Source organism: Spinacia oleracea, chromosome 3, assembly GCF_020520425.1.
Source record: "Spinacia oleracea cultivar Varoflay chromosome 3, BTI_SOV_V1, whole genome shotgun sequence".
In the NCBI taxonomy this organism is placed as follows: domain Eukaryota; kingdom Viridiplantae; phylum Streptophyta; class Magnoliopsida; order Caryophyllales; family Amaranthaceae; genus Spinacia; species Spinacia oleracea.
This window is the reverse complement of record NC_079489.1, coordinates 137368627-137440715: the sequence shown is the minus strand read 5'-3', so window position 1 is coordinate 137440715 and position 72089 is coordinate 137368627. Positions and strand designations below refer to the sequence as shown.

Below are 72089 nucleotides of genomic sequence, written 5' to 3'. Positions count from 1 at the left end.
CAAACAGAAGCAGAGAACACACAATTCCTACACAAAGGGGTGTGATCTAGTCCTCAATTCTCGGACAACAACCATCAAGAGGCCCTATGCCGAGACTGACCTGATCCTACTGAGAGTTTTGGGTTTGGGAATATGAGCGAGAAAAATTCGAACATGCCAGCCTCAATTCTTGATTTTTCGAGGGTTCGCCGTAATGTCGTTTAAATCAGAATTACAAATAATAATTAACTTAGGTTATGCTATTTTGTTTAATTGCTTCAGAAACTAGGCTCGGGAATCTAATACCTCCTTACCTATTGTTGTGTCCTTACCATACAAATTGTCATTTCACAAAATAACACCAAAATATTTAAGTTCCATATGGACTTGAGTTCTGCCGATGGATTTGACATGGCATAGATAACATGTGATGAAGAAATACTTACACTCCACCAAGTCGAGGTTGGAATATGATCTCCTGTTTGAACTCGCTCTTTAGACCGTGTAAATAAACCCTCTATCGATAGTTCATATGAGATAGTTGTAGAGCGTATCAAATACTCATAATTAATCATGTACGTGCATTATCAGTCATAACGATTCCTTGAAAAAGTATAAAGATCAAGGTACGAAGAAGTGTATACAAATTAGAAGGTATGAGAAGTATATAAAAAATTGAAGGTACAAAGAAGTATATACTTCCTCCGTTTTTTTTAATTGCACCATCTGTGATTTCACGCTTGCCAATGCACTATTTTAACCACTAATATCTCCCATTATACATTTTAAAAAGTTATAAAAATTTGATAATTTGAAAGTATATTTCGAGACGAATCTAACAAGATCCCACATGAATATATTTTTCCTTACATATAAATCACAAAAAATAACTATATAAGAATATGTGAATAGTGCTAAAACCAAGATGGTGCAATTATTAAAAAATGGAGGAAGTACAAATTAGAAGGGCAAGAGAAAGACCTTTTTACCATAAACCTCGAGTACCGATCATCTCTTGGTTCAGAGCAAGCCCAGGACATATCTTTGATACTTTTAACATATATACCCATCTATAAGTCTCTGCCCTGGCCTGCCATCTCTATCTCATGATTTTCATCTAGGTGAGAACTGGAGGAATTGTTTCTTCTGTCAACCACAATACACAAAACATAGTATAAGATCTCATTTTCATTTTAAAATTAAATGATGCTGTGAACTCTTTTGTGTCATATTTAACATAGACTGGTATGGAGTCCTTTGCGTATCGTTTGATTGATCAACCTACTCGTGTAAACTATACATATAAATATAATTAGTCTAAACCTTTAAAAATTAAAAAAAATGGTATAAGAATGCCAAGATAATGACATATATACCTGACCAAATCATATTTGATGAACATAAATAACTTTATAGGAATTAGGAAGGCATCACCAACATTTAGATCAAGATGCCGGTATATTGTGTGAGTGGAGATACAGGGCTCATAGCAGCAAACTTGGTAGAATCACTGCTCTGAAGGGACATACTGTAGTTGTCACTGTCCGAAACCCAGGTTCATAACTCCCTAACACATCTATATTTGTATGATATTTATTCTAGACGCACTATACTTTTTTACAAATCATACATGTCAGTTAACAAAATTATGGGAACATAAATGTTGAGAAGGTGGGATTTTTATGGGAAATGTAGGGAGCTAAAGAGAAAGTCAGAATCGTCAAAGCTGATTTGATGGTGGAAGGAAGCTTTGATGAAGCTATCCAAGGTGTAGATGGTGTCTCTCATGCTGCTACTCTTGTTTTGGAGGGGGAGTTTTGGCTTCAGGTACTGAGGAAGAACATCTGAGAGTTGTTCAAGCACTCGGTAACTGCTGGCTGTCAGCATAAATGCTGGAGCTGTTACTATGAGCTGTGAGCTCAATTTTTTTAGACACTAGAAGAAAAAGCGGACGGTAAGATGGAGGTTGTTAACTGAAGTACAAAGAACAAGGCTGCTATAAGAAATGTTCATTTGGTACTGCTGGAGAAGTTGTTATATTCAACTATGGAAGAGAATGTACAGACTCTCATACAGGCAAGATCACTCAAGCTCTTTGTTAATATATAGGTGTTCCTTGGTTCGTGTCTCAAACCTCAAAAATGCAAGAGTAAATTTTGAAGATGAAAAGGATGCCGTGGGTGCTAATAAGGTCAAGCTAGAAAATAAAACACCGAGGACCATATCCAAGGGAGAGAGGGACGAAAAGAGACAATAACGAGATAATGATATATCTATGTTTTAACAAAAACTATTAAGACCCCCCTGGAACAAACAAACAGAAACATCATTTGAGTCTTGTTGCAAAAAGGAAAAGAAGAAAAAACAGGTCCCTGGTAGATCCAGTCAGGGTTGTGGAACTTTTTACATGAAGTTATAAATCACCGAGGACAGTCTAATATTGCAATACTGCTACAGACATGTTTTACTTAAAATAAAAAACTAAAGATGGACTATGGGAAAAAAGGAAACATGTCAAAAGATGTTTTTGACAAATACAAAGATGGCTTTTTCAACAAAATTCACTTCAGGTGGAGTAAACCTCCACCAACATAACTTGACAAAAAATAAGATATTTAAGCATAACTTCTAAGCAAATAACCAATCAAAATAGTAAACATCAACTAATAAGTGGCAGCACGAAGATACTCATAATCTTATACATAGTAGGTGCCCAACTATCAGAACATAAATTTACCAAAATCAATCATTTTACTATAAACATTCATCAAGTCTACCCATAGTTTTTGGCATTTCAGAGAAATTAGCATGCTCAAAAATTCTAACAAGTTCATAAATTAGAAGAATAAAAAGGAGATTCAAGAACAGAAAGAAATTTCTATTGAACTAAAAGCATCAAGGTCATACACTTGATTGACATTCTGGACTCAACAAAAAAAATTCCCTAATTAAATCATACAAATGAATAGATTACATTCTCAAAATTACATATCCAGGATGACCATGAATACAAGCGTGTAGGGTAAAGACAATAGAACTAAAATTACATACATAGGAAATTCAAAATTAATTCTGGAATCAGATTTAAAAAATCAAATCGCCAGAACAAGGATATTCATAAAAATCAAATCATAATAATTCACTTATTAAGAAACCCTAATTTAAGCCTTAAAACCACACATAAATCTCCAGCTATAGTCTATTAACAATATAAAATACAACTTAAATTGGGAAATTTAAGACCAAACCTGAAGAGAAATATTTAAACAAACCTTGTACTTCTCCAATTTGGAACGCCAATCACTAATTTTTCGAAACTCCAATTCAGAGGCCAATCGCCAATTTCAATATCAAATCGCCTGTGTACATACCCATTCTCCAATTCCCATGTTTGAAAGAATGAAGATGAAAAATTTGAAAGAGGACGAAGAGGATAGAAAAAAGTGAACGAAGAAGATGAAAGGGTTTAGGGAGAAAACTGTATGTCGTACGTGGGAGGGAGGAAGAAAAACAAATACGGAGTAGACCTCTATTGAAAAATTTAGCCAAAATTTTATTTTTAATGTTTTTAACCTAATTTTTATTTTTAATGTTCTTGACCAAGAAGTGTTGCAATATCTCCTAGAAAACTAAAAAGAACAAAAAATAATACAAACTGTTACAATAAAATATTTATAATCCACAACCGTTGCTATAATTTTCTACAGCAACACTTTTCTAATGTCAAAGCTTACTCAAATGAATAATTATTTAACTGTTGCAATAGGGTGGCTATAGCAACACCAGTAAAACTGCTGCATAAAAGGGCGTTGCTATAACCCCTTTTTCTTGTAGTGAGTAACACCAGCATAGAAAGTCAAGTAACATCAGTCAATAACTTTCTCCGTAGTAGTTGAGCGAGAGGGAGTTGCGTGCGCGCACGTCACACCATCAAGTCGATGGTGTGGCTGGTCACACAAGAGACGCACTGCTAGTGGATATTGAACTCCCAACCTTTTAGTTGGAATGTGACATTTTTTCCACTATACCAATACATTGCTTGATATTACAGAGTACTATACTAAGGCTCTATTTTGTAAACATTTTCAGTCACCTTAAATCATCAACTTAAATAATTAAGAGTGTTTAAAAGGTAGAAATATTGATTGATATTAAACGTGACCCAGACTAAGTTGAGGAAGTATTTTCCCATCTTAGATATGTTTTTAGAAAATATATCAGACCAAAATAAGTTCGAATATGGTATTCATAAGTCCAAATATGGTACTTAGAAGTTCAAAAATGGTATTCAGAAGTTCAAAAATGGTATTCAAAAGTTCAAAAATAGTACTCAGAAGATCAAAAATGGTACTCAGAAGTTCAAAAATGGTGTTCGTTTCTCAAACATGGTACTCAAAAGTTTCAAAATAATGGTGAAATTATCGTCTAGCCCTCGGATATGTGTTTGGAAACACATCTCTGAGAAGGGCCTCTCAGCCCTCGACTAAGTCTGGGTTTCAGCCGCTGAAATCAATACCTAGTATTTAAAAAAGAAAACCAACTTCATTTTAAGGACACGTTAGCAACACTATTTTGAAGACACGTGGCAGACACAAAAGCATCACCACTTAGAAGACATGTAGCCAAGCATATAGTCCTTCTTAAAAATTAAAAAAAACACCCAAAACCAACCCAACTTGAGGTTATTAATTTTCTTACTGTTACAAAATTATTATATTAACATAATTCCAACAATCCCGAAAAACACGTAGCCAAAAGAACATGAAACAAAATAAAGAAGCAAAATGCAAGCCAAACGTTGCAACAATCTCTCAACTTCGAAATTTGTATGTCTGACCTTCAACCTCCCATGTCCCCGTCAATGGTAGCCTTAATATCCATAACAGCAACCTTTCATGCATCTTTCCAATTTCCCTTATCTAACCTTCAACCTCCCATCAATGGTAGCCTTACTTAATTTTCATTAACCCTTTAGTTCTTCAACTTCAACTTCATCAACTGCATCATGATTGGTCAGTTTTGAGATATAAATCTCAAATTATACCTTCATTTCCCTTACCTTTGAATATCGGATCCCCAAATTAAAACTTTCAAATTCAATATTTAAGTAACATGTCTTCAATTTCAATTCCTCAATCTTTGCCCTACTTTTAGTAGCCTCCATTTGCAAATTAAATCCCCCCCATAAACTCAATCCCTTCTTTAACCATGTCTTTGATTCCTACCCAAATCACTTATTGGGGTTCAATTTGTCACCAGTATATGTTGTTCTTACTCTATTTAACAAAGTTGCTTCTTCATATTGTTATTTGTCAGTTTTCAATTATTTTGTTTATAAAAGAGTTTGGGTGAAACAAGTATTACACAAATTGTAATGAGTCTGCGTCGACACACGTAGCCTACAGTCTACAACACTTGCCAAATTAGATGTGGCGTTGGCCAAAAAGCTTTGCGGTGAACTCGGCTGCGAAGCTTAAGCAAATTAATCAGAAAATCAATGTACTGCTTCTCAATTTACTACGATTCTCTGAGATTAGAATGCGTTGTAATATTACCTTTAGCAAGTTACGCTCAAACTATAGGCTTGCTCAATCATAAAAGTCTGCATAGTATTTTCTTACACCATGAGTAGTTTTTAAAATAAATAGGAGTATTTATTTTGGAAAGGTTATGAATGGGATTTGAAGCAATATTTTTTTTACAAATAATAATTACATAGAAAATCTCTTTGGAATTGATGGATATTTTTAGGGAAATTAAATTCTTTTACCAAAATTTTTTTTTTTTGGGTGCTAACGAACATAATGACAATACAAATTATAAATGGGGTAAGGGGATTCGAACATGAAATTTGTATATACAGTCTTAATCATTAGGCTAAAACTTCATTTGTAAACTTTTTAATCTTTCCATAGTGCCTATTGGTATCTGCAATATCAATAATCAGTATTATAAGTTTTCAAAAAAAGTGTATTGTAAGTATTTTTTTTATGTATATTATATAATGTATTGCTACTTTTTAAATATTTAACATCATTAGTACTGTTAATGTATGTTAGGAAATGTAACTTATTAATGTGATTGCCAAATTTTATTTTGCGATAAATAATACTTGGACCTTTTCACGTGTTGTTCAATCATTAACCTAAGAGAATGTTTATCAAACACCAATTTTTGGTGTTTAATAGATAGTTGAATAAAAAACAATAAAATAAGTAGAGAAAGGAAGAGAGAGAGAGAGAGAGAGAGAGAGAGAGAGAGAGAGAGAGAGAGAGAGAGAGAGAGAGAATTAAAAATTGGTTTCGTGACCACCAAGTGGAAAACCAATTTCATGTCTGAAAAACTTGGCAATATTATTTATTTATTTTTGAATGCAAAATGACATTTTAGATTAACCAATTTCATGAATGGAAAACTTGACAATATGGTTTATTTTTTCTTTAATGCAAAGTGACATTTTAGAGACGATGTTTTAATTGCATAGTGACATTTTGGAGATGGCGTTTGATGAATGTTGTTAAATAATGTTGGTGTTGGGTTTGATATTTAGGAGAGAGAAAATATAAAATATTACGTAGTATATTTTATTGTTTGAAATTCAAACTCTTGATGTTTGATAAACATTCCCTAAGTGTATATTTCTCCTCTGAAATTAAAAAGAAGCATCAAATTTCCACCTCACGCATTTGTCATGGTCTGGTTATTTATATTTTGCTTCTCATTTTCGGCTTCTGCTAATGTAAAGGAAACTAATCAAATATAATCCCGTTAAATGCAAATAACAGAATTCCAAGTTACTCGATATATAACTAGGCCGTTCATCAAACGGGCCTAAAAACTAGTTTTCTTTAGAGAGGAAATATTGTAGCAGCAACATCGTTTGAGTTCCACATGTCCTGAACTCTGATAATTAACATGTATCCATTGTACTCCTACATAAGTAAGTACATATGTCACTCACATCACTCCCTTCATGGCTTCATCTCTTGTCCTCTATTGTGTATGAGTATATTGGCTTCAAAAAGTAAAAACAAAAGTATTGGCTAAAAGAAAAAGTAACAAAAAATAAAAATTACTACTCCCTCCGCTCCTAAATGTTCTTCTTGTTTCCATAAATAGCGTTCCTATTTGATCTTCCTGTTTCTATTTTTGGACATGACTTTTTACCATAAATTTCCCCACCATCCCTTATTTAATTCATTCAAATTTTCCCATTCACCCACTCAACCCCAGTTTTATGATTTTCTATTACTTTAATAAAAATATCGTCTCTCTCCTTCATTTCTTTATTACTTTACTTCATTTCTTTATTAATTTCTCTTACACCCAATCATTACTCGTACACCCAATCATTACAAGATTTCATTTTCTTAATTTCCACCCCAAACCCTAAATAAGAACAACTTCAAAGAACAGAAGGAGTACTAGCTATTATGTATACATCGTATTAAGGGGCATAACCGTTCTTATAATGTCTACTAACATTTAAAAATTCGTAGCAAAATGATAAAGGTTGCAACATGCGACCTTTAATACTTTTCGCAATGATAACATGGCACGCTTACGTGTCATATTTTAAAATGAAAAATAAGATATTTAACTTATATACCATATTTTACATGTTATAAAAATGGGAAGAAAATTTTAATATCCTAATTTACAAATTGAATAAGGTAATTTACAATGAAACAGTTTTGCAATACGAAAAAGCTGTTTCATAAAATCCATTTACATAAAAATAAAAATTAATCACATTTATGCTCTCAAAATAAATAAATTATTATTTGCTTCTTTATCCGTGCGAACCCACAACAATAATAAAAATTCCATCAATATGATCTATCATCCACCCAACAATAAATAGTTTTATGATTTAGACATAATCGATACTGTTTAGGAAATCACTTTGTCTAACTAACTGTTGAAATTATTCCATTGAATTTACTGTTTATTATTATTTTCGATCCCATGTTGTTCTCTCTCTCTCTCTCTCTCTTTTTTATCGAAACCTCAATGTCTTCTTTTATTCATGTATGAGGAAAAAACTAGATAAATGATAATCACAAATTTTGAGAAGAGGAAACGAAAAGAAGTTATTTTTAAAAAAATAAATTTTTTTTGCCACAATGAAAGACATCATATGAGAATCAAACAGAGTACTTTGTACTGATTTAGTTTTTGTTTTCTTAATTTTAAAGTAATCGATTATTTGATATTACTAATTTCTTAAATTAAATTATATTATTAGATTATAAATTAATGTATTTTTTAATTACGCAAAAATATATTATTAGATTATAATTTTGTGTTTTAATTTAAATTTACAAAAATAAATGGAAATACATATTTACTATACATATATTAAATATTTATTTCCTTCTTTGTATCGACTGCCTTAATTACATATTTTCATAGCAAAACTTTAGCATTGTTAGTAAAAGTATTTTGCTGACTCGTGACCTATGTGGCGCCCATGTGGCACCACTAAGAATACGCCAGGTAGGATTGCGACAATTAAACCTTGTCGCAAGTTGCGACCTTTATCATCACCCAAATTCATAATCAGTATATTTATTTTATTTATAATTGTTCTTATAAAAAAATAGTTATAGATCTAAAATATATACTCAATATAATGTTCATTAAACGGACTTTTTATGGATTACCCTTGAATTTTTCTAAATTCACCAAATGGCCCTCGATTTTCATAAATTCACCAAATGCCCTCCACTTTTTAACAAATACACTAGATAACCTTATTTATAAACTTAATACACAAGATGCCTTTAATGACGATTTTCCGTTGGCTCCGTTAACTTTTCTGTTAACTTTTTCCTTAACTAAACTAATTAACTCCTAATTAATCTAATTAACTACCCTAAAAAAATCTAATTGCCAACCCACAACCAACCTTCCTCCTAACTAACCCCTTCCATCGTTCGCTGATGTCAGTTCTTCCATTGATATGGCGAAGCGAGGAAGACCAAGGAAGCAACGAATCCAACAATCTGCGCAGAAGGCCACTCCTAGTGCATCTGCTGCTCAATCACCAATTTAAGGACGAGTACCCCCTTGAATTCAGAAACCCCCAAAATCGATTTGCGAACCAATGAACCAATGTGAGGCTCAACGGCGCCCAGAATAGTGGAAGGAACTACGACCTACCGACGTAATTTCATTGAAACAAAAAAAAATTGATATTCCATGGTGGTAGTTTCATTAATGGCTTGAACAATCTCAGTCTTGCTGACATACGCATCCTTATTTTTGTCCAAAAAAGAAAAAGCATCAAAATTAATGTGGTCTCCAGATTGGGCAAACCCATCTGAAATTTCTAATGTGTCTCCAAAAAAAATGGGATAAACTAATCTCAAAACCCGATTTCGCCATTTCTCGTCTCGAATATTCAAACTCTACTACTCCACCTTTAACGGTTGATGTGGTTCTGTAACGCCCCGACCTCTAATTCACATATTTAAGCAGCGGAATTTACCTAATTCGGTCGGGACATTACCGTTGTAACTCCCTCTTGGGAATCACAAGGAAAACATCATAACATAAGCTATTAAATTCTCTAAATTAATATAATAATCCTTTATAATATCCAAAATAAACGTACATAACTTGCTAAAAGTCTTTAATTAAACTATTAAAACTTTAAGCATAAACTAGGTGGAAATTATTAAAGTGAAATCCTCGCCACTACTCGTTTCCATCGTTCCCAACAGTACCTAAAACATAACACAAAACGGTGAGTCGAAGACCCAGTAACGAACTATTCTAGCAATGTAAATTCATTTCAATTAATTTTATTTAATAACATAGGGATAATAGAATAATGTAAAACATTTAATAAAACATCATATTTAATTCATTCATAAACTTTTTAAATAGCATGCTTGTTGTTGGCAAGTACGAACTGATGAAGGATTTCTCCATGAGGGTTTGGGCCCATAAGAGCCTGGACTCATAATCGAACTAGTAACATTGGGCTTGGGCCCGAGCCTGGGCTCATAAACCATGGGAGCCTGGGCTCGTAATCCATGGGTGGACAGGTGTCCATAGGTACGTACATACATGGCCGAGAATAGAAACATGATAGTTTATATACTTCCAGACAAACTAGGTCTTTCACTTTCCTTTATCATGTTGTATTTAATTTTACTAAGCCTTGACTTTTGTATTTCAGTTGGAATAACATAACTCATTTAGATCCTGGGATCAATAAACATCATGTCTTCATGGTTTCTCATAAACATCATTTTATAGAAAATCTCAATCAAATCATATTATGATAAATAATTTAATCAAATAATAATTCATTTCCCGCAATTCATAAAACATGTCAAAATATTTAGTTCATAAATTCAATCATATCGTCATAATTTTCATAATCACATTTATAAGGGAATTGCGGGCACTAGCAATAGTCGTTACCTAAATTCCGCACTTTGCTAAGGCTTTTCCTTGGTTTGTTCTTCCTGAGCTCTGAGTCCAATTTCTTTCAAAATATTAAATCATTGAATTAGTATTAAAACGACAAATAATCTAAAATTGATACTTTATAAATAATAAATTTTATAAGTATTGAATTTACAAATAACAAATTTTAATATAAATATAATTTCATAATTTAATGAAAATATAAGTAAACAAAATTTCAATCAAAGTATATTTATATTTCATAAATCGATTTATACGAATATTATTTAAATTCCGTTTTGTTAAATAAAGCTAGTAATTTATTTTAGTAAAATCGATAATTAAACCTGAAAAATAATAAACAATTTGTTAGTAAATAACTATATCATAAAAATTATATTAAAACAAGAAAATTCATAATTTGAAAATCTGAAATTGAAAATTTAGTTTTAACTCGGCCAAAAGCCCAAATGAAAAATGACCCGGCTTATTATGGGTTTGAGGAGAATAAATCAAGTTTCAAATTGAAACTTAATTTTATTTTCTTTGGTTCTGGGAACGGGAAACACGAGTAGGCAGGGGAGGGGGTGCACGAACAGAGGAAAGGGAGGCCGGGCTCGGTGGTTTGGTGCAGCACCGGAGATGCGACGGTGTTGGTGGGTGGTTTGCGGCGGCGGATCAGTCAAGAGAAGGGGTGGAAGGTGCGAACAGAGGAGGAAGCAGGGGAGTTTGGGTGGCGGGTGGTGCTAAAGAGTAGGTTGACGTGGCTCGCTGGGAGTGTGGGCTGCGGAGGTCGGTTTACAAATTGGTGGTGATGGTGGCCAGAGTGGTGGTGTTGCGTGGGTGGCGCAGGAGAGAAAGAGAGGCAGACAGTGTTAGGTTATGATTCATATGACAAAACATAAATCATGCGGAAAAACCTTAATGCCAGGAAACATATTATTTACACATAATCATTTAACATAATTTAGGAGCATACACTTTGTAGCGTGCCCTCCCTAGCTGCGCCCGAACCGAACAAGAACAAGTCTTTAGGACTCCAAATGTCGTCCCTCCGTAGATAGTCCACAGTACGTCCGGATCCGCCTCAAGTTAGATCAACTAGTATCGCCCTTAAGGTGCTTAGGATTTTCGGCTAGGTTAGTGCAAGAATATGGCTGAATTTTTTCTTTCAAAAACTTACCCTTTGAATACTTCAATTGTCTCTTCAAAATAATGACCCTAGGCACTTATTTATAGAGGTATGGAAAGGGAATTGGAATCCTAGTAGGATACGAATTATTTAAACTTAGAATCCTATAAGAACTCTAATAATTAATTTATCCTTTTAGGAATAGGAATTTAATCATATACCAAATCCTAATAACTTTAGGAATCGTGCATGAACACAAACACACACACGCGCGGCAGCCACGAGGGCCGCCCATGCGCATGCGTGCGAGCAGCAGCCCACGCCACGAGGCCCACACAGCCGTGGCCTTGGCGCGCGCTGGGCCTGCCTTGCGGTGAGCCTGGGCGCTGCCTTGGCTGGGCGTGTGGCGCGCGTTTGGCTTGCTGGGCGATGGCCTGGCTTCGTGCTGGGCCTTCATCCGGCAAGCCTCGTCCGACGCTTATTCGTACGATACGCTTCCGATTAAATTCCCGGTTTCGGAATTCATTTCCGATACGAACAATATTTAATATTTCCGATTCCGGAATTAATTTCCGTTTCGAACAAATATTTAATATTTCCGTTTCCGGAATTATTTTCCGATTCCGATAATATTTCTGATTCTGACAATATTTCCGTTTCCGGCAATATTTCCGATTGCGGCAATATTTCCATTTCCGATAATATTTTCCAATACGTACCATGTTTCTGTTTCCGGCAACATCTACGACTTGGATAATATTTATATTTCCGATACGATCCATATTTCCGTTTCCGGCAATATCATCGTTTCCGGAGTATTCATTTCTTGCTTGTGACGATCTCAGCTCCCACTGAAACCAAGATCCGTCGATTCCGAATATCCATAGATGGAGTATTTAATGCCATTAAATACTTGATCCGTTTACGTACTATTTGTGTGACCCTACAGGTTCAGTCAAGAGTAAGCTGTGGATTAATATCATTAATTCCACTTGAACTGAAGCGGCCTCTAGCTAGGCATTCAGCTCACTTGATCTCACTGAATTATTAACTTGTTAATTAATAATGAACCGCATTTATTAGACTTAACATTGAATGCATACTTGGACCAAGGGCATTATTTCCTTCAGTCTCTCACTTGTCCTTAGGGACAAGTGTGCATTTCCTAATTCCTTTGTCGCTCGATGCTTGCTCTTGAACATAAGGTAAGAGTTGTCATCCTTATTATGTCCAGAGGTGTTTCTCGGTTTCAGAGTTCAACTGATCAAATAAACAGATAATCATAGACTATGATTCATCCGAGCACGGCCATGCATTTCACAGTTTCTAGCTCTCCGAGTGGCCTTGTACAACTTTTAAGCATCTCTTCCCGATTTATGGGAGGATAATTCCAATCTTGCGATCCTGAGACTAGACTTCATTTGATAGGTGATTACCTGAGCTTTGCCTTTATAGCCTCCTTTTACGGTGCGACGGTTGGTCAACGTCAAAGCAACCAGTTCTCAAACAAGTAATCTCAAATCACTCAGGTATTGAGGATTTAGTGTCTAATAACTTTAATGAAATTTACTTATGACAGATTTTCATCTCTTACAGTAAAGTTTCATAGGTCTTTCCGATACTAGTCTTCTCAAAGTAAGTATCTATGCAAATGATTTTGACATTGCCATGTCCAAATAGTTCAAGAAACATAACTACTAGTCATCTTGCATTCTAGTCGTCTATCGTTTTCTATGCGTCCAATTTTATAGAAAACTCCGACCAGGGACCATTTTCAACCTTTGACATTCAAGTTCACTTGATAGACATTTCTTAGTCACAGGACTGGTCCTGACAGTCTATCTTGAATATATCGTCAAATTGAAGGGACTCATCATTTAATAAACCACAAATTAAATGGAAAAATGAATTCTATTCATTTATTGTGAATGATTAACCAATAATGTTTTACAAAGATTTAAACTCTAAAACTTTAAAACATTAAATAAGGACATCAAAGCCATTCTCCAATATGCTTGATTCCCATAGCTGCAGTGTGCGAGTTGTGCTTCGCATGCGTTAGAGGTTTAGTCAATGGATCTGATATGTTGTCATCAGTTCCAATCTTGCTTATCTCAACTTCTTTTCTTTCAACGAACTCTCGTAGAAGGTGAAATCTACGAAGTACATGCTTGACTCTTTGGTGGTGTCTAGGCTCCTTTGCCTGTGCAATAGCTCCGTTATTATCACAATACAGGGCTATTGGTCCTTTAATGGAGGGGACTACACCAAGTTCACCTATGAACTTCCTTAGCCATATAGCTTCCTTTGCTGCTTCATGTGCAGCAATGTACTCCGCTTCAGTTGTAGAATCCGCAATGGTGCTTTGCTTAGCACTTTTCCAGCTTACTGCACCTCCGTTGAGGCAGAAGACAAACCCAGACTGTGATCTGAAATCATCTTTGTCGGTTTAGAAACTTGCGTCCGTATAGCCTTTAACAATTAATTCATCATCTCCACCATAGACCAGGAAGTCATCTTTGTGCCTTTTCAGGTACTTCAGAATGTTCTTGGCAGCAGTCCAATGTGCCTCTCCAGGGTCTGACTGGTATCTGCTCGTAGCACTGAGTGCGTACGCAACATCCGGGCGTGTACATATCATAGCATACATTATTGAACCAATTAATGATGCATATGGAATCCCATTCATTCGTCTACGCTCATCAAGTGTTTTTGGGCACTGAGTCTTGCTTAGAGTAATTCCATGAGACATGGGTAGGTAGCCTCGCTTGGAGTCTGCCATCTTGAACCTATCAAGCACTTATTGATATAAGTGCTTTGACTAAGTCCAATCATCTTTTTAAATCTATCTCTGTAAATCTTGATGCCCAATATGTACTGTGCTTCTCCTAGATCCTTCATCGAAAAACATTTCCCAAGCCAAATCTTGATAGAGTTCAACATAGGAATGTCATTTCCGATAAGTAATATGTCGTCGACATATAATACTAGGAAAGAAATTTTGCTCCCACTGACCTTCTTGTATACACAAGATTCGTCTGCGTTCTTGATGAAACCAAAGTCACTAACTGCTTCATCAAAACGTATATTCCAGCTCCTTGATGCCTGCTTCAATCCATAGATTGATTTCTTTAGCTTGCATACCTTTTTAGCATTCTTTGGATCCTCAAAACCTTCAGGCTGTGTCATGAACACAGTTTCTGTTAAAACGCCGTTTAAGAAAGCGGTTTTGACATCCATCTGCCATATTTCGTAATCGTAATATGCAGCGATTGCTAACATTATCCGAATAGACTTTAGCATTGCAACTGGTGAAAAGGTTTCATCGTAATCCACACCGTGGACTTGCCTGTAACCTTTTGCAACCAATCTAGCTTTGAAAACTTCAAGTTTCCCATCCTTGTCCTTTTTCAGTTTGAAAACCCATTTGCTTCCAATGGCTTGGTAGCCATCTGGCAAATCGACCAAATCCCATACTTGGTTTTCAGACATGGAATCTAATTCAGATTGCATGGCTTCTTGCCATTGCTTGGAGCTAGGGCTCGTCATAGCTTGTTTGTAAGTCGCAGGTTCATCACTTTCAAGTAATAGAACGTCATAGCTCTCGTTCGTCAAAATACCTAAGTACCTTTCGGGTTGAGATCTATATCTTTGCGATCTACGCGGGGTAACATTTCTAGATTGACCATGATTCTCACCAGATACTTCTAAAGATCTCTGAGTTTCATCCTGAATGTCATCTTGAGCATTTTCTAGAGTTTGTTGTTCGACTCGAATTTCTTCGAGGTCTACTTTTCTCCCACTTGTCATTTTGGAAATGTGATCTTTCTCCAAAAAGACACCATCTCGAGCAAGAAACACCTTGTTCTCAGATGTATTGTAGAAGTAATACCCCTTTGTTTCCTTTGGATAGCCCACAAGGATACATTTGTTAGATTTTGGATGAAGTTTGTCTGAAATTAATCGTTTGACGTATACTTCACATCCCCTAATCTTAAGAAAAGACACTTTTGGAGGCTTTCCAAACCATAACTCATATGGAGTCTTTTCAACAGCTTTGGCCGAAGCTCTATTTATAGTGAGTGCATCTGTATTTAGTGCATGTCCCCAAAATTCTAATGGAAGTTCGGCCTGACCCATTATTGACCTAACCATGTCTAGCAAGGTTCTGTTCCTCCGTTCTGACACACCGTTCCATTGTGGTGTTCTAGGAGGAGTCAATTCTGATAGAATTCCACATTCTTTCAGATGGTCATCAAATTCATAGCTCAGATATTCACCGCCTCTATCAGACCGCAGTGCTTTAATCTTCTTGCCTAATTGATTCTCTACTTCACTCTGAAATTCCTTGAATTTGTCAAAGGATTCAGACTTATGCTTCATTAGGTAGACATAACCATACCTACTGAAGTCATAAGTGAAAGTGATAAAGTAGCTGAAACCACCCCTAGCATTTGTACTCATTGGTCCACATACATCTGTATGGATTAAACCCAATAGTTAAGTTGGTCTTTCTCCAACTTTAGAGAAAGGTTGCTTTGTCATTTTGCCAAGTAAACATGATTCGCACTTACCATAATCCTCTAAGTCAAATGGTTCTAGAATTCCTTCCTTTTGAAGTCTTTCCATGCGTTTCAAGTTAATATGGCCTAATCTACAATGCCACAGATAGGTGAGATCTGAATCATCCTTTTTGGCCTTTTTGGTATTTATGTTATAAACTTGTTTGTCGTGATCTAATAAATAAAGTCCATTGACTAATCTAGCAGATCCATAAAACATCTCTTTAAAATAAAACGAACAACTATTGTCTTAGCATCTAAGCAAGAAACAGAAATGATGTTTTTAGTAAGACTTGGAACATGGAAACACTCTTCCAGTTCCAAAACTAGCCCAGAGGGCAACGACAAATAATAAGTTCCTACAGCTAATGCAGCAATCCGTGCTCCATTTCCCACTCGTAGGTCGACTTCACCCTTGCTTAACTTTCTACTTCTTCTTAGTCCCTATGAATTGGAACATAAGTGTGAGCCACATGAAGGAAATAATGCCCTTGGTCCAAGTATGCATTCAATGTTAAGTCTAATAAATGCGGTTCAGTATTAATTAACAAGTTAATAATTCAGTGAGATCAAGTGAGCTGAATGCCTAGCTAGAGGCCGCTTCAGTTCAAGTGGAATTAATGATATTAATCCACGGCTTACTCTTGACTGAACCCGTAAGGTCACACAAATAGTACGTAAACGGATCAAGTATTTAATGGCATTAAATACTCCATCTATGGATATTCGGAATCGACGGATCTTGGTTTCAGTGGGAGCTGAGATCATCACAGGCAAGAAATGAATACTCCGGAAACGATGATATTGCCGGAAACGGAAATATGGATCGTATCGGAAATATAAATATTATCCAAGTCGTAGATGTTGCCGGAAACGGAAACATGGTACGTATCGGAAAATATTATCGGAAATGGAAATATTGCCGGAATCGGAAATATTGCCGGAAACGGAAATATTGTCAGAAACGGAAATATTATCGGAATCGGAAAATAATTCCGGAAACGGAAATATTAAATATTTGTTCGAAACGGAAATTAATTCCGGAATCGGAAATATTAAATATTGTTCGTAACGGAAATAAATTCCGGAATCGGGAATTTAATCGAAAGCGTATCGTACGAATTAGCATCGGACGAGGCTCGCTAGACGAAGGCCCAGCACGAAGCCAGGCCATCGCCCAGCAAGCCACACGCATCACCAACACACGTCAAAGCCTCGACCAGGCCCAGCCGAAGCCATGGGCGCGCGCGGACAGTAGCATGGGCCGAGCGTTGTGCGCTCAGCGTGGGCCGCAAGGCCTGCGCTGGTGTACGGTGCTCGTGCGATGCTCGTGTGCAAATCCTAAAGCTATCGGGATTCGATAAAAGATTAAATCCTAAACCTATTAGATAAAGTTTATTTAAATAGAGTCCTAGCAGGATTCTAATTAAATAAATTAGTATCCTAATAGGATTTCAATTCCTTTTCCATACCTCTATAAATAAGGGCCTAGGGTCATTATTTATATACAACTTTTCAAGTATTCAAAGCTAGGATTTTTAAGCAGAAAAATCAGCCATATCTCTTGCCCATTTAGCCGAAAATAAGTAGTACCTTAAGGGCGATTCTAGTTGGTCAATCTTAAGGCGGATCCGGACGTGCTGTGGACTATCTACGGAGGGACGACACTTGGAGTCCTAAAGACTTGTTCTTGTTCGGTTCGGGCGCAGCTAGGAAGGCACGCAACAAAGAGTATGCATCTAAACTATGCTAAATGATTATGTGTAAATAATATGTTTTCCTGGCTTTATGGTTTTTCCGCATGATTTATGAATTGTCATATGTATCATAACCTAACAGTGGTATCAGAGCCTCTTATTATTTTCATAATCTAAATTGCATGAACATGGTTAAATATTACAAATTTGCAAGAATTAAAAGGGGTGATTAATTTTCGTAATTGTTAATTAATTGCAAATTGCGTTTATTTAATTATACGTACGCAGTTTTTCGGTAGTTTCTTCGTTACTCATCCAAATCGAGTGATTTTTGTGTCAATTCCGCATGTAAAAGGCATTCTAAAATTTTGACAAAAATAGTACTTTTCGGCCGAACCCAGAATTCTCAAATTCGAAGCCTAACTATGACTTTTCGGAAGTTTTAGTTTTTCGAATGCAAAATTTCGTAAATTTAAGATGTTAAATTAAATATTTGCGATTCTTGTTGATAAATCTTGAATTTTTTATTGACCTACTGTATATGTTTAACAAGTTTGAATGCCTAGCCTTGTTAATTATGCAATCTAATTTGTAATTATGATTAATTTGTTGAAAATTAGAATAATTTAGAATTAATTTGATTTTCAGAATTAATTATAATTTAATTAGATACCTATGATTAAAAACCACTATAAAAATTGTAAATTTATGTTAAATTTTAAATTTTTATGACCTAGACTTGAATCCATGTTAATCGGAAATCAATTGAATAATAAATTTTAGATTTTTCGCCCTAAAATTATGAAATTAATATTATTTATTAATTTGTCATTAATTTTGAATATGAATTTTAAATTTTTATGCAATTCGCTCATATAACTTGCACGCACAAAGCAATGGACGCTACGTGTTACCCTTAAGGGGTGTTGTATAGTGCGGGCATGTGACGACGAGCAAGGGAGCTCGTCGCCCATGCGGTACGAATGCAATGAGCAAGGCCATGGTGCACGAGCAAAAGGCAGCAACCCTGCCTTGTGTCGTGGGCTGTGTGCAATGGGCGAATGGGCGAGGGCGAGAGCAAGGCACGAGCAGTCGCGTGTGGGCAGCAAGCAAGCTGCGCCACAGCGCGCACTGCCTCGCGCAAGCGTGCGGAGCCTCGCGCGCAGCGAGCGTAAGCTCGCGTGCCACGAGTGCTGCGCCAAGCATCGATCGCTCGCGCGTAGCGAGCGCTGTTGTGCGTACGACGAGCGATGCGCCCAGCGATGGCGTGCGAGCGCTATTGTGCGTGCGACGAGCGTTGCGCCCAGCAATGGCGTGCGAGCGCTATTGTGCGTGCGACGAGCGTTGCGCCCTGCGATGGCGTGCGAGTGCTTGTTGTGCGTGCGACGAGCGTTGCGCCCAGCGATAGCGTGCGGGTGCATGTTGCGACGTGCGACGAGCGCTGCGCCCAGCGATTGGCTGCGGCAGCATGCTCGTGCTTCGAGCGCTGGCGCGCGCAGCGAGCACCATGCGTGATGCCTTGCGATGGTGAGCAGCAGCGATGCGAGGCAGCGCATGGGCTGCGCGCACATGGCCAGCGAAGGCTGTGTGCGTGTGGCCCATGGGCGTGCGTTGCGTGGGATTGTTGCGTTGCGATTAGATCGTTTTGAAATTTTAATTTGAAATTTTCAGTTTACGGAATTTTAATTAATTTCAAAATTAATAATTTAAATTATTTTCTTGGATTTTAATTTTGAATATTGTAATTATAATAAATTTTATTTATTCTAATTATTTTACTAAAATTAAAATCATGAATTAATTTAAATACTATTGAAATTAAATTAAACTTTATGGATTCAGTTATAAATTTATATGAGCTTTAAATTTTAATTAAATTTGTATGTTTCCGGTTAGACTAGAAATACATTTTTATGTTTAAAAATTAGTAAAGCATATGAATTTATTGGTTTAAGTGGGAGCCCTTTTTAGTCATAAACTCTTGATTAGGTCTACAAATCCTTAAGGTTAAAACAACTTGATTAGAATTAATAAGGACTGAATAATTTGTAGATTATTGGTGCCCTTGATTAATTGATGCAAATGTTTATGTGATGCATAATGTGTTTTACTAACCAGCTATGTGGGCCATTCATGTTAATGAATGGATGAATGGTATATATTGTATATGTACTGTTTTGCAGGTTATGAAGTGACTAGTATGGCCGAAATAGGATAGAAAATATGGTCTGCGTACCATTAATTTGAATGTATTTGGTCTAAAGGACCAAAGTTGTTTTTCAATTCAAATATGGTTTGCGTACCATCAAATAGTTGTAATTAGTTTTAATTATAGCTTATTCTATTTGAAGAAAATGGTGCCTCCCACGGAGATTTTCAAGACGGACTTTGAAGTTAAAGCTTCAAGATGAAGTCGGGCTATACTAGATCACATTTATCTTATGCATGTTTTAAGTTATTTATTGCTTTTAAATATGTCTTAAAATGCATGAGATCAAAAGCTTGATTATGTTGCATGATTAAGGATTTTAGTTCACTTAAAATCTAACCAACATAGTAAGAGCCTTAAGTTCCAAACTTAAAAATTGAGTTAAAAGGTGCCATGCCAAAATATACACTTGCTTGGATATCCTTTACATCAATCTAGTAATAGTTTTCGCTCAGCGAGGTGTTACTTATTGGTCCTAAAGGGGCAAGGTACACAAATAATTGTGAGTACATGTTAGTTTTGGTGAAACTCAACGATATAAGTAAGGAGTCCTTTTATGTCGTGGCAAAATCGATAGGTTTACCTAATAAGTTCTTAGACGTACCTATCCACCAAGAATAGTTTCTAGACTATTAGCAAAAGGCTTTTGCTTACCTAAGATGTTTTAGGATTAAGTCGACAAACTGTGCTTAGTTCTTCAATGATTTTAGGATCTTGGAATCATTTTATTCACACCTGCCGGAACAAATAACTTGAATAAAATGCTTAATAAACATTGAATTATGCATGTATGCTAGAATTTAAGTTTATTAAAGAGAAACTGTGAATGGTTATTTATTTGTTTATTCTTTTCAATTGTAGTTTTAAATATGGCAAACAACAATCAAAACATCATCATGGGTTCTGAGCTTATGGTCAAGCTGAACCTGGCAAATTTTCTTGAATGGGAAGCTAAGCTAGTTGAAATAGTCAAACTCAATGGACTTGAGTATGTACTATCACATCCCATGCCAAGCTATTATGCCAGAGACATGACCCCTGAGAGATTTTACGCCTGGGATGCGGATCTCAAAAAGGTTATGAGTCTCATGCTGAACAATATCCCTGATGATTGGGCTAGAAGGTTTGTAGCCTATGAACCTTTTACGCTCATCAAGAATCTGAGGGATATCTATCGTGGAAGCACGGAGGACAGGGACCTGAACGTCCATGAGTTGATTGAATCAATGTCTGGTCTAAAGGTTAGTTCTCCCAACAGGTGTTATAGGATGGAAGTCCAAGAAACACATGTTCAGCTCCTTCGCACTAAACAGAGGGTAGGCGTCCCACTGAGGTTCCATGTGGATCTTATGCGTTCATACTTTGATCGCCTAAGTCTACTAGGAACACCAATAAGCGAAAGGATGGCAGTCTCTATCTTGCTCAATTCACTACACAGTGGGTTTGGTCGCTTCAAGCAACTATACCTAAGTGAACCAAGAGAAGAAACAGTTGCAGAATTTGTTCACCTTGTCAAAAAGGCTGAAATAATACTGGACTGTGAAGCCAAAGATTTACTCAAGGCTAAAAAGAGACCGTTCAAGAAAAGTGGAAAGTCCAAGGGCAATGCTAAATCAAAGCAGGACAAGTCCACATCAAGCTGTCTTTGTTGTGATGGAATAGGCCATTACAAAAGAGAATGTCCAAAGCTAAAGGAAGATCAGAAGAACGGAACAGTCGTTCCATCTTCAGGTATTTTCGTTATAGACTGTATACTTGCTAATTCAACTTCTTGGGTATTAGATACAGGTTGTGGCTCACACTTATGTTCCAATCCACAGGGACTAAGAAGAAGTAGAAAGTTAAGCAAGGGTGAAGTCGACCTACGAGTGGGAAATGGAGCACGGATTGCTGCATTAGCTGTAGGAACTTATTTTTTGTCGTTGCCCTCCGGGCTAGTTTTGGAACTGGAAGAGTGTTTCCATGCATGTTCCAAGTCTTACTAAAAACATCATTTCAGTTTCTTGCTTAGATGCTAAGGGATTTTCCTTTTTAATAAAAGACAATAGTTGTTCGTTTTATTTTAAAGAGATGTTTTATGGATCTGCTAGATTAGTCAATGGACTTTATTTATTAGATCACGACAAACAAGTATATAACATAAATACCAAAAAGGCCAAAAAGGATGATTCAGATCTCACCTATCTGTGGCATTGTCGATTAGGCCATATAAACTTGAAACGCTTAGAAAGACTTCAAAAGGAAGGAATTCTAGAACCATTTGACTTAGAGGATTATGGTAAATGCGAATCATGTTTACTTGGCAAAATGACAAAGCAACCTTTCTCTAAAGTTGGAGAAAGAGCAAATGAACTATTGGGTTTAATCCATACAGATGTATGTGGACCAATGAGTACAAATGCTAGAGGTGGTTTCAGCTACTTTATCACTTTCACTGATGACTTCAGTAGATATGGTTATGTCTACCTAATGAAGCATAAGTCTGAATCCTTTGACAAATTCAAAGAATTTCAGAGTGAAGTAGAGAATCAATTAGGCAAGAAGATTAAGGCACTGCGGTCTGATAGAGGCGGTGAATATCTGAGCTATGAATTTGATGACCATCTGAAAGAATGTGGAATTCTATCAGAATTGACTCCTCCTGGAACACCACAATGGAACGGTGTGTCGACACGGAGGAACAGAACCTTGCTAGACATGGTCAGGTCAATGATGGGTCAGGCCAAACTTCCATTAGAATTTTGGGGACATGCACTAAATACAGCTGCACTCAATATAAATAGAGCTCCGTCTAAAGCTGTCGAAAAGACTCCATACGAATTATGGTTTGGAAAGCCTCCAAATGTGTCTTTTCTTAAGATTTGGGGATGTGAAGTATACGTCAAACGATTAATTTCATACAAACTTCATCCAAAATCTGACAAATGTATCCTTGTGGGCTATCCAAAGGAAACAAAGGGGTATTACTTCTACAATACATCTGAGAACAAGGTGTTTGTTGCTCGAGATGGTGTCTTTTCGGAGAAAGATCACATTTCCAAAATGACAAGTGGGAGAAAAGTAGACCTCGAAGAAATTCGAGTCGAACAACAAACTCTAGAGAATGCTCAAGATGACATTCAGGATGAAACTCATAGATCTTTAGAAGAATCTGGTGAGAATCATGGTCAATCTAGAAATGTTACCCCGCGTAGATCGCAAAGATATAGATCTCAACCCGAAAGGTACTTAGGTATTTTGACGAACGAGAGCTATGACGTTCTATTACTTGAAAGTGATGAACCTGCGACTTACAAACAAGCTATGACGAGCCCTAGCTCCAAGCAATGGCAAGAAGCCATGCAATCTGAATTAGACTCCATGTCTGAAAACCAAGTATGGGATTTGGTCGATTTGCCAGATGGCTACCAAGCCATTGGAAGCAAATGGGTTTTCAAACTGAAAAAGGACAAGGATGGGAAACTTGAAGTTTTCAAAGCTAGATTGGTTGCAAAAGGTTACAGGCAAGTCCACGGTGTGGATTACGATGAAACCTTTTCACCAGTTGCAATGCTAAAGTCTATTCAGATAATGTTAGCAATCGCTGTATATTACGGTTACGAAATATGGCAGATGGATGTCAAAACTGCTTTCTTAAATGATGTTTTAACAGAAACTGTGATTATGACACAGCCTGAAGGTTTTGAGGATCCAAAGAATGCTAAAAAGGTATGCAAGCTAAAGAAGTCAATCTACGGATTGAAGCAGGCATCCAGGAGCTGGAATATACGTTTTGATGAAGCAGTCAGTGACTTTGGTTTCATCAAGAACGCAGACGAATCTTGTGTATACAAGAAGGTCAGTGGGAACAAAATTGCTTTCCTAGTATTATATGTCGATGACATATTACTTATCGGAAATGACATTCCTATGTTGAACTCTGTCAAGATTTGGCTTGGGAAATGTTTTTCGATGAAAGATCTAGGAGAAGCACAGTACATATTGGGCATCAAGATTTACAGAGATAGATCTAAATAGATGATTGGTCTTAGTCAAAGCACTTATATCAATAAGGTGCTTGATAGGTTCAAGATGGCAGACTCCAAACGAGGCTACCTACCCATGTCTCATGGAATAACTCTAAGCAAGACTCAGTGCCCAAAAACACTTGATGAGCGTAGACGAATGAATGGGATTCCATATACATCATTAATTGGTTCAATAATGTATGCTATGATATGTACACGCCCGGATGTTGCGTACGCACTCAGTGCTACGAGCAGATACCAGTCAGACCCAGGAGAGGCACATTGGACTGCTGCCAAGAATATTCTGAAGTACCTGAAAAGGCACAAAGATGACTTCCTGGTCTATGGTGGAGATGATGAATTAATTGTTAAAGGCTATACGGACGCAAGTTTCCAAACCGACAAAGATGATTTCAGATCACAGTCTGGGTTTGTCTTCTGCCTCAACGGGGGTGCAGTAAGCTGGAAAAGTGCTAAGCAAAGCACCATTGCGGATTCTACAACTGAAGCGGAGTACATTGCTGCACATGAAGCAGCAAAGGAAGCTATATGGCTAAGGAAGTTCATAGGTGAACTTGGTGTAGTCCCCTCCATTAAAGGACCAATAGCCCTGTATTGTGATAATAACGGAGCTATTGCACAGGCAAAGGAGCCTAGACACCACCAGAGAGTCAAGCGTGTACTTCGTAGATTTCACCTTCTACGAGAGTTCGTTGAAAGAAAAGAAGTCGAGATAAACAAGATTGGAACTGATGACAACATATCAGATCCATTGACTAAACCTCTGCCGCAGGCGAAGCACAACTCGCACACTGCAGCTATGGGAATCAAGCATATTGGAGAATGGCTTTGATATCCCTGTTTAATGTTTTAAAGTTTTAGAGTTTAAATCTTTGTAAAACATTATTGGTTAATCATTCACAATTAATGAAAAGAATTCATTTTTCCATTTAATTTGTGGTTTATTAAATGATGAGTCCCTTCAATTTGACAATATATTCAAGATAGACTGTCAGGACCAGTCCTGTGACTAAGAAATGTCTATCAAGTGAACTTGAATGTCAAAGGATGAAAATGGCCCCTAGTCGGAGTTTTCTATAAAATTGGACGCATAGAAAACGTTAGACGATTAGAATGCCAGATGACTAGTAGTTCTGTTTCTTGAACTATGTGGACATGGCAATGTCATAATCATTTGCATAGATACTTAATTTGGGAAGACTAGTATCGGACAAGACCTATGAAACTTTACTGTAAGAGATGAAAATCTGTCATAAGTAAATTTCATTAAAATTATTAGACACTAAATCCTCAATACCTGAGTGATTTGAGATTACTTGTTTGAGAACTGGTTGCTTTGACGTTGACCAACCGTCGCACCGTAAAAGGAGGCTATAAAGGCAACGCTCAGGTAATCACCTATCAAATGAAGTCTAATCTCAAGATCGCAAGATTGGGATTGTCCTCCCATAAATCGGGATGAGATGCTTAAAAGTTGTACAAGGCCACTCGGAGAGCTAGAAACTGTGAAATGCATGGACGTGCTCGGATGAATCATAGGCTATGATTATCTGTCTATTTGATCAGTTGAACTCTGAAACCGAGGAACACCTCTGGACATAATAAGGATGACAACTCTTACCTTATGTTCAAGAGCAAGCATCGAGCGACAAAGGAATTAGGAAATGCACACTTGTCCCTAAGGACAAGTGGGAGACTGAAGGAAATAATGCCCTTGGTCCAAGTATGCATTCAATGTTAAGTCTAATAAATGCGGTTCAGTATTAATTAACAAGTTAATAATTCAGTGAGATCAAGTGAGCTGAATGCCTAGCTAGAGGCCGCTTCAGTTCAAGTGGAATTAATGATATTAATCCACAGCTTACTCTTGACTGAACCCGTAGGGTCACACAAATAGTACGTAAACGGATCAAGTATTTAATGGCATTAAATACTCCATCTATGGATATTCGGAATCGACGGATCTTGGTTTCAGTGGGAGCTGAGATCGTCACAGGCAAGAAATGAATACTCCGGAAACGATGATATTGCCGGAAACGGAAATATGGATCGTATCGGAAATATAAATATTATCCAAGTCGTAGATGTTGCCGGAAACGGAAACATGGTACGTATCGGAAAATATTATCGGAAATGGAAATATTGCCGGAATCGGAAATATTGCCGGAAACGGAAATATTGTCAGAAACGGAAATATTATCGGAATCGGAAAATAATTCCGGAAACGGAAATATTAAATATTTGTTCGAAACGAAAATTAATTCCGGAATCGGAAATATTAAATATCATTCGTATCGGAAATAAATTCCGGAATCGGGAATTTAATCGAAAGCGTATCGTACGAATTAGCATCGGACGAGGCTCGCTAGACGAAGGCCCAGTACGAAGCCAGGCCATCGCCCAGCAAGCCACACGCATCACCAACACACGCCAAAGCCTCGACCAGGCCCAGCCGAAGCCATGGGCGCGCGCGGACAGTAGCATGGGCCGAGCGCTGTGCGCTCAGCGTGGGCCGCAAGGCCTGCGCGGGTGTACGGTGCTCGTGCGATGCTCGTGTGCGAATCCTAAAGCTATCGGGTTTCGATAAAAGATTAAATCCTAAACCTATTAGATAAAGTTTATTTAAATAGAGTCCTAGCAGGATTCTAATTAAATAAATTAGTATCCTAATAGGATTCCAATTCCTTTTCCATACCTCTGTAAATAAGGGCCTAGGGTCATTATTTATATACAACTTTTCAAGTATTCAAAGCTAGGATTTTTAAGCAGAAAAATCAGCCATATCTCTTGCCCATTTAGCCGAAAATAAGTAGTACCTTAAGGGCGATTCTAGTTGGCCAATCTTAAGGCGGATCCGGACGTGCTGTGGACTATCTACGGAGGGACGACACTTGGAGTCCTAAAGACTTGTTCTTGTTCGGTTCGGGCGCAGCTAGGAAGGCACGCAACAAAGAGTATGCATCTAAACTATGCTAAATGATTATGTGTAAATAATATGTTTTCCTGGTTTTATGGTTTTTCCGCATGATTTATGAATTGTCATATGTATCATAACCTAACACCACAACCTGAATCTAATACCCAAGAAGTTGAATTAGCAAGTATACAGTCTATAACGAAAATACCTGAAGATGGAACGACTGTTCCGTTCTTCTGATCTTCCTTTAGCGTCAAGCAATCTCTCTTCCAATGCCCCTTCTTTTTGCAGTAGAAGCATTCGGATTCAGAAGTGCGTTGACTGAACTTCCTCTTTTCAGACTTGGCGCCAGTTTGCTTAGTTGGGCTGGCCTTGTTGCCACCTTTCTTAGCATTCCCCTTCTTTCCAGATTTCTTGAACTTGCCCCCACGCACCATAAGCACATCTTGCTTATCACTTTTGAGCGTCTTTTCAGCGGTCTTTATCATACCGTGAAGCTCAGTGAGTGTTTTGTCCAGACTATTCATACTGTAGTTCAGTTTGAACTGATCATACCCGTTATGAAGAGAATGGAGGATGGTGTCTACAGCCATTTCCTGAGAGAATTGCTGATCCAGCCGACTCATATTCTCAATGAGTCCAATCATTTTGAGAACATGTGGACTTACGGGCTCGCCTTTCTTAAGCTTGGTCTCAAGAATTTGCCTATGAGTCTCGAATCTTTCGACTCGAGCCAGAACTTGGAACATGTTCTTCAACTCACTGATGATTGTGAAAGCATCTGAGTTGATGAACGTTTTCTGCAGATCTGCACTCATGGTGGCGAGCATTAGACATTTCACATCCTTGTTAGCATCAATCCAACGACTGAGGGTTGCCTGAGTGACCCCTTCGCCTGCGGCTTCGGGCATCGCCTCTTCCAGGACATACTCCTTTTCTTCCTGCATAAGAACTATTTGCAAGTTCCTTTGCCAGTCAAGGAAGTTTTTCCCGCTCAACTTCTCCTTTTCGAGAATTGATCGAATGTTGAATGAATTGTTGTTTCCCATAATTAAAACTACAATTGAAAAGAATAAACAAATAAATAACCATTCACAGTTTCTCATAATAAACTTAAATTCTAGCATACATGCATAATTCAATGTTCATTAAGCATTTTATTCAAGTTATGTCTTCCGGCAGGTGTGAATAAAATGATTCCAAGATCCTAAAATCCATTGAAGAATTAAGAACATTATGTATTTAGACTTAATTCTAAAATCTTTTAGGTAAGCAAAAGCCTTTTGCTAATAGTCTAGAAGCTATTCTTGGTTGATAGGCACGTCTAAGAACTTATTAGGTAAACCTATCGATTTTGCCACGACATAAAAGGACTCCTTACTTATATCGTTGAGTTTCATCAAAACTAACATGTACTCACAATTATTTGTGTACCTTACCCCTTTAGTATCGATAAGTAACACCTCGCTATGGCGGAAAACTATTACTAAGATCGATGTAAAGGATATCCAAGTAAGTGTTATTTTGGCATGGCACCTTTTAACTCAATTTTTACGTTTGGAACTTAAGGCTCTTACTATGTTGGTTAGATTTTAAGTGAACTAAAATCCTTAATCATGCAACATAATCAAGCTTTGATCTCATGCATATTTAAGACATATTTAAAAGCAATAAATAACTTAAAACATGCATAAGATAAATGTGATCTAGTATGGCCCGACTTCATCTTGAAGCTTCAACTTCAAAGTCCGTCTCGAAAATGGAAACTTCGTCTTGAATTTCACCGTGGGAGGAGCCATTTTCTCCAAATAGGATAAGCTATAATTAAAACTAATTACAACTATTTGATGGTACGCAGACCATATTTGAATTGAAGACAATTTTGGTACTTTAGACCAATTACATTCAAATTAATGGTACGCAGACCATATTTTTTATCCTATTTGGGCCATACTAGTCACTTCATAACCTGCAAAACAGTACATATACAATATATACCATTCATCCATTCATTATCATGAATGGCCCACATAATTGGTTAGTTAAAACACATTGTATGCATCAAATAAACATTTGCAGCAATTAATCAAGGGCACCAATAATCTACCAATTATTCAGTCCTTATTAATTCTAATCAAGTTGTTTAACCTTAAGGGATTTGTAGACCTAATCAAGAGTTTATGACTAAAAAATGCTCCCACTAAAACCAATAAATTCATATGCTTTACTAATTTTAAACATAAAAATGTATTTCTAGTCTAACCGGAAACATACAAATTTTATTAAAATTTAAAGCTCATATAAATTTATAATTGAATCCGCTTATTTAATTTATTTTCAGTCGAATTTAAATTAATTCAAGATTTTTAATTTTGGTAAAATAATTAAAATAAATAAAATTTATTATAATTATAATATTCAAAATTAAAATCCAAGAATACAATTTGAATTATTAATTTTAAAATTAATTAAAATTACATGGACTGAAAATTTCAAATTAAAATTTTAAAACGATTTAATCGTAACACAAGGTACGCACATCACCACGCAACGCATAGCCATAGGCCACACGCACGCAGCCATCGCTGGCCACGTGCGCGCAGCCTCTGTGCTGCGTCGCATCTGCTGCTGCACACCATCGCAAGGCATCAATCGAACCACGCTAGCCACTGCTCTCTGCGCGCGCCAGCCCTCGTGCAGGCTTAGCGCTTGTCGCACGCGAGCCAGTGCTCGCTGCGCGCGAGGCTTCGATCGCTGCGCGAGGCAGTGCGCGTTGCACGCGACTGCTCGTTGCCTTGCTCCTCGCCCATTCGCCCATCGCACATAGCACACGACACAAGGCAGGGCTACTGCCTTGTGCTCGTGCACCATTGCCTTGCTCGCTGCATTCGTACCGCATGGGCGACGAGCTCCCTTGCTCGTCGTCGCATTCCCGCACTATACAACACCCCTTAAGGGTAACACGTAGCGTCCATTGCTTTGTGCGTGCAAGTTTTATGAGCGAATTGCATAAAAATTAAAACTTTTATTTCCAAAATTAATGACAAATTAATAAATTATATTAATTTCATAATTTTAGGGCGAAAAATCGAAAATTTATTTATTAATTAATTTCCGATTAACATGGATTCAAGTCTAGGTCATAAAAATTTAAAATTTAACACAAATTAACAATTTTTATGGTGGTTTTTAATCATAGGTATCTAATTAAATTATTAATTAATTATGAAAATCAAATCAATTCTAAATTATTCGAATTTTCAACAAATTAATTATAATTACAAATTAGATTGCATAATTAACAAGGCTAGGCACTCAAACTTGTTAAACATATACAGTAGGTCAATCAAAAATTCAAGATTTATCAACAAGAATCGCAAATATTTAATTTAACATTTTAAATTTACAAACTTTTGCGTTCGAAAAACTAAAACCTCCGAAAAGTCATAGTTAGGCTTCGAATTTGAGAATTCTGGGTTCGGCCGAAAAATACTAATTTTGTCAAAATTTTAGAATGCCTTTTACATGCGGAATTGACACAAAAATCACTCGATTTGGTTGAGTAACGAAGAAACTGCCGAATAACTGCGTACATATAATTAAATAAACGCAATTTGCAATTAATTAACAATTACGAAAATTAATCACCCCTTTTAATTCTTGCAAATTTGTAATATTTAACCATGTTTATGAAATTTAGATTATGAAAATAATAAGAGGCTCGTGATACCACTGTTAGGTTATGATTCATATGACAAAACATAAATCATGCGGAAAAACCTTAATGCCAGGAAACATATTATTTACACATAATCATTTAGCATAATTTAGGAGCATACACTTTGTAGCGTGCCCTCCCTAGCTGCGCCCGAACCGAACAAGAACAAGTCTGTAGGACTCCAAATATCGTCCCTCCGTAGATAGTCCACAGTACGTCCGGATCCGCCTCAAGTTAGATCAACTAGTATCGCCCTTAAGGTGCTTAGGATTTTCGGCTAGGTTAGTGCAAGAAAATGGCTGAATTTTTTCTTTCAAAAACTTACCCTTTGAATACTTCAATTGTCTCTTCAAAATAATGACCCTAGGCACTTATTTATAGAGGTATGGAAAGGGAATTGGAATCCTAGTAGGATACGAATTATTTAAACTTAGAATCCTATAAGAACTCTAATTAATTAATTTATCCTTTTAGGAATAGGAATTTAATCATATACCAAATCCTAATAACTTTAGGAATCGTGCATGAACATAAACACACACACGCACGGCAGCCACGAGGGCCGCCCATGCGCGTGCGTGCGAGTAGCAGCCCACGCCACGAGGCCCACACAACCGTGGCCTTGGTGCGCGCTGGGCATGCCTTGCGGTGGGCCTGGGCGCTGCCTTAGTTGGGCGTGTGGCGCGCGTTTGGCTTGCTAGGCGATGGCCTGGCTTCGTGCTGGGCCTTCGTCCGGCAGGCCTCGTCCGACGCTTATTCGTACGACACGCTTCCGATTAAATTCCCGGTTCCGGAATTCATTTCCGATACGAACAATATTTAATATTTCCGATTCCGGAATTAATTTCCGTTTCGAACAAATATTTAATATTTCCGTTTCCGGAATTATTTTCCGATTCCGATAATATTTCCGATTCTGACAATATTTCCGTTTCTGGCAATATTTCCGATTCCGGCAATATTTCCATTTCCGATAATATTTTCCGATACGTACCATGTTTCCGTTTCCGGCAACATCAACGACTTGGATAATATTTATATTTCCGATACGATCCATATTTCCGTTTCCGGCAATATCATCGTTTCCGGAGTATTCATTTCTTGCTTGTGACGATCTCAGCTCCCACTGAAACCAAGATCCGTCGATTCCGGATATCCATAGATGGAGTATTTAATGCCATTAAATACTTGATCCGTTTACGTACTATTTGTGTGACCCTACGGGTTCAGTCAAGAGTAAGCTGTGGATTAATATCATTAATTCCCCTTGAACTGAAGCGGCCTCTAACTAGGCATTTAGCTCACTTGATCTCACTGAATTATTAACTTGTTAATTAATACTGAACCGCATTTATTAGACTTAACATTTAATGCATACTTGGACCAAGGGCATTATTTCCTTCGGACAGGGGAGGTGCGGTGGGGTGCGAGCGGTGGTGGATGGTGGTCGAATGATGCTGGGTGGTTGAGGTGGAGTTGGATGGTGGTGATAATGGTGGTAGACGGTGGTGGTGCTCATGGTGGTTACAGGTGGTGGTGGTGGTGGTTCGAACAAAAACAAGGGAGGTGAGCTATTATCATGATTTTTAATGGTGAGTATGAAATTGAAATTGGAATTGCATTTGGAATTGATTGTTATTGATGATTTGGGTTTGATTTCTTTCTCATTTTTGGCCTAGTTAGGAGAGCTAGTTATAGTGTGAATTGGTGTTCTTTGACGTAAGGAGTAATCTCAATTGAGATTGTTTATGTTGACAAATGTGAAGAAAAGTCTGGGATTTTTGATGACTAAGGGAAGCTATACAAGATACGTGGATTCAATTGAAGAATGGTTGAGACATCTGTAAAGGAACTTTGACTTCCATGGCAAAGGCTGCGTCAATAATTGAAGGAGGAGGAAAGAAAACTGATATTGGTTTATATAGGTGAATAAGGGTATCTTGGTTATTTGTGAATTGTTGGAAAATTTTCAGAATCTTACTCTCTAATTAAGCTTAAAAGAAAATTCGAAAATAATTATAATTTAAATCATAAATACATTACTAATTGAATTATAAAACTTAAAATATTTTATAATTAAATTTTCGAGTTATATAAAACAATCGTTAATGAAATTAACGTGCGGAATTAAGATTTAAAACGACTTTAAGCTAATAAAAATTATTAAGCATAATAAATCGAGTTTGAAAAATTCAGAGTATTACAGGTTCAGTATAATAGCATAAGCAGGCTTAATGTTAGAAGGTGTACCGATATCACCGAGGGCGTAGACTTAACCTGGCGGGGCAGACAATTCGACGACGCTGCCGTTTTTGTGATTGGAGGTGTAGAGATTGGAGGTGGTCGGAGACGGCGGCCCAAGAGAGTTAATAAAAAATTTATTTGACTTTTTATTTTTAAAATTAATTAGGGTAATTAGATAAGTATGGATTAATAGAGTTAATTAGGGTAAAGTTGACGGAAATCTAACGGAATTGACAGAAAATGTTCATTAAGGGTATCTAGTGTATTTGTTAACAAGTGGAGGGCATTTGGTGAATTTCTGAAAGTCGATGGGAATTTGGTGAATTTTGCAAAAACTGAGAGGTATTTCATGGAAAATCCTTTAATTAAACTACTAAAAATTTCATATACTTAAGAAACTAGTTGTATCAAATATGTAATACAAACAACTATCTTATCATTTCAACAACTTATCAATTCAGCTACCTTATATATGATACACCTCAATTTCGGCTAGTGTTACTGTTGAGTAATTAGGTTTTGATGATTATAAACTAATGATGATTATCTATTTAACATGTGTGTCAAGATGCGCACAAGATGAACAAGTTATGATTGAACCAAGAAACAAGGAACACGAGCAATGAGAAGTTATTGTTCACTAAAGTGAAGATGGCTACGTCATACATGTTGTTTATATGTAAATTAGCATTTACTTTGTAAACTTCATGTGGTAAGTACAGTGACAAATGAGGAATGAAAATGATACATTATATGGTCCAGCAAGAACAACCAGAAAGAGATCAGAAACAGTTAACAGAGTTCCTAGTTGTCTGACTGTTCCTGTTCCTAGTCACCTGTACGAGATATACTTGTGTGCATTAATAGAGTTTAGGAGTGCATATAATACTTTCATATTTGAATCCTAATATGTTTGTTATATTGTAGGTAAGAGTCCATATTGGGATACGTTGTTTATTAGACTTAGGACTTTGTATTAGTCTAGGTCTCTTATATTATCCTATCATAAGTACATATAGTTGTATGTGCTTAGGACTCTTCATATAGTTAGATATGTATAAGGAGTCTTCTAGGAATGCATATCATAGCTGGTCTCATTTATCATATATTATGATGTATTGTAGACGATTTAGGAGTCTAAGAGTTTTAGTTTGCATAAGAATTTTAGGAAAGATTAAATGCTTAGAGTTTAAGCTTTCATAATTAGTATTATGCATAATATAGGACTGTCTAGATTCACTGTATTTTAGGTATTTGAGCCACATAATATTTTCCATACATATTAAGTTCTTATTAGAGTAGGAATTTTTTTTTTTTTTGGCAAGTAAGTGATAATTTTATTGCACACCAATCAACCATTTACAACAAGGCACCAGAAAGCCCAACAAGGCCAAGCAGGAGCCAAAGCAACAAAAGGCTAGACACACCTAGCCAAAACAAACCCTAACCCCTAAAGGCTAGAAAACCAATCTATATCTCTATTACAGATTTTCCTGCTAAGTAAGTTTGAAATTCTACTCTTTACTTCAAACTGGATAGTTTTGACTGTGTGCTTGATAACTGGAACATGAGCATTACAAACTGAGGAGTTTCTTGCCCTCCAAATGTGATAAACTAGGCAAGCTACTACAGTGTACATAGTTGCCTTCTGAAATTTGCTCTTAGCATATCTGTGGATCCATTTGAGAAGTGCTGCAACTGAGTTCCTGCTGTTTTGGAACCCCAACCAGTTCATGATCTGAGTTTTACAATGTGCACCAAAGTGACACTCAAAGAAAAGATGGTTGATAGTTTCAGACATTGAACCACAAAGGGGCCAAAGGTCATCAGACCCCACCTTTAACTTATACAATCTGTCTTTTGTTTTCAGCCTATCAAGCATAGTGAGCCATAGAATAAATCTGTGTTTAGGTACAGAAAGTCTGTTCCACACATAAGATTGCCACTGAACTTTGTCAACTTGGTGACACAGAGTAGAGTAGGTTCCTTTGATATAGTATTTAGTTGCCCTCGACCATTGGTGAGACTGGAAATGGGTGTTGCAGTAGTTCTTCACCTTGCATACAAACTTCACAACCCAACTTGCAGCAACATGGGGGATGAAGTCATCCCAATTCTTGTCTTTCACATAAACAGTATGGATCCACCTCACCCACAAATTGTCTTGTTTTTTAGAGACATCCCAAGCCAACTTTCCCACTGCTGCTTGATTCCATAACAGAAGGTTTCTAAAACCCAAACCACCTTGTGCTTTTGGGAGACAAAGTTTGTCCCAAGCCACAGGACCAGGTCTGCTGTCATCATAATTCCCAAACCACAGGAAAGACCTGCATATAGCATTAATTCTTTGCAGGGTAGCTTTTGGGAACAGAAACATCTGAGCCCAATACACAGTCACAATCATAAGGACGGTATTAACCAAAAGAGCTCTACCAGCAAAAGAGAGATGTCTGGAGCTCCAGGTTTTGATTTTAGCAGTCATCTTGTCAATAAGTGAATCACAATCACTAGCTTTGAGCTTCAAGGGGCTCACTGGAACTCCTAAGTACTTGAAAGGGAGAGTTCCAATCCTGAATCTAGTCATGTGAGCAAAAGAGGGGAGTTGGTGTTCTGGAATTCCACAACAGTAAAGAGAAGATTTATGAGGGTTAACCATAAGGCCAGTGGTGGTAGAGAAAACACTAAACCCATTCAGCATGAGTTGTACAGTTTCCTTCTCTCCCTTGCAGAACATGAGAAGGTCATCTACAAAGCATAAGTGATTAAGCTTCAGATACCTACATCTAGAATGAAATCTGAAAGAGGGGTGATCTCCAACTGCTTGCATAGCTCTAGAGAAGTACTCCATACAGAGAGTGAAGAGCAAGGGGGATAGAGGGTCCCCTTGTCTTAGTCCTCTTCTGGGGTGAATCAGACCAGTAGGAGAGCCATTAAGAAGAATAGAATATTGGGTAGTGGTTAAACAAGTCATGATGATATTGGTGAAGTGTCTAGGAAAGCCAAGATCAATAAGAATCTCTTCAACAAAATCCCATTCAACAGTATCATAGGCCTTTTTAAGGTCCAATTTCATAAGACAGTTGGCTTGCAGTTGACTTTTTCTGTAAATCTTGACTATATCTTGGAACACAAGAACATTATGTAGGATAAATCTCCCTGACACAAATGCACCTTGGTTGGGAGAGATGATATCAGGCAGAACACTCCCTAGTTTTTCACAAAGCAGCTTAGAAATGCACTTGTAGAGCACTGAACAGCATGTTATTGGTCTGAAATCACCAACAGAAGAAGGCACACTAACCTTTGGCACTATGGTGATGGAGGTGACATTAATCTCTTTTGGCATTCTCCCTGTATGAAAAAAATCATTGATAGCAGCATGCATGTCATCTTTGATAATATCCCAGGTACACTTGAAAAAATGGCTATTGAAACCATCCAAACCAGGAGCTTTAGTACTTGGAATGGCATCCAACACCCTTTTGACATCTTTCAGTGTGAAGTTGCAGTGCAGTTGGTTGACATGTTCCTTAGTAAGCCTTGGACCTTTGTCCATAATTTCCTTTTTGATGGGGGTTCTGGAATCTTGCTTTGTCATAAATAAATCTTTGTAGAACTCTAGAAAGGCCTTCTGAACACCCTCAACTGAGTTCACCCACTCTCCAGTAGAGGTTTGAATATAATGAATGGTATTGTGTTTTCTTCTCTGCCTAATACTCTGGTAGAAGGCTCTGCTATTTTCATCTCCTTGTTCAAGCCAATGAGCTTTAGAAGTTTGGTGAAGGAAAGAGAGGTGATTCTCTTTAGCAGTTCTGTAAGCAGCAGCAATTGCTTTTTCTTCTGTAGCTAGCATAGCATCAGTAGGGTCTGTGTGTAACTTGTTTTGAATATCAGCAAGCTGATGTTGCAGCTGGATCTTGGTTGCTTCAATATTATTATAACCAGATTTGTTGAGGTCCCTAAGATCCTGTTTTATCCATTTATGCTTTTGGATTATCTTGAACATGTGACACCCATAGACATATTTTTGCCAATGCTTCTCTATTATGGGGAGGAAAACAGGGGAAGAAGTCCATATATTATAAAACCTGAAAGGTTTCTTTGACTGACAAGTGGATAAGGTGCTCAAAATCATTGGACAATGGTCAAAAGTACCTTCTGGTAAATACATAGCTTCAGCAGTAGGGAACATGTCATCCCATGCAGTGTTGGATAACACTCTATCAATTCTAGAGAAGACTCTATTCTCCCCTTCTTGTTTGGTCTTCCATGTAAACTGTCTACCTATTGTTTTGACCTGAGTGAGGTTGTAGGTGGCCATACAGTTCCTCATAGGCTTGATATCAGCAAATCTCACTGGTGCCCCAATTCTGTCTTCCATTTCCATGATGGAGTTAAAGTCCCCCATTATTAACCATGCTTGATGGTTTAGGTTGGAGAAAGAAGTCAAGGAGGCCCACAGGGACTCTCTCTCTCAGAAGGGGTATTGAAGCCATAGATGAAGGTGCAGAAGAACCCCTTGTCAGAGTTTCTTGGGGTAACACATGTGTGAATCAGTTGACTTCCCATATGGATGATGTCTATTTGAAATACATCTGGATCCCAGGCTAGAAAAATTCTACCATTGTAATGACAGCTTAAGTTGGTGGTGAAACACCAGTTAGGACACACTGTGAGATACAGGTTACCCATTTTTGGTGCTTTCACCCTTGTTTCCAGAAGGCTAAACAACTTGATGTTTAGAGTAGGAATATTATTTATGCATTAATATATTATATTCCATATTATCCTATGTGTACTTTAGTTAAACAAATATTATAATATATGATTTATGCATATCTATCATACTTGACTCAATATCTAACGTGGTTTATTATGCATGCAAAGAAATGATAAATGACGTATGTAGGTAAGACTTTGAAGAAGACCCAAAGAGTTACAGGAGGAACAAGGATTCAAGAGTTAGAGAATCCAGGAGAAGAGGAACTTGGACTCGAGGAGAATCAAGAGTACAAGTACAGAGAAAGAGAAGAGAAGAAAATCTAGTAGCATTAGTGTACTTAATAGATTTGCTTTAGAAACTGAAAGTTCAAAGTTGGTGGAACAACGTACGTGGAACAGTGTCAATGACGAGGGTACTAGTCCTAGTCTGCACGGAGTATATAGGATTGCATGAGTATAATTGTTAGATTACATTACCTTAGAGTTCGCGTCCTAATAGAAGTCTAAACATAATAATACTAAGTCATGTACTAAGGAGTTTTAGTATAGTTAGGATTATGTGTTTGATATTAACTAGGATTGCATTAGTTAATGGTTAAATTATGTTTATCTTATTCTAGAGTCATGATAAGATACGAGTGTTGTTAGGATAGAGCTTCGTTAACATATCAACTGCATAATAGTTATTATTCTATCCTATGTTTGTTAGAGTCTTAGAATAGGAGTTTATCATGATAGAGTTCTATTGGTTCTAAGAGTCCTAAATAAAAGATAAACATAAAATATATCTTCTAGGGTTAGTAGCTATCATGCAGCACTATATATATTGCATTCATAAGTCTAGGAAAATTGTCTGACTTAGTGGTGTTACGTGCTTAAGTTAAATCTACATTATAACCCACGTCAGTACCGTGAGTTCCTGTTCCACATACGTAGTTCCTGTTCCACCAGAATTCAGTTTCTATTTATTATTCTATCTTTTATATTTGAGAGTAGGGAAAGGGGTTAGAGTGAACCTTGTAATTGAGAGAATCAGCTTGAGTCAGGCTGAAGAGTTGAGAGAGAAGATCTCTAGAGAGATTAGTGAGAAGGAACAGTTGAGGGACTGTTCCTGAGGAACTGTGTTTAGGGAACTGTGTTTTGCCTAACTAGTAAAAGGGTTTAAGTCCCTAAGGGGCCGTGATTTTTCCTCTCTATTAGGGTAGAGAGGTTTCCACGTTAAAATCTCTCTTGCAATCTCTTAATGTTTTTAATTCTGCGAAAAAGTAGATCCAACGTCTGCAAACACTAATTCACCCCCCCCCCCTCTTGTGTTGTTCATCTAAACTAACAATTGGTATCAAAGCCGGTGCTCTATATTTTACAGGTAATTTGATGAGTGATCCGGAAAAGATGAACAATGTTATGAAAGAAACAGTTCCTACAATTCTTTTGTTCCTGATGGATGAAAAAGAGGATAGCACGTATTTGATGATGATGATTAACACAAAGATTGAAGAAAAATAATTAGAGGTAAATTTTCAATCCTTAAGATATTATTTATGTTTGCTCTTAATTGTTAAGTATTAGGAACATCATACGTTATATACTATTGGCCATATGTGTCTTCATTCCGTAATGCAGAAATAGAAATCAACGATTGATTGTGAGCAACCTTGAATTAACCATGTTTATTTACAAGTTTTCCATAAGACTTTGCTTTAAATTTAAAATATTTCTTGCGGTTTTGAAGAGGAACAAAGTGGTCTTGATTGTTGCACAATTCCAGCAAAAATTATAAAAAAATTCCTAGTCATGTCGATGGTAAAAATATTTCTATTTTTATAAATGGTTTGAAATATAATTTTTATTATCTTGAATATGAAAAGTTTGATTTTCAAATAGATTTTAAAAATTGCAAAGAATTTGTTTCATAAATATTTTACGAGGAGCATGTGTGCAACAAGACTTGTTAAAAGCAATATTGATTTGAAACATCAAAAATTATTTTTGCAAATTGTCGAAAAGGTCATGCAACTTGAATTGAACCATGTAACCATGAATACCAAAATCATTGAGATGGAACTGAGATTCATCGTTCCTAGTGTTGTTTTCAGTAAAATAATTTTTGGTTTCAAAAGAGTTTGAAATATGTTTTTGAAAATATTGAAACTTCTTCATGATGGGAATAAAAAGGAAAATTCAGATTTTCAAATAAAAATGAAATTTTCAAATTTTGTATTTACTAGGAATGACCAAGATAACATTTTTGGAACAAGTTATATCAATTTCAAAACAAGTTTTACAAATCAAAATAAGTTTCTTATTGGTGAAGTGTTGAACACATGTAGGGAACTTATATGGGAAATTACAACTTCGAGTTTTGAATTGATTTTGATGGAACTAAAACCTGTTCCTACAATTTTTTCTAGTAAAGATGACCTTATCTATTTTAAAAATTTTTGAAATCTGGCTTTAAATGTATTAAATACGATATTTATTTGTCGTCTACTGGAAGAGAAGGTTTTCAAATCATTTTAAAAATTATCAATTTTCATCTCACTAGAAACAGTACAAGGAAAAGATCTAGAGGAACTGAATGTTCCTACTTATGGGAACTGCATTATTTAGGCATTGTTATTTTTATATTTTCAAGGTGTATGCCTAAAGTCAAGAAGGTTATGCTTATGAACTTTTTACTTATTGGCCATGTGAATGCATAATTAATCTTTTTAGTATTAGTAGTATAGTAAAACACAAGGCACATATGACTACTCCTACTAACAAGAAGGGACTCAGGCAAATTTTGGTACACAAGACCAAGAACTGTTCTATTTTGCAGGCCATATGTGAGAAAAGACAATATAAAGCTCATGAAAAAAATGTTATTCATGCACATATTTGTAGACATGTAAGTGTGTCTCACGAAAAGCCTTTAAAAGAGGTTCTAGAAGAGAAGCTGTGTTACAGGTTTATATCATTATGCAAGAGATGTATAACGAAAAAATGGACAGCAAACAAATCACACAAAGAAGAAAGGAAAGATGGTATATCCCTTAAGGTCCGTTGAAATATTAGGAACAGACGCAGTAGGAACTGGATAAGGAAACAGTAAAAAGTCAAATCCAGTTCCTCCACAACAAGTCAGTTCCCTGTAATCAAGATGGATGAAAACAACGAACAAACTCATATGGATCAAATTAAAGTTTCCAAGACTATGTTAAGGATAATGAATTATGAGTAATATGAATAAGGGAGCTTAATCAAAATCCTTATTTACTTTGTGTGAATTACTTTGTTTCCTTTATTTCTTATATTATTAACTTCTCTTTGTATTTTGGTTAGTTGTGGAAATTAACGATAAGGTTTCGAAGGTCTATTCTTGAAGTAAATGAAATTGAAGCGTAAAGATAGGTTCCACGTATCAAGGGAACACACACTAAGATTTTGGAGGAACGATTGAAATACCTAAGAATACAGGAACAAAAACCAACTTATCTATGAGAAGGCTTCGACGCCGACGCACAAGTTCCTGGTCCAACTCATGAGGAACTCAACTTCAGAAATATAACTGAAGTACGGGAACAACTCTCTTAGTGAATGTACAACAAGGAACATCAACAAGGTGTACTGTTGCAAGTACAAAATAGACTATCAAGAGGGAGTATTCACGTCTAGAATTTTATGTATATTTATTTCTATGCTTTAATACATATTTATTTATTGAAAACTAACCTACTAACCTTACATTTGCAAAAAAGACTACACTTGGGCTTTGTTTTTTTGGATTATATTATTGAGCAAAAACGAAGATGTTTTGCTGGTTAATAAAGACTCTAAAACAGTCTAACTTATTCCTCATATCTACGCGAGACGACCCAAGATGAAGAAGCATGGTCAAGCATAAATACCAAAGGAAAGAGAACGAGTTACTGTTCAGATGAAAGTGGAACAGGGGACAGGGAACAGTTGAGACGAACCATTCAACATCACTTAGAGCGTTCCATCAAAGAAGAAAAAGGAACACGAACAAGATCTCAACTAATAAAAGGGGTCACAAGGAGCAAGGAGAGTTTGAAGTGAAAGTAAACATCATGAGGGAATCAAGAATGTGAAACTAACACTTCATGAAACTCGTTAGTAAGCCATCAATGATCAAAACATATCCAATGTTTTTAAGCAAGTTTGGACCAGGTGAGGTATAACACTCTTACTCATATTAATGATGTGTAAAATAGCATGAATATCTCACCATATATTTTAAGGAACTTTATAAATGTTATTTCATGTGAATAATTTTTTTTTGATGCTATCACCAAGTAGTAAAGGAACAAGACTTGTTGAAACTAACATGAGCATAAAGTACTCTTTTCCCAAATGAACTTTTCGTTTAGGACCTTGTACACTTTTCAATTGAAGTAAATCATGCACACCTATAAGTCAATGTGTCACACCCAATTCTCATGTTTTAAAAGACATATTCACTTGCCCAAAAGTATTATAGGACTCGTTGAGAAATTTGGATGTTGTCCCAATACAAAATTCCTAAGTTGCCAAAGGAACAATGAACGAAACGTTGAAGGAACAAGGCAATTATGTTCCTGAAATATTGCACTTCTTTTTAATTTTTTTAGAGGGAACAAACCTTCAATACCCACACCGTATTCCCAAAGTCAGGTTTGTGTTTTCGTGATTGGGTTGAGCCTACCCAGGCCGAGCCATTAGCATTATTCTACAATCTTATGATTGTGGGTATGTGCTAAGTTCAATCATACTCTACAACCCTGGTCTTGTTTGTTTCCATATCAATAATTTCAAATATTCTTAATCACATATTCCTTATCCCATATCATATGTGTACTCTACCACTTCATATTCTCACTACCCTTGAACTCGAAAAATATATTTTTCTTTCCTATGGTTCGACGATGCATGAAGAGTAATAATTATGAATATGTTTTGAGAGGGAAATCAATGATGAAGTAGAAGCAACGGTAATTATTTATCAATAAAAGCTTTGGAGTAAGTTCAATCATACTCTACAACCCTGGTCTTGTTTGTTTCCATATCAATAATTTCAAATATTCTTAATCACATATTCCTTATCCCATATCATATGTGTACTCTACCACTTCATATTCTCACTACCCTTGAACTCGAAAAATATATTCTTCTTTCCTATGGTTCGACGATGCATGAAGAGTAATAATTATGAATATGTTTTGAGAGGGAAATCAATGATGAAGTAGAAGCAACGGTAATTATTTATCAATAAAAGCTTTGGAGGAAATTCACCGTATGATGTATCACATATATCTTCACTGGGTATCACATGAAACTTTACTTCTACAAGGTTACGCATGAAAGAAGATGGTAAGGAACTCAGGGGGAATAAGATAGGGAACATTGAACATGATTTTTATATTCGGTGATGGAACTTATATTTAATGGTAAGTCCTTTGTACATTATTATATGATCTTTTATTCTAGGAAGCTCGAAATTTTGTAATGACACCTTTGTTTAAAAATTAAAAAAAATAAAAAAATTCAAAAAAAAAAAAACAAAAAAAAACAAACATACTGAAGCAAAGGTGATCAATTCTTGTTCTTTATTATTTTCTCCTAGAATTCAATTATTATGAAGAATATCAATGAGTTACAAAAATTTAAACTCATACACTCGGTAAGCAGTAAAGGAACAGGCGGTTATAGGAACAGGAACAGGAAAAGGAAGCAACACTAATGTTAGTTCCTGTTCGACTAAACTTGGTAAGTTGTACTGCAGGCAATGTGATTTACGCAGTCAGTCTACGTTTCACTATGATGTCATTTCCTAATGAACGATTGGTGATATATGGGAACTTGGTAAGATAAGATGCTACCTACAAAGATGAAGGTGTGTTGAGTTTGGTTTCATATTCATTAAAAATCTCTAGTGATTGTTGAGGACCTCATTTGAAAGAAGAAATCACAAACACATTATCTATCCTTGGTTCCCTCTACTCAATTATTCACCAAGCTAGACTTTTCTTCACATCATTTCTACTTGATCCATTTCCAACCTTGGCAATTAACATTGAAACCATTGTCTTCTTATTTTTTTGTTATTATTTATCAAGTTACTTCATTGCTTCTAACATTGGGTCTTTGGATTGTGAATTGGAATTATGTAGCAACTACATCCTTAATTTAAAATTGGGAACTCGAAGACTTTTTGGGACAAACAAGTGTCTAACCTATAAGGTGGTGTGTGTGACATATAAACATTGGGTGTGTATGGTTAACCTAAAAAGAATATGTGGAAAATAACCCTTTTCGATAATGCCAAAAGGGGGAAGAGTATGTATGATGCTTATTGTTTGATATAATACAGTCTAAATCCTAATCTAATTGATGTTTATTAGTATTGCTCTTACTCTATCATTTTACTTGTTCATTAGTTGTTGGTTTACAAATTTGGGGAATAAATCTAAATCTTTTATTGCTTAAAGTGTAATAAGCATCATTAGTTTGTCATCATCAAAAAGGGGGAAATTATTGAGTAATTAGGTTTTTATGATTGTAAACTAATGATGATTATCTATTTAACATGTGTGTCAAGATGCGCACAGAAGGAACAAGTTATGATTGAACCAAGAAACAAGGAACACGAGCAATGAGAAGTTATTGTTCACTAAAGTGAAGATGGCTACGTCATACATGTTGTTTATATGTAATTAGCATTTACTTTGTAAACTTCATGTGGTAAGTACAGTGACAAATGAGGAATGAAAATGATACATTATATGGTCCAGGAGGAACAACCAGAAAGAGATCAGAAACAGTTAACAGAGTTCCTAGTTGTCTGAGTGTTCCTGTTCCTAGTCACTTGTACGAGATATACTTGTGTGCATTAATAGAGTTTAGGAGTGCATATAATACTTTCATATTTGCATCCTAATATGTTTGTTATATTGTAGGTAAGAGTCCATATTGGGAAAAGTTGTTTATTAGACTTAGGACTTTGCATTAGTCTAGGTCTCTTATATTATCCTATCATAAGTACATATAGTTGTATGTGCTTAGGACTCTTCATATAGTTAGATATGTATTAGGAGTCTTCTAGGAATGCATATCATAGCTGGTCTCATTTATCATAAATTATGATGTATTGTAGACGGTTTATGAGTCTAAGAGTTTTAGTTTGCATAAGCATTTTAGGAAAGATTAAATGCTTAGAGTTTAAGCTTTCATAATTAGTATTATGCATAATATAGGACTGTCTAGATTCACTGTATTTTAGGTATTTGAGTCACATAATATTTGCCATACATATTAAGTTCTTATTAGGGTAGGAATATTATTTATGCATTAATATATTATATTCCATATTATATGTGTACTTTAGTTAAACAAATATTATAATATATGATTTATGCATATCTATCATACTTGACTCAATATCTAATGTGGTTTATTATGCATGCAAAGAAATGATAAATGACGTGTGTTTGTAAGACTTTGAAGTAGACCCAAAGAGTTACAGGAGGAACAAGGATTCAAGAGTTAGAGAATCCAGGAGAAGAGGAACTTGGACTCGAAGAGAATCAAGAGTACAAGTACAGAGAAAGAGAAGAGAAGAAAATCTAGTAGCATTAGTGTGCTTAATAGATTTGCTTTAGAAACTGAAAGTTCGGAGCTGGTGGAACAACGTACGTGGAACAGTGTCAATGACGAGGGTACTAGTCCTAGTCTGGACGGAGTATATAGGATTGTATGAGTATAATTGTTAGATTACATTACCTTAGAGTTCGCGTCCTAATAGAAGTCTAAACATAATAATACTAAGTCATGTATATACTAAGGAGTTTTAGTATAGTTTGGATTATGTGTTTGATATTAACTAGGATTGCATTAGTTAATGGTTAAATTATGTTTATCTTATTCTAGAGTCATGATAAGATAGGAGTGTTGTTAGGATAGAGATTCGTTAACATATCAACTGCATAATAGTTATTATTCTATCCTATGTTTGTTAGAGTCTTAGAATAGGAGTTTATCATGATAGAGTTCTATTGGTTATAAGAGTCCTAAATAAAAGATAAACATAAAATATATCTTATAGGGTTAGTAGCTATCATGCATCACTATATATATTGCATTCATAAGTCTATGAAAATTGTCTGACTTAGGGGTGTTACGTGCTTAAGTTAAATCTACATTATAACCCACGTCAGCACCGTCAGTTCCTGTTTCACATACGTAGTTCCTGTTCCAGCAGAATTCAGTTTCTATTTATTATTCTATCTTTTATATTTGAGAGTAGGGAAAGGGGTTTGAGTGAACCTTGTAATTGAGAGAATCAGCTTGAGTCAGGCTGAAGAGTTGAGAGAGAAGATCTCTAGAGAGATCAGTGAGAAGGAACAGTTGAGGGACTTTTCCTAAGGAACTGTGTTTAGGGAACTGTGTTTTGCTAACTAGTAAAAGGGTTTAAGTACCCAAGGGGCCGTAGTTTTTCCTCTCTATTAGGGTAGAGAGGTTTCCACGCTAAAATCTCTCTTGCAATGTCTTAATGTTTTTAATTCCGCGAAAAAGTAAATCCAACATCTACAAACACTAATTCACCCCCTCTTGTGTTGTTCATCTAAACTAACAGTTACCGAACAGAGTCTAAATAGCGTCTTACTCCATGTCCCCATTAGTTTAATACTCGTATTAAATTGTCTAGCTGGATTCTCGCGATGGCCTTTATCTTCAACAAAAAAATAACAAATGATCATGCTCTCCCATAACTTGTGGAGTTTTTTCTTTTAAGAAGGGAAAACATAAATGCTCTATGTTTCTAAGTGGTTGCCATTTTCAAGGTTGACTTTTTGTTATTGATTTTCTCAAATTATCTATTACTATATACTAAAAGAGACACTAGAAATGATACGTGTCATTTTCTGATGCGATTTTTTTCCGCCAAAATGTTTTTTTAATTTTTACTTTAAAATAAATAAATTACATTACGTTTTTTCAGGAAACTAAGATAAAAATATATTTTGATTACCATAGATGTGTACTACATTATATATTATTGGAGGAAAGTATTATTTTTTCCTTTATGATATAATTTTATTTATGTATTATTATAACCTTTTAATCTGATAAGAAATATAAAAAATATTGATAAATGAACTTCTAATGTTAGTCTACTATTAATAATATAATACATGGTAACTGGTATGTAAAAATGTTAATTAAAATAATAATACACGGTAAGTAGACTAACATATAAGTTTATTTATCAAGATTTTACTCAATTCAAAATATGTTGTATGTGACTAACTCGGTTATGCTCGGGTCTTTTTGAAAATTAGTCTTGAGTCATTCGTGTTTGGTTAACGTTGTTAGATCGTTCTACATACAAGTAAACGACTATAATTTTTAACTTTGTATAGTAATATGCAAATTTAGTTCATTTGAATATTTTTTTTTACACAACTTTAAATTTATACTTTTTCATATATTATTTTTACTTTCATATTTTTCTAATATCACAAGTCTTTTAATTACTATTAAAATAATAAATTATTTTAGTATTAGCCGTGCATTACACGGGCTCTAAACTAGTAATTAATAAAAGATCGTCGATAATTAGTACTCCGTACTCTATAATGTGTATTATAATTTAATGTGTACTAATGTGTTTTTATTTTACCGTCTTACTCCCTGCCTCAAAATATTTGGTCTGTCAATTGTCAGGCCTTAGCCCCCTCTTTTGCACCAAAAATAAAAATAAAAAGAAAAATTAATGTTTAGTTCCTCTATATCAAAAGATTGAGTTATTTTCATACTACTTCTGTTTTAGAAAGAGCTTTACCGTTACTATTTACACAAATATTAAGATAAAAATAAAAAAAAGTAATTAAATATAATAAAATATGGATAAAATAAGAGAAATTATTTTCCCACTTTTAAACAGACTCAAGAGTCAGTTAACTTTAAATTACGAAAATACGTAGATGCCGTATGGGTCTTAAAAAGGTTTAATTAGTGGGACAGTGTTTATTCATCTTGTTGATTAATTTTAATTATTTATTAAAGTAGATGCCAGATGGATGCTGTCGAAAAGATCACTGATCATTTCAAATGAAGAGTGCAAGAAACAATGTGACGTTTACATATCACGACCGGGTTCATCATCTCTATTTAGGAAACAGTTAAAACTACAAGAACTTGTATAAATGTTTATCTTAGTCTTAAAGAGAGTCTTGAGGTGAGTCTCAAGTATAAATCTTGAGATAATGTGGTAAAAAATTACACCAAGTCTTGAAGTGAGTTTGAAAATCCAAGACTCACTCAGGACTCACTTAAGACTCTATTTTTTTATCCCTCTAATCAAATCATGTCACATCATCAAACTTAATTTATCTTTTTTCACCCAACTAAATTATTGATGGTTTATGTATTATTTTGTTTCAATTGCCTTTAAATTTATGTTCTAGATCTTTTGAATTCAATATGTTGTATTATTGTTTCTAATTTGTACGGAATATATGTCAATTTCGAAATTAACATTTTATGTTTTTTTTTCATTTTTTTCTCGAATTATAAATTACTTTGTTTTAGCGCTGATCAACATGGGCCCGGCCTGACCTGGTCCGAAAATTACCGAGTTTTGGGCAAAAGGCCAGGCCCGATTTTTTAAAAAAAATTACAGGCTTTGGACAACGCAAAACAACAATTTTAGTTAATAAACTTCGCACGGCCCAAAAAGCGCGCTATTTTTAGCCCAAAATAGCGGGTTTCGGGCATACAAAATTGGCCCGGCCCGCCCCGACATAATGGACAATTTTTATGTCCTCGATCCGACCCGAACCCGACTCGGGCCGCCTTTTGATCAGGTCTACTTTGTTTGTATAAGAAAATATAGTTTCAATATTATTTAGAAAATTTACCAAAAAAAAAATATATACATAAAATATTATTTTAAGAGTTAGGTGAGTCTGTGGATAATGTGTAAAAATAGGGTGAGTTTTGTGTGAGTCTGAATAATGAAAAAGTTAGTGGAAAGTTGATGTGGCAGAGTCTAAAGATTGGAGGTGAGTTTGAGTCTGGGGATAAACTCACCCTTAATGACAATCTAATAACGACGGGTAAAATATTTCTTCGCAAAAGATTTTTCGACTGGGATAACATTAACAACCAAACAAAGACGAGAACAACCATCGCAAATGTCTTTTACGACGGGTTAATGACGGGATTTTCCATTAACGACAGCCCCCTTTTATGACGGGTTCGCGACGGAAAATCCAGTTGTTAATCAACGATTATTGGCCTTTACCGACGGAATTTCCCGTCGTAAATGGTACAGATCTTGTAGTGTAAACATTTGATTTTTCATTTATGTATTCTTATAATAATCGTTATTAACGATGTTAGATTTTTTGTAAAATGTCGCACACACATTAATTACGTAAATACTACTGTAGCTAATAGCTACTCATTTCATCCCTACAAGATTGGTCTCATTTAATATTTTTCGGTTTTCAAGACACGACTTAAAACGTACACAACTCTAATTCTACAAGCGTAAAAATTATAAAAATTTGATGTTCGATCTAAAGATACGAAATATACTCCACGTATAGAATTCGAAGCAAATCTAACAAAGCCCCACATAACTATATTATTTCTTATAGGCTAATGAATATTCATGTTCAAAGTTTTCAAAGTTTAACCCAAAAATTTAAAATGAAAAAATTATTAGGAACAAGGAGTATAATAGTATATAAGTTCACCTACTATATTGCCAAGGAAAGGAGTTGCTAAAAAAAAGGTCAAACAACGCAGCTCCTAAACATAGACTCAAACAAAAAATAGATCGAGAGAGAATGGGTGACAACAACTCCTGCAAGAAACATTTTGTATTAGTTCACGGGGCATGCCATGGAGCATGGAGTTGGTACAAGGTTAAGCCCCTTCTCGAGGCCGCCGGTCATCACGTGACACCGCTCGACATGACGGCCTCGGGGATCAACCTCAAAAGGATCGATGAAATCCAAACAATCGGAGAATATACCGAGCCGTTGATTCAGTTTTTGACAGCTCTACCTAATGATCAGAAGGTCATCCTTGTTGGGCATAGCCTTGGAGGACTCAATATAGCCGTCGCTATGGAAATGTTTCCTCAAAAGATCGAAATTGGTGTTTTTGTAACCGCCTTTATGCCGGACCATGTGCACACTCCTTCCTTCATCTTCGATCAGGTAATTTACCTTCTTTTATTGTTACTTTGTAGGAATTTTCTAGCAAATAATCCAATTTTTATCTAATTGATCACTGATGCACACTATGTTTACTGTATTTTGGAATAATTTTTAACATATTTTGATTAAATTTTTATACTTTCATATTGTATAAATTATATATTAGGAGTGATTTTGTCCCCCTTAAAAGATTGATTGTTGAACATTTTCCCATTATTATTGAACTATTGTCATCATAAATTTCATATGGAGTACTCCGTACTAATTATCTTTGACTTGAGTTGAGGGTCTAGGTAGGAGCAAGAATGTGCTTTAAAACGTCCTAGTCTTCTTGGATTACTTTTGGTTAAATAATGCATGAATTGAATTGATAATGTATTTTAATGTGTCTTGGCTCGTAGTTGGAAAAAAGAAATATTTGACCTTTTGCCAAGTGAATCCAATCAAATGATATCAACTTTGATTTAGATCCATTATTGTTAAGTTAAAGGAATACGTTCGGTTTCACGTACTATTGGTTTCTAGTTTTTGATTTTTTGTTTTAAAAGCATACGATTAAAGTGAATAATGAACTACTCCGTAGAAAAAAGTCATACATATAGCCATCAAGTTGAATTTGAAAGCCATCAGGACCCATATAATTCATGACACAGTCAATGTCACTCTTGTAGTTTATAAGTTGTAAATAACAGAAAATAAAAAAATAAATCGAATAAGCCCTAGTAATTCAATTACTCCTATATTTTTACATTTTATATTCAACTAGGATTCTGTCAAATTAACTTATTGAATGTTTAATGCCCCCACGGGCCATGGATCAAAATGAGGTCTAGTTATTAAATGTTTAATGCCCCATGGAGTAATATATTTGCTGAACTATTAGAGCGCCATATAAGATTACTAATGGTTTCGGCCAATAAAAAATATAAGATTTCTAATTTATTTTTGAATTAAAAAAATCGAGTGCCACGTAGATAATTAATTAGGTGCCACATAGATATTTTAATTAATTAATTCCTAATATATACAACTCTATCTAAAATCAAACACTCTAATAATTAAAAAATAAATCTAACATCCAAAATCAAACACTAATCTAAAATAAAATTCAACTCAAAATCAAATAATAATCCAATATTAGAGCGTCACATTGAAACCTAATGGTTTCGGCGAATGAAAAATAAGATTTCAAAATTATTTATGAATTAAAAAAGTCAAGTGTCACGTAGATAAATTATTAGGTTACACGTAGATATTTTTATTAATTACGAATAATACGTATATACAACTCCACCTAAAATCAACCACTCTAACAATTAAAAAAATAAATCTAAAATGAAATTCAATCCAACATCAAACACTTATCTAATCTAATACGAAGTATATAAATACAACAGTTGGTATATATAATAGTTTTATTTTAACTTAACAATTTAATAGAATCTGTGCATCGCACGGGCTAAAATCTAGTTCGTATCTAAAATAAGAATTTGGCATCTCATGATTCTCACCTGCTTTTTGCAACCCTGCTCAAACCCCATCATCCCCAAACTTTCCACTATTTTTTTTAAGGAAAATTTATAATTATTAATCCAATCTTTGCCCGATTTTCTTTAATTAAGCATACCTATGTAATATTTCTAAATAATCCAACTTTTATGACCCAACTACTATTATTAAGCCTGGATGACCGTTTACCTGCTACAAAGTCAAGGAAATTTTTTAATTATTAATCCAACCTTTGCCCGATTTTCTTTAACTAAGCCTACCTATGCGATATTTCTAAATAATCCAACATTTATGACCCAACTACTATTATTAAGCCTAGATGACCGGTTACCTGTTACAAAGTCAACGTTAAAAACGTTGACAATCTAAAGTTGGTTTCCCTCCTAAAACGTCATCATCACTTGCCACCTAAACAAGGATTTCATTTTTTTTCAAAAAACCCTTAACCCTTCTCTTCTCTGTACCGTGTTTCAATTCCTCTCTCCTCCATTACAGCTGCTTCAACCACAATTGTACTGGTTCATGACATCATCAGCGACTTTCTTGTGGAAATAGGTGACTTCATCCACGCGCATTCAAATTTCGTCTCCAAAATCGTACAATTGAAGGTGAACTTAGGAACCTTAGCGTTTTTGTTTCTTTTTTGGTAAATTTTGAATTTTGGGCTTCCTTGATGGTCAATTCGTAAAAATCCGAGTTGTTGCAATAATATAGTTTTTTTATGTTGTGGGATGTTGGTTATTGTAGTCTTGTTGAAAATTTAGAAAGAAAAAAAACCTTGAATTTGAAGAAGATCCAGATCCAACAGGCAATTGCTTTACCCCAGCCATAGCAATTGCTGATTATTTTTGATGAACTTCGAATGGAGAGGTATGACCGTATGAGGGATCGACAATGGTGGAGACGAGGTAGAAGAGAAATAATGGAGAGGAGTGCAGAGATGAAACAGAAAATCGCAGAGGAGAGAGGAACGGAAATTAAAATAGCAATTAAAGAAAATAAGGGGAAAAAAATAAAAAATAAATTATAATTGTTATATGCCAAGTAAGGGTGAATACCGCCTATAGCAGGTTAGTAACTTGTTAGACTTAATAATAGTAGTTGGGTCATAAAGCTTGGATTATTTAGAAATATCGCATAGGTAGCTTAATTAAAGAAAATCGGGCAAAGGTTTGATTAATAATTACAAATTTTCCTTTTTTTTATAGCATGCTAAAGTGATTTTAAAAAATAGTCAATTGTATTTCTCCTGGTGTTATAATTATCATTTAAGGCCTAATTTTTATTTTTATTTTTATTTTTTGGTTTTAACACCCGGTTCACCCTTAGGGCTAATTCGGATTCGGGGCGAGTTTTGGGTGGATAGGTTCCAGTCCCCTTTCAATTGTTGTTGCTGGGGATCGAACACGAGTTCTCTCTACCAAGTTTAGCCTCAATCACCACTGAACCAACAAGCAATTGGTTGGACCTTATTTTATTAGAGGTTATAAATCCGTTTTTGTTAAAGTTCCTACCCACCCTCCAATCGTTTTATACTCTCTCCGTTCCTAAATAAGTGTCTAAAATTTTAAATCAGGCATTTCCTAATAAGTGTCCACTTTCTATTTTTGGACATATATTTTTCACACTTTTCCATAAATTATGATTATTTTTTCTTACACATTCTACAATTTTTTTCATCTTTTCATCCGCATCCACTTTTATTTGTACTTTATCAATAAAAAATTATTTACTTTATCATTTCCCCAAAAAACACTCTTACTCATTGTTTTTCTTACACACTTTTCATTTTCTTTAATTACCGTAAATTTCCTCAATATGGACACTTATTTAGGAACGGAGGAAGTACTTAATTTCTTACCCCACTTCCCAAGTCTATTTTTGGTTCCTTTCCTAACCCCACTAGTATATTTTTAATAATTATTATTATCAACGATTCTACTTGCTTCGATACCATAAATGAGTAACTTTTAATTAAGATTTCTTAATAATTTTTATTTTTTTTAGAAGGTAAGATGAAGTGTCCTATCGGAACGGAACCCTGTAATGGTTAACCCGTCCCAGGTCAGCGGGCTAGGGATTTTGAAAATGAGGGAGTGGTAAGGGGAACCCTCCCTCAATTGCCCCTTATCAATAAACAATTACTTACTTTATCATTTCCCCAAAAAACACTCTTACTTATTGTTTTTCTTACACACTTTTCATTTTTCTTTGTCTACCCTATGAATTTCTAGATTCGTACTTGGCTAAATGGGTAGGAGGTAGGTTACATATCAATGATAACATGTTAAAGCTTCAGAGTAAGTTACATAGGGGATGCTTTGGTATCAAAAAGCTATAGTGGACTGGATAAAAGACGAAGACAGGAACACCACTTTCTTCCAAATGAGCATTGTTATTCAACGTTGGAAGAACAAAATCACAGCTATAAAAGGGGATGATAATAACTTGATTTTCGACAAGGAACGGGTGAAGGACCGAGTGGTCTATTATTTTGCCTCCCTATTCACGAATGATGGTGAGCCGTCCAACTATGATATTCCTTCAGGGGTTAGCCCTCAGCTCTCGATCGGAGAGTGAAAAAACCTAGACCGAAGGTACACCAAGAGTGACATTGACTGTGTCATAAAACACATGGGCTCGTTGAAAGCCCCTGGCCTGGATGGCTATCAAGCTCTCTTCTATCAAAAGAATTGGGACGTCGTTGCTCCAAACGTCTATAGTATGGTCCTTTCGATGCTAGAAGGCAAAGGCCTTCCTCCCACATTAAATGAGACCTTCTTGGTGTTGATCCCGAAATTGGACAATTCGGAGTTACCTTCTCAATTCCGACCTATTGGTCTCTGCAATGTTGTTTACAAGATGATAACAAATGTTATTGCAAATAGACTCAAACTGGTTCTCCTACATATTACTTCTAACACTCAAACAAGTTTTGTTCCAGGTAGACATATTACTGGTAATATTGTTATTGTTCAAGAAGTAATACACATAATGAAGAGGAAGCAAGGAGCAAAAGTTTTTATGGCGATAAATACCGATTTTGAAAGGCATATGATAAACTTAAATGGTCTTATATTCGTGACACTCTCTTTGATATGAATTTCCCACTCCTCATGAACAATGTTATTAAGGAATGTGTCTCATCTCCGACAATGCGAGTTCTCTAGAATGGTGAACAAAGCAATGCCTTCACTCCATCCCGAGGGATACGCCAAGGAGATCCGTTATCTCCCTGTTTATTTGTTCTTTGTATAGAGAGACTCAATCAAGTAATTTAAGAAGGAATTATAGGGGAGGAAGAAAACCGATTCATGTAAGTAAAGGGGGTCCATTATTTTCAAACCAATTCTTTGCAGATGATATAATGTTGTTTACCAAAGATCGATTGATCAAGTGAGTGTCATCATGGATTGTCTCCTTAGATTCTTTGAGGTCTCCGGACAGATAGCAAGTTTAGCAAAATCAAATGTCTATTTCTCACAGAATGTGATGCACTCCTAGCGCTAGTTAAACACTAGGAGCTCAACAGAGTGATAATACTTTTCTCCACTTGACTCAATCCTATAGCACTACACTAAGTATATTATCATGGGGGTAAGTAAGGGGTCGAACACTCGGGGTCAAACATTTTCTACACTAGCAAGGGACATGAATTCACTAGACACTTTACTTGGTCACAACAATCAATGTTGAGTTGTTTGCACAACTTGTCACTAATTGCACAAACGAGGGGTGTAATCAATATAAAGGGGTAGGATTAGGGAATAAGGATTCCACCTAGTATAGACATGGCAAATAAAGGTCTCTCTAATCTACTCAAGCATGGTCATTTTGTGGATTACAAGTAAGTCTAGGGAGCATTGTACACTACTACATTTCATTCCCACCCGATGGTCACCGGCGAATGGTTCAAGAATCTAGCGTTGTGTCTACGATTTCCTATCTAGGTCTCGGGTCATGGTGACGCGTAGGTATATAGAAATGAGGCTCAACACACACTATAGTCACGCTTCTAGGGTCAACACGAAGAGTTGGCGCTTTTCCGTGTCAATAGGGAGCGTTTCCGGTGTAAACGACTCCGCGCTCAATGCCTATGTAGGTGAACAACTATAGCACATGAATCTCACTTTTCCTTGGGTTTGGAACAAGGCAACAAAAAATTAAGGCATAGTCTTAGATCATCTATAATGCAAGCTAAGACCAACCTAAGGTATCTAGCAAGCTAGAGTTCACCTAAGGTACCTAACATGCTCACACACCATGCTCACACACCCATCTCAAGTAAGGAAATAATCTCACGATAACCAGCAAATCCAAACTAGACACCAAACTAACACACACAAGTAGAGAGAAATATCATGCATGCTATCATTCTACTAGGGGTCACCCAACCCCTATGCCCAAGCTAACAACTCACACATAGCCACACTCAAACCACATAAATCTAAGTAAACAACACATGAAAACATGATTTTACTATTTCGGGAAAAGAAACTCAACCTAAGATATGCAATTAGGAATGAACACCAAGAACGTACTACTTTGGGTAAAGAACTTCAACCAACAATCATGAACTAAAAATCAAAACTAATGCAAGGTAATAAAAGTTGTATAGAAAGTAAGCATGAAAGGTAAAACAATTACTTGAAATGAAAATGAAGATCTTGCTCCAAGAATTCAGAAATTAAAGACAAGAAAGCAATTAAAGGTTGGTGAGAGTGTGAAACTAAGGGAGAGAATTAAACTACTGAAAATAAACCTAAATCACACTCCACACTTTACACTTGAGGGGTAACCCTCTATTTATACTTAAGAGAACATGTGCCCCGAAAAGTAGTGTTGCCGTCATCTGATGCACGGGGCTCTTAAGCTCTGCACGGCCCGTGCAGTTTGTGCACATGCACGATCTGGGTTGGGAGTCAATTGATGCACGGCCTGTGCCAGTTGTGCACGACCTTAATTTGCCAAGGTCGTGTACCAGGATATGCACGACCTTAGCCGACTCGTGCACAGCTCGTACTTGGTTGTTTCCCATGGCATTCTTTCCTTCCCAATGCAATGTAAGGGATGCATCATCTATGTGTGGATGATATCCCTAGCTTCCCTTCTTCTCTTCTTCATATTTTCTCGTTGTACAAACATCGTGCTACTTCAAGGGTATAGGCTCGACTTGGTGGAAAATTTTCACCCATACTTCTCCTTCTCTTCGTAGGAGCTTTCAATGATAATGATGAGATGGGTTAATGAGGTTGTGGTGAGGCTTCCTCTCGTGCCCCATTGGTGTGGTCAATCTCTCTTTTGGATAGAGGGACATCTGTACTCCGTGCGTCGCTTTAGCTTGGTTTGAAAAATGGGGATAGAATCCCTCAAAAGAAAAATGGGGAGAGAGGAGCTCTCCGTGGAAAACAAGCAAAGAAAGGAAATAGAGTAGGAATCGCTGCAAATGAACTTATATGCAACTAATCTAAGCTATAATGTGCACAAAAGAGATCTTAAATGGCTCCTAAAGACATTCCAATTACGAGCACATCATAATGTTTTCTTGGAAAATAAGAATGTTATTTGTGAAATATTGAACATGAATATGACGAAAGATTTGGCCTTTACTTGGGCATGCCCACTTTGACTAGCAGAGTCACTTATGACACGTATAAGCACTTGTCTGAAAAGGTTGATTAACGCCTCTCGGGATGGAAAACCAAGTTTGTGTCTCTTGTTGGACGACTTACTTCTACAAAGTCGACCCTTTCCTTTTTGGCTTTCTACTCCATGCAAACGACAAAGATCCCACGATCTGTTTGTGATAATATTGATAAAAGGGCCGACGCTTCATATAGGGAGGGGATGAAGATAGATAAAAAGTCCACCTCCTATCACGGGACACCCTTCAACTCCCACGTGAGCAAGGAGGGCTGAGAATTCGATCTCCGAGACAAGTCAATTCAGCCTTCCTCACTAAACTTGGCTAAAGAGTTCTCACTGATCCCAATGCCCTATGATCGAGAGTTCGCTGTCACAAGTATTGTTAAGGTCAGTGTGATATAGACTTGTTTGTGCCTATATAAAATATGTCTAATGTATGGAGGGAGATCACATATAATGCTCGTTGGCTAAAGAAAGGTTATTCTATAGCGGTGGGTCATGGGAGCACCACACTTTCTAGGATCACTCTTGGGCGACTGACTCGCCCCTTCGAACGCTAGCCACAAGCCCAATTCCTACTGATATAGAGGGGGCTATAGTGAGTGAGATGTGGGAGGTTGGTGGAGAATGAAAATGCAACCTCTTTGCAAATCTCTCCCTGGTGAGACTTTACTAAAGATTGTTTCTGATCGAGTCACTGATGACCCCCTAATTGGGGACCTATTATACTGGAAGGGTACAAGAATGGGCATTTCTCAATTAAGCAGGCATTCAAGATTATTTGTGATGAAGAAGAAACCCACAATGATCCTAAATGAGAACAAACGTGGAAGATGAAAGTGCAATAAAGAATTATAACCTTCTTATGGCTGACCCTACACGACCCTACACGACCCTGTGCTATGCAATGCAAATAGAGTGACAATAAGACTCATTGACGACCCGAAGTGCAATCGTCGTGATCATCTCAAAGAAACACTCTTACATGTACTTTGTGATTGCCTCATATCTAAGAGCATTTGGAGAGTTGTGGGGGGGTCCTTCGTGTTAGGTTATGATACATATGACATTTACATAGATCATGCGGAAACAACCATTAACCCAGGAAACATATTATTTACACATAATCATATAGCATAATTAGATGCATACTCTTTGTTGCGTGCCTTCCCTAGCTGCGCCCGAACCGAACAAGAACAAGTCTTTTAGGACTCCAAATGTCGTCCCTCCGTAGATAGTCCACAGCACGTCCGGATCCGCCTTAAGATTGACCAACTAGAATCGCCCTTAAGGTACTCAGAAAATTCGGCACTTTTGGGGCAAGATGGGTGTTTGAATTTTCTCTCAAAAACTCACTTTTTGAATACTTTGAAACTTATGTATAAATTATGACCCCTAGGCCTTTATTTATAGAGTTATGGAAAAGGAATCGTAATCCTAGTAGGATGCGAATTAATTGGAATTAGAATTCTACATGAATTCTACTTAATCAATTTATCCAATAGGAATAGACATTTAATCATACACTGACTCTTGCAGATTCAGGAATCTCGCATGAGCTCAAACTCACACACACACGGCAGCCACAAGGGCTGCCCACGCATGCGAGCAGCAGCCCACGCAGCGCGGCCCACGCATGCGCGGCCTTGTGCGCGCTGGGCTGTGGCGTGCGTGCTTGCTGGGCGATGGCCTGGCTTCGTGCTGGGCCTTCGTCCGGCAGGCCTCGTCCGATGCTAATTCGTACGATACGCTTCCGATTAAATTTCCATTTCCGGAATCTATTTCCGATACGAACAATATTTAATATTTCCGATTCCGGAATTAATTTCCGTTTCGAACAAATATTTAATATTTCCGTTTTCGGAATTATTTTCCGATTCCGGCAATATTTCCGATTCTGACAATATTTCCGTTTCCGGCAATATTTCCGATTCTGGTAATATTTCCATTTCCAATAATATTTTCCGATACGTACCATGTTTCCGTTTCCGGCAACATCTACGACTTGGATAATATTCATATTTCCGATACGATCCATATTTCCGTTTCCGGCAATATCATCGTTTCCGGAGTATTCATTTCTTGCCTGTGACGATCTTAGCTCCCACTGAAACCAAGATCCGTCGGTTCCGAATATTCATAGATGGAGTATTTAATGCCATTAAATACTTGATCCGTTTACGTACTATTTGTGTGACCCTACGGGTTCAGTCAAGAGTAAGCTGTGGATTAATATCATTAATTCCACTTGAACTGAAGCGGCCTCTAGCTAGGCATTCAGCTCACTTGATCTCACTGAATTATTAACTTGTTAATTAATACTGAACCGCATTTATTAGACTTAACATAGAATGCATACTTGGACCAAGGGCATTATTTCCTTCAGTCTCCCACTTGTCCTTAGGGACAAGTGTGCATTTCCTAATTCCTTTGTCGCTCGATGCTTGCTCTTGAACATAAGGTAAGAGTTGTCATCCTTATTATGTCCAGAGGTGTTCCTCGGTTTCAGAGTTCAACTGATCAAATAAACAGATAATCATAGCCTATGATTCATCTGAGCACGGCCATGCATTTCACAGTTTCTAGCTCTCCGAGTGGCCTTGTACAACTTTTAAGCATCTCATCCCGATTTATGGGAGGACAATCCCAATCTTGCGATCTTGAGATTAGACTTCGTTTGATAGGTGATTACCTGAGCGTTGCCTTTATAGCCTCCTTTTACGGTGCGACGGTTGGTCAACGTCAAAGCAACCAGTTCTCAAACAAGTAATCTCAAATCACTCAGGTATTGAGGATTTAGTGTCTAATAATTTAATGAAATTTACTTATGACAGATTTTCATCTCTTACAGTAAAGTTTCATAGGTCTTGTCCGATACTAGTCTTCCCAAAGTAAGTATCTATGCAAATGATTATGACATTGCCATGTCCACATAGTTCAAGAAACAGAACTACTAGTCATCTTGCACTCTAATCGTCTAACGTTTTCTATGCGTCCAATTTTATAGAAAACTCCGACTAGGGACCATTTTCAACCTTTGACATTCAAGTTCACTTGATAGACATTTCTTAGTCACAGGACTGGTCCTGACAGTCTATCTTGAATATATCGTCAAGTTGAAGGGACTCATCATTTAATAAACCACAAATTAAATGGAAAAATGAATTTCTTTCATTTATTGTGAATGATTAACCAATAATGTTTTACAAAGATTTAAACTCTAAAACTTTAAAACATTAAACAGAGACATCAAAGCCATTCTCCAATATGCTTGATTCCCATAGCTGCAGTGTGCGAGTTGTGCTTCGCTTGCGGCAGAGGTTTAGTTAATGGATCTGATATGTTGTCATCAGTTCCAATTTTGCTTATCTCGACTTCTTTTCTTTCAACGAACTCTCGTAGAAGGTGAAATCTACGAAGTACATGCTTGACTCTCTGGTGGTGTCTAGGCTCTTTTGCCTGTGCAATAGCTCCGTTATTATCACAATACAGGGCTATTGGTCCTTTAATGGAGGGGACTACACCAAGTTCTCCTATGAACTTCCTTAGCCATATAGCTTCCTTTGCTGCTTCATGTGCAGCAATGTACTCCGCTTCAGTTGTAGAATCCGCAATGGTGCTTTGCTTAGCACTTTTCCAGCTTACTGCTCCTCCGTTGAGGCAGAAGACAAACCCAGACTGTGATCTGAAATCATCTTTGTCGGTTTGGAAACTTGCGTCCGTATAGCCTTTAACAATTAATTCATCATCTCCACCATAGACCAGGAAGTCATCTTTGTGCCTTTTCAGGTACTTCAGAATGTTCTTGGCAGCAGTCCAATGCGCCTCTCCTGGGTCTGACTGGTATCTGCTCGTAGCACTGAGTGCGTACGCAACATCCGGGCGTGTACATATCATAGCATACATTATTGAACCAATCAATGATGCATATGGAATCCCATTCATTCGTCTACGCTCATCAAGTGTTTTTGGGCACTGAGTCTTGCTTAGAGTCATTCCATGAGACATGGGTAGGTAGCCTCGCTTGGAGTCCGCCATCTTGAACCTATCAAGCACCTTATTGATATAAGTGCTTTGACTAAGTCCAATCATCTTTTTAGATCTATCTCTGTAAATCTTGATGCCCAATATGTACTGTGCTTCCCCTAGATCCTTCATCGAAAAACATTTCCCAAGCCAAATCTTGACAGAGTTCAACATAGGAATGTCATTTCCGATAAGCAATATGTCGTCGACATATAATACTAGGAAAGCAATTTTGCTCCCACTGACCTTCTTGTATACACAAGATTCGTCCGCGTTCTTGATGAAACCAAAGTCACTGACTGCTTCATCAAAACGTATATTCCAGCTCCTGGATGCCTGCTTCAATCCGTAGATTGACTTCTTTAGCTTGCATACCTTTTTAGCATTCTTTGGATCCTCAAAACCTTCAGGCTGTGTCATAAACACAGTTTCTGTTAAAACGCCGTTTAAGAAAGCAGTTTTGACATCCATCTGCCATATTTCGTAATCGTAATATGCAGCGATTGCTAACATTATTCGAATAGACTTTAGCATTGCAACTGGTGAAAAGGTTTCATCGTAATCCACACCGTGGACTTGCCTGTAACCTTTCGCAACCAATCTAGCTTTGAAAACTTCAAGTTTCCCATCCTTGTCCTTTTTCAGTTTGAAAACCCATTTGCTTCCAATGGCTTGGTAGCCATCTGGCAAATCGACCAAATCCCATACTTGGTTTTCAGACATGGAGTCTAATTCAGATTGCATGGCTTCTTGCCATTGCTTGGAGCTAGGGCTCGTCATAGCTTGCTTGTAAGTCGCAGGTTCATCACTTTCAAGTAATAGAACGTCATAGCTCTCGTTCGTCAAAATACCTAAGTACCTTTCCGGTTGAGATCTATATCTTTGCGATCTACGCGGGATAACATTTCTAGATTGACCATGATTCTCACCAGATTCTTCTAAAGATCTCTGAGTTTCATCCTGAATGTCATCTTGAGCATTCTCTAGAGTTTGTTGTTCGACTCGAATTTCTTCGAGGTCTACTTTTCTCCCACTTGTCATTTTGGAAATGTGATCTTTCTCCAAAAAGACACCATCTCGAGCAACAAACACTTTGTTCTCAGATGTATTGTAGAAGTAATACCCCTTTGTTTCCTTTGGATAGCCCACAAGGATACATTTGTCAGATTTTGGATGAAGTTTGTCTGAAATTAATCGTTTGACGTATACTTCACATCCCCAAATCTTAAGAAAAGACACATTTGGAGGCTTTCCAAACCATAATTCGTATGGAGTCTTTTCGACAGCTTTAGACGGAGCTCTATTTATAGTGAGTGCAGCTGTATTTAGTGCATGTCCCCAAAATTCTAATGGAAGTTCGGCCTGACCCATCATTGACCTGACCATGTCTAGCAAGGTTCTGTTCCTCCGTTCTGACACACCGTTCCATTGTGGTGTTCCAGGAGGAGTCAATTCTGATAGAATTCCACATTCTTTCAGATGGTCATCAAATTCATAGCTCAGATATTCACCGCCTCTATCAGACCGCAGTGCCTTAATCTTCTTGCCTAATTGATTCTCTACTTCACTCTGAAATTCCTTGAATTTGTCAAAGGATTCAGACTTATGCTTCATTAGGTAGACATAACCATACCTACTGAAGTCATCAGTGAAAGTGATAAAGTAGCTGAAACCACCTCTAGCATTTGTACTCATTGGTCCACATACATCTGTATGGATTAAACCCAATAGTTCATTTGCTCTTTCTCCAACTTTAGAGAAAGGTTGCTTTGTCATTTTGCCAAGTAAACATGATTCGCATTTACCATAATCCTCTAAGTCAAATGGTTCTAGAATTCCTTCCCTTTGAAGTCTTTCTAAGCGTTTCAAGTTTATATGGCCTAATCGACAATGCCACAGATAGGTGAGATCTGAATCATCCTTTTTGGCCTTTTTGGTATTTATGTTATATACTTGTTTGTCGTGATCTAATAAATAAAGTCCATTGACTAATCTAGCAGATCCATAAAACATCTCTTTAAAATAAAACGAACAACTATTGTCTTTTATTATAAAGGAAAATCCCTTAGCATCTAAGCAAGAAACTGAAATGATGTTTTTAGTAAGACTTGGAACATGGAAACATTCTTCCAGTTCCAAAACTAGCCCGGAGGGCAACGACAAATAGTATGTTCCTACAGCTAATGCAGCAATCCGTGCTCCATTTCCCACTCGTAGGTCGACTTCTCCCTTGCTTAACTTTCTACTTCTTCTTAGTCCCTGTGGATTGGAACATAAGTGTGAGCCACAACCAGTATCTAATACCCAAGAAGTTGAATTAGCAAGTATACAGTCTATAACGAAAATACCTGAAGATGGAACGACTGTTCCGTTCTTCTGATCTTCCTTTAGCTTTGGACATTCTCTTTTGTAATGGCCTATTCCATCACAATAAAGACAGCTTGATGTGGACTTGTCCTGCTTTGATTTAGCATTGCCCTTGGACTTTCCACCTTTCTTGAATGGTCTCTTTCTAGCCTTGAGTAAATCTTTGGCTTCACAGTCCAGTACTATTTCAGCCTTTCTGACAAGGTGAATAAATTCTGCAACTGTTTCTTCTCTTGGTTCACTTAGGTATTGTTGCTTGAAGCGACCAAACCCACTGTGTAGTGAATTGAGCAAGACAGAGACTGCCATCCTTTCGCTTATTGGTGTTCCTAGTAGACTTAGGCGATCAAAATATGAACACATAAGATCCACATGGAACCTCAGTGGGACGCCTACCCTCTGTTTAGTGCGAAGGAGCTGAACATGTGTTTCTTGGACCTCCATCCTATAACACCTGTTGGGAGAACTAACCTTTAGCCCAGACATTGATTCAATCAACTCATGGACGTTCAGGTCCCTGTCCTCCGTATTTCCACGACAGATATCCCTCAGATTCTTGATGAGCGTAAAAGGTTCATAGGCTACAAACCTTCTAGCCCAATCATCAGGGATATTGTTCAGCATGAGACTCATAACCTTTTTGAGATCCGCATCCCAGGCGTAAAATCTCTCAGGGGTCATGTCTCTGGCATAGTAGCTTGGCATGGGATGTGATAGTACATACTCAAGTCCATTGAGTTTGACTATTTCAACTAGCTTAGCTTCCCATTCAAGAAAATTTGTCAGGTTCAGCTTGACCATAAGCTCAGAACCCATGATGATGTTTTGATTGTTGTTTGCCATATTAAAACTACAATTGAAAAGAATAAACAAATAAATAACCATTCACAGTTTCTCTTAATAAACTTAAATTCTAGCATTCATGCATAATTCAATGTTTATTAAGCATTTTATTCAAGTTATGTGTTCCGGCAGGTGTGAATAAAATGATTCCAAGATCCTAAAATCATTGAAGAACTAAGCACAGTTTGTCGACTTAATCCTAGAACATCTTAGGTAAGCAAAAGCCTTTTGCTAATAGTCTAGAAACTATTCTTGGTTGATAGGTACGTCTAAGAACTTATTAGGTAAACCTTTCGAATTTGCCACGACATAAAAGGACTCCTTACTTATATCGTTGAGTTTCACCAAAACTAACATGTACTCACAATTATTTGTGTACCTTGCCCCTTTAGGACCAATAAGTAACACCTCGCTGAGCGAAAACTATTACTAGATTGATGTAAAGGATATCCAAGCAAGTGTATATTTTGGCATGGCACCTTTTAACTCAATTTTTAAGTTTGGAACTTAAGGCTCTTACTATGTTGGTCAGATTTTAAGTGAACTAAAATCCTTAATCATGCAACATAATCAAGCTTATGATCTCATGCATTTTAAGACATATTTAAAACAATAAATAACTTAAAACATGCATAAGATATTTGTGATCTAGTATGGCCCGACTTCATCTTGAAGCTTTGACTTCAAAGTCCGTCTTGAAAATCTCCGTGGGAGGCACCATTTTCTTCAAATAGGATGAGTTATAACTAATTACAACTATTTGATGGTACGCAGACCATATTTGAATTGAAAAACAACTTTGGTACTTTAGACCAATTACATTCAAATTAATGGTACGCAGACCATATTTTCTATCCTATTTGGGCCATACTAGTCACTTCATAACCTGCAAAACAGTACATATACAATATATACCATTCACCCATTCATTATCATGAATGGCCCACATAGCTGGTTAGTCAAACACATTATGCATCACGTAAACATTTGCAGCAATTAATCAAGGGCACCAATAATCTACCAATTATTCAGTCCTTATTAATTCTAATCGAGTTGTTTTAACCTTAAGGATTTGTAGACCTAATCAAGAGTTTATGACTAAAAAGTGCTCCCACTCAAACCAATAAATTCATATGCTTTACTAATTTTAAACATAAAATTGTATTTCTAGTCTAACCGGAAACATACAAATTTAATTAAAATTTAAAGCTCATATAAATTTATAATTGAATCCAAAATTTAATTTAATTTCAGTCGCATTTAAATTAATTCATGATTTTAATTTTAGTAAAATAATTAGAATAAATTCCATTTATTATAATTATAATATTCAAAATTAAAATCCAAGAAATTAATTCAAATTATTAATTTTAAAATTAATTAAAATTACGTGAACTGAAATTTTCAAATTAAACATTCAAAACGATCTAATCGAAACGCAAACACCCTACGCGTTGCACGCCCATGGGCTGTACGCACACAGCCATTGCTGGCCATGTGCGCGCAGCCCATGCGCTCGTTGCATAGCTGCTGCTGTCCCATACGCAAGCCTCCGCACAGCGCCCACCGCACGCGAGCTATCGCTCGCAGCGCGCGCGCGTTACCGCGCTCGCTGGTGCGCGAGATCGCTCGCTGGTGCGCGCGAGCCATCGCTCGCTGGGGCGCTGCATCGCTCGCTGGCGCGCGAGATCGCTCGCTGGTGCGCGCGAGCCATCGCTCGCTGGTGCGCGCGAGCCATCGCTCGCTGGCGCGCGAGATCGCTCGCTGGTGCGCGCGAGCCATCGCTCGCTGGCGCGCGAGATCGCTCGCTGGTGCGCGCGAGCCATCGCTCGCTGGCGCGCGAGATCGCTCGCTGGTGCGCGCGAGTGATGCTGTGCGCAGCGCTCGTGGCACGCGAGCTTGCGCTCGCTGCGCACGAGGCTGCGCGCTGTTGTGCGAGGCAGCGCGCGCTGTGGCGCAGCTCGCTTGCTGCCCACACGCGACTGCCTTGGCTCGCCCCTCGCCCATGCCCATCCGTTCATTGCTCGTGGCACACGTCACAAGGCAGGGCTGCTGCCTTGCGCTCGTGCACTACGCCCTTGCTCATTGCATTCGTGCCGCACGGGCGACGAGCTCCCTTGCTCGTCGTCGCATGCCCGCATTATACAACACCCCTTAAGGGTAACACGAAGCGTCCATTGCTTCGTGCGTGCAAGTTATTTGAACGAATCGCATAAAAATTTAAAATTTATATTTAAAATTAATGACAAATTAATAAATATTATTAATTTCATAATTTTAGGGCGAAAAAATCGAAAATTTATTATCCAATTGATTTCCGATTGATATGGATTCAAGTCTAGGTCATAAAAATTTAAAATTTATCGTAAATTTACAATTTTTATGGTGGTTTTTAATCATAGGTTTCTAATTAAATTACAATTAATTATGAAAATCAAATTAATTCTAAATTATTCTAATTTTCAACAAATTAATCATAATTACAAATTAGATTGCATAATTAACAAGACTAGGCATTCAAACTTGTTAAACATATGCAGTAGGTCAATCAAAAATTCAAGATTTATCAACAGGAATCGCAAATATTTAATTTAACATCTTAAATTTACGAAATTTTGCATCCGAAAAACTAAAACCTTCGAAAAGTCATAGTTAGGCTTCGAATTTGAGAATTCTGGGTTCGGCAGAAAAATACTCTTTTTGTCAAAATTTTAGAATGCCTTTTACATGCGGAATTGACACAAAAATCACTCAATTCGGATGAGTAATGAAGAAACTGCCGAAAAACTGCGTACATATATTTAAATAAACGCAATTTGCAATTAATTAACAATTACGAAAATTAATCACCCCTTTTAATTCTTGCAAATTTGTAATATTTAACCATGTTCATGCAATTTAGATTATGAAAATAATAAGGGGCTCTGATACCACTGTTAGGTTATGATACATATGACATTTACATAGATCATGCGGAAACAACCATTAACCCAGGAAACATATTATTTACACATAATCATATAGCATAATTAGATGCATACTCTTTGTTGCGTGCCTTCCCTAGCTGCGCCCGAACCGAACAAGAACAAGTCTTTTAGGACTCCAAATGTCGTCCCTCCGTAGATAGTCCACAGCACGTCCGGATCCGCCTTAAGATTGACCAACTAGAATCGCCCTTAAGGTACTCAGAAAATTCGGCACTTTTGGGGCAAGATGGGTGTTTGAATTTTCTCTCAAAAACTCACTTTTTGAATACTTTGAAACTTATGTATAAATTATGACCCCTAGGCCTTTATTTATAGAGTTATGGAAAAGGAATCGTAATCCTAGTAGGATGCGAATTAATTGGAATTAGAATTCTACATGAATTCTACTTAATCAATTTATCCAATAGGAATAGACATTTAATCATACACTGACTCTTGCAGATTCAGGAATCTCGCATGAGCTCAAACTCACACACACACGGCAGCCACAAGGGCTGCCCACGCATGCGAGCAGCAGCCCACGCAGCGCGGCCCACGCATGCGCGGCCTTGTGCGCGCTGGGCTGTGGCGTGCGTGCTTGCTGGGCGATGGCCTGGCTTCGTGCTGGGCCTTCGTCCGGCAGGCCTCGTCCGATGCTAATTCGTACGATACGCTTCCGATTAAATTTCCATTTCCGGAATCTATTTCCGATACGAACAATATTTAATATTTCCGATTCCGGAATTAATTTCCGTTTCGAACAAATATTTAATATTTCCGTTTTCGGAATTATTTTCCGATTCCGGCAATATTTCCGATTCTGACAATATTTCCGTTTCCGGCAATATTTCCGATTCTGGTAATATTTCCATTTCCAATAATATTTTCCGATACGTACCATGTTTCCGTTTCCGGCAACATCTACGACTTGGATAATATTCATATTTCCGATACGATCCATATTTCCGTTTCCGGCAATATCATCGTTTCCGGAGTATTCATTTCTTGCCTGTGACGATCTTAGCTCCCACTGAAACCAAGATCCGTCGGTTCCGAATATTCATAGATGGAGTATTTAATGCCATTAAATACTTGATCCGTTTACGTACTATTTGTGTGACCCTACGGGTTCAGTCAAGAGTAAGCTGTGGATTAATATCATTAATTCCACTTGAACTGAAGCGGCCTCTAGCTAGGCATTCAGCTCACTTGATCTCACTGAATTATTAACTTGTTAATTAATACTGAACCGCATTTATTAGACTTAACATAGAATGCATACTTGGACCAAGGGCATTATTTCCTTCACTTCGAATCATCCATATTTCTTCACTAGTGAGCTAACGACTTGGTTGATCTCGAACCTCAAGGCTATTAACCCCATGATCACTGGGAAATGTCATACATGCTTCGCAACTATGACATGAAGGATATGGCGATGGGGAAATTGTGCAACCTTTGGTAGAAGTCAAGATATTTCACTTCATGCTGGGACCTTTTCCATATTCGAGTTGAGGAGGCCTAAAGAAGCTGGAACATGGGTGATGAAGGTACTACAATTTCAGCGCGTAAACTACAGGAAATATATGTTAGGTGGCTAGCTCCACCACATGATTGATTCTCTCTTAATACCGATGGCGCCTCAAAAGGTGCACCAAGCCTAGCAGTGGGAGGGGGTGCCATCCGAGACCATTGTGGCATGTTTCAACGAGCCTTTGCTGCAAAGTTTAGGATATGTACTGCCATAAGCACAACTTATGGCTGCCATGTTAGGTCTGGAAATGGCAAGACACATGAACATTAAGAAGCTGAAATTGCAGATAGATAATGAGGCATGTATTCAAGTCATCAAAAATAAGGAATATGAAGTAGGAGAATGTCATTACATTGTAGCACGATGTAGTGCTTTATTCAACTTCTCGGATTGAGAAGTCACCGTTAATCATTGTTATAGGGGGGGAAATAAGTTAGTCGGTCGTATGGCTAACTTAGGAGTTGTCCAAGAGGATAGAACAGAGTACTTTCATACCCCTCCATATGAGATTGCTAGCACTCTCTTCGAAGACATTATGGGTGTTATTACACCCCTTTTGGTTATGTAATTTTCTTAATTGTCGGGGCTAGCCCCTCTTCAGCAACAAATAAAAACATGTCATAAAATCTTTTTATAAGAATTTGTATTTATATTTGGTTTTGGACGGCAAAACCTGTTGAAGGACTGAAAGAGGGAGAGTTGGGAAAGGGTTTTCACAAATTTTCATTTAAAATTGGTGTAAATAAAAGTTGACTCAGATTACTTAAAAGTTAAGCAGAAATATAAAAGTTATTTATTTGTAAGGTAAATTTGTCAAAAACTACCTTATAAAATTGTTTTTTGTGAAAAAACTATTTTATAAAAAATATTGTAATTAACTACCTTATAAACATTTTATGTTGTAATATACTACCTTTGGTTGGTAGTTAATTACAACTTTTTTTTTATAAGGTAGTTAATTACAATATTTTTTTTTATAAGGTAGTTAATTACAACATTTTTTTTATAAGGTAGTTTTACGTAAAAAATATTTTATAAGGTATTTTTGACAAATTTGCCTATTTATAATGATAAAAAAATTTCACTTTAATACGGAGTAAAATTTATCCCTTTATAATCACTAAAGCTCTGTTTTGTTCGACTTATTTTGAATTATTTCAGACAAATTAAGTTCAGATAAGTTCAGACAAGTACAGATAAGTTCGGATAATATAAGTTCAGAAAAAAAAAATCATACATTTTCAAACACAAATAAGTTTATTTCAGTCAAAATAGCTATTTGTAGAAAAAACGTCATTTGCAACGCCTGTAAAAGAGGTTTTCTGTAGCGTTTTTGGGCGCTGTAATTGTGTTGCCTGCAAATACGTATAACTTTTTGTAGCTATCACAAACGCTGCAAATAGTGGCTTATCTAAGTTGTAAATACCCTATTAGTTGCAACGTAACCACGCAACCCTTAAAATATTTATCTATAAAATAAGTTTAGATAATATAAGTTTAGACAAAATAAGTCGAATAAAGCGGAACCTAATAACTTATAAAAGTCACCATGTAACCCTTAAAATGTTTATCTATAAAAAAAAAGCTTCAAAATATAAAAGTTGTACAAATTGTACACATTAATTAAATGTCATCAAAAATTGTACAAATTACACGCGAATGTACAATAAATTTATACAAATGGCCTGATTAACAATGTAGCACAAGGCCAAAGTATAATCATAAATTGTAAATTGGTGAAGATATGAAATCTAACCCTTTTCCCCCTGTTTATTGATGAAGTTTGTTGCAAGTATGCCCGACGGAGGCAAAGATTATTGGTTGGACACGAAATTCGAGAACTCCGGTGATCCAAAGGAGACCCTGACCACAATGTTCTTTGGGCCACAGTTTATGTCTCTGCTCTATCACTTATGTCCCCTTCAGGTAATCAAACCTTACTCGCCTTAGACACTTAATCGATTACCACTTAAATAATAAGGGTGTGTTTTGTTCACTCATTTTTTTACTTATTTTTCTTGAAACAAGTGAAAATAAAATGAACGTTGTTACTTCATTTAGAAGAACAAATGTACGCAATTTTTATCCTACATAAAAAGTTGGATAAATTGTTTTTTACCATCTATAAAAATCAAAAAATTGTTTTTTACCACCTAAAAAATCAAAACTTGTATTTTAACACCTAAAAAGAAAATTTTAATTTTTTTTTAATTTTTTTTTTACTACCTGAAAGCGAAAAAATAGATGAAACCTTTATGTATGGTTAAATAATTCAATTTCCCTCCAATGTTTTACACTCGCTGTGTGATTTTCTTTAACTTAACATCAAATTTATTTCTATAAGTTAAGGAATTTATGACAAAATCATACAATAGGTTAATCAGTGTAGTTAACGTTTAATCATATCTTATATTGTTAAGGATTTGGAGTTAGCAATGACATTGAAGAGGCCATCATCGTTGTTCCTTCATGAAGCATGGAAACCAGAGGCGAAGCTATCAAAGGAAAGATATGGATCAGTGAGGAGTGCTTTTGTTGTATGTGAAGAAGATCAAGGGATATCCCAAACTTTCCAACGTTGGATGATTAGTAATAATGGGGTGAAAGAGGTGAAGGAACTTAAAGGATCGGATCACATGCCAATGTTATGCATGCCTAAACAGCTCTCTGATTGTCTTGTCGAAATTGCCCAAATATAAATGCTCCAATTTCTATATATATATATATAACTCGTGACACATTTATGTTTTTTTCTTATTTGTTTTGTAAAATTGTTAAGCTACCATGCATTGACTTTTATATTGTCTGATTATTTTGAATTCTTGTTCAATGGATGGGACTCGATTGTAATTTGCCTCTATAATGAAGCCGTGTTCGGCAGTAGCGTTTGAGGTAGCGGGTAAACGTTTTGACCTATTTAAGACGCCACTTGTAAGATTTGTAAGTGTTTGGCAAGATAGCGGTTTCACAAATTCTTATTTACATGTGGTGTACGATAAATATTGTACACCAAAGTTAAAGTTAACGTAAAATGCTTAAAAGTTACCTTTATATATGTAAAAGTTATCTACTTTTTAGTGATAAAAATTTTCATTTTAATAAAAAATATTTTCTTCAAAATCACTAATAATGTATAAAACTAATCATTTAACACTTTAAACGTTTATCTATCAACTTTTTTTTAATAATATAAAAGTTAGAGAAAAATGGGTAAAAGTTAGAGAGAAATGGGTAAAAGTTATGTTGGTGTACAATAAATTTATTGTACACCTTGTGCATACAAGACCTTTTGTAGCGGTTTAGGTAGCGGTTAACGGTAGAGGTAGCGTTTGGGTAACTTTTGTCAAACGTTAAAA

The 72089-nt window shown here is 36.5% G+C and overlaps 1 protein-coding gene across 1 annotated transcript; it reads left to right on the top strand.

Annotated features, from left to right (window-relative positions):
- The first annotated feature begins 49386 nt into the window (after positions 1-49386).
- On the top strand, positions 49387-71652 carry LOC110776266 (salicylic acid-binding protein 2). The gene is made up of 3 exons (XM_021980815.2): positions 49387-49842; positions 70516-70659; positions 71154-71652. The coding sequence occupies exons 1-3, from the start codon at positions 49468-49470 to the stop codon at positions 71430-71432; spliced, it is 798 nt and encodes a 265-aa protein (XP_021836507.2). The 5' UTR covers positions 49387-49467; the 3' UTR covers positions 71433-71652.
- Positions 71653-72089: the final 437 nt, after the last annotated feature.

Bases quoted from the DNA above. Each gene is read 5' to 3' on its own strand.
- LOC110776266 (XM_021980815.2), top strand. From the start codon at position 49,468: ATGGGTGACAACAACTCCTGCAAGAAACATTTTGTATTAGTTCACGGG. The intron at 49,843-70,515 runs GTAATTTACCTT...TTATTGATGAAG, and splicing joins CTTCCTTCATCTTCGATCAG to TTTGTTGCAAGTATGCCCGA. The intron at 70,660-71,153 runs GTAATCAAACCT...TATATTGTTAAG, and splicing joins ATCACTTATGTCCCCTTCAG to GATTTGGAGTTAGCAATGAC.